This window comes from Calliphora vicina, chromosome 4, assembly GCF_958450345.1.
Source record: "Calliphora vicina chromosome 4, idCalVici1.1, whole genome shotgun sequence".
NCBI classification, from domain to species: Eukaryota; Metazoa; Arthropoda; class Insecta; order Diptera; family Calliphoridae; genus Calliphora; species Calliphora vicina.
Genome location: NC_088783.1, coordinates 36,186,058 through 36,258,146, shown reverse-complemented (window position 1 = coordinate 36,258,146; position 72,089 = coordinate 36,186,058). Strand labels below are relative to the sequence as shown.

The 72,089-nt window shown below is 31.1% G+C and overlaps 6 protein-coding genes across 6 annotated transcripts; 5 read left to right on the top strand and 1 right to left on the bottom strand.

The window, feature by feature from the left end:
• The first annotated feature begins 15,532 nt into the window (after positions 1 to 15,532).
• Positions 15,533 to 71,388, top strand: LOC135958352 (uncharacterized). The gene is made up of 5 exons (XM_065509257.1): positions 15,533 to 17,024; positions 24,973 to 25,235; positions 62,947 to 65,860; positions 66,464 to 66,954; positions 70,016 to 71,388. The coding sequence occupies exons 1-5, from the start codon at positions 15,533 to 15,535 to the stop codon at positions 71,309 to 71,311; spliced, it is 6,456 nt and encodes a 2,151-aa protein (XP_065365329.1). The 3' UTR covers positions 71,312 to 71,388.
• On the top strand, positions 32,052 to 37,775 carry LOC135956538 (serine-rich adhesin for platelets-like). The gene is made up of 4 exons (XM_065507070.1): positions 32,052 to 32,142; positions 32,208 to 37,172; positions 37,241 to 37,453; positions 37,524 to 37,775. The coding sequence occupies exons 1-4, from the start codon at positions 32,130 to 32,132 to the stop codon at positions 37,604 to 37,606; spliced, it is 5,274 nt and encodes a 1,757-aa protein (XP_065363142.1). The 5' UTR covers positions 32,052 to 32,129; the 3' UTR covers positions 37,607 to 37,775.
• Positions 41,391 to 42,207, bottom strand: LOC135959216 (uncharacterized). Its single transcript, XM_065510308.1, has 3 exons — positions 42,116 to 42,207; positions 41,854 to 42,024; positions 41,391 to 41,792 (listed from the first exon to the last, which is right to left on the bottom strand). Exons 1-3 carry the CDS (start codon positions 42,138 to 42,140, stop codon positions 41,470 to 41,472), a joined length of 519 nt encoding a protein of 172 aa, XP_065366380.1. The 5' UTR covers positions 42,141 to 42,207; the 3' UTR covers positions 41,391 to 41,469.
• Positions 48,290 to 48,820, top strand: LOC135959219 (uncharacterized). Its single transcript, XM_065510311.1, has 2 exons — positions 48,290 to 48,374; positions 48,449 to 48,820. The coding sequence occupies exons 1-2, from the start codon at positions 48,350 to 48,352 to the stop codon at positions 48,730 to 48,732; spliced, it is 309 nt and encodes a 102-aa protein (XP_065366383.1). The 5' UTR covers positions 48,290 to 48,349; the 3' UTR covers positions 48,733 to 48,820.
• LOC135959217 (uncharacterized) lies at positions 51,638 to 52,474 on the top strand. Its single transcript, XM_065510309.1, has 3 exons — positions 51,638 to 51,677; positions 51,739 to 51,915; positions 51,976 to 52,474. Exons 1-3 carry the CDS (start codon positions 51,653 to 51,655, stop codon positions 52,290 to 52,292), a joined length of 519 nt encoding a protein of 172 aa, XP_065366381.1. The 5' UTR covers positions 51,638 to 51,652; the 3' UTR covers positions 52,293 to 52,474.
• LOC135959218 (uncharacterized) lies at positions 58,426 to 59,582 on the top strand. Its single transcript, XM_065510310.1, has 3 exons — positions 58,426 to 58,637; positions 58,899 to 59,150; positions 59,406 to 59,582. Coding segments are annotated over exons 1-3 (330 nt in total). The 5' UTR covers positions 58,426 to 58,636; the 3' UTR covers positions 59,483 to 59,582.
• Positions 71,389 to 72,089: the final 701 nt, after the last annotated feature.

Here is a 72,089-nt window from a genome sequence, read left to right as displayed (position 1 = left end):
TACAATAAATTAGCCTGGCAACCCCGTGAAGTAAATAAAAAAATAAAACTATGCATTTTCCACCGGCATATGCAGGGTTTTTTGTTTGCAGACGGTATTAGTTTAATGGAAAAATCAATACTATAATTTTTATAAATTTAGGTTCTTAAAAATAATAGACATTTTAAAAACCACTAAAATAATAAAATACACTTACCCTGCACTGATAATTAATAACAAATATTTAGCTAAAACTCCTTAAACACAGGACAGTTTATAAGTAAAAGTTTTTAACTAAACATCACAATAACTTCCCAGTAATTTGTTTAATTTATCGGAAGTTTCCATTATAAACTAAAACACTTTATTAACTTTTCTTGCAAACTATTTTTGTATTTATTATAACTAACCACTATTTATTTAACTGTTAATATTTAATTTCTAAACACTAAACACTTGTCGGCTTTTCTTGTTTTGTAAACACGTTGTTTATTTCGGAAATAGAGAAGAAATTACCTGTCAATTTACGACAAATTTGACATTATTGGCGCATGAGCAGTGGCATTTGTTTGCAATTTGTAATAATTGCTTTATGCTATGGCAACAACAACAATAATACAATACTGCATGTATACAAAATCACATTCAACTTATTGCAAGCCTAAAGGTATGCTTTGGATTTTTGTATGTTGTTTGAATGAAAATACATTGATAGATTTATACAGTACAACTATTAAACAGTGTTGGAAAACGTACAAAATATAAAATTAGATCAAATTGGGTGGGTTTCTTTACTTTCATTTCATTACTTTGCCACGGTTCTACGAAAATATTTTCATTAATTTGTAATATATTTACATATTTTATAGAATTAAAAGTGTAAAGCGAATATACATAAAGTCCTTTATGCATATTTTAAAATTTTTTAAAATGTTAAAGTCGTTTTTATTTGATTTACCCATTAATTATAAATTTTAATTATATATTTAGAAATTTTAAAAAACTTTGATCGTATCTTACCTTGCTTTCGTTACATTTTGATGTTTAGTTTTTACCGCCTGTAAAAAAATGAAAATTTATATAAGATTATTTATCATTAATAAAATAATAATTTAATAAAGGACATTAACAAAGAACATGTTTTTACTTAATTTGCAAGAAATTATGAGAATTTAAGGACAAATTTTACAATGCGATTTGAATATATATGCTCATTTATATACATCAGAGTTCGTTTGTGACCAGGTCACTTCGTTAGTTTTTCGGGTATCGTCATTTTCTGAAAGTTTTTGAGTAAATAAAAATAATGACATCCTTTTTTTTGCAAAAATGTCACTCCTTGTTGTGGTTAAACGCACCTAAAGACGCGGATTTTGAGCACATTTTTCTGTAGAACAAAAACATTTGCATATATTGCAAATCTGATTTCACCAGACGATTTTGCATCAAAAATCAATACAATTGAATCCTTAAAAGAGTTCCAAAAACCCATAACAGGGGCGCAAATCTCATAAAAAAATAGAATTTTAGATTTCTTAAACATGCATGATTAAAAATTTCGAATACTCTGTTCTGAAGTGTAGCGTATCCCAGAGAGAGCGTTCTGCATCGATCGAAACAAATAGTACTCGAACGGGGCACTGTCTGGACTATAGAGACAACCACTTCATTCTGAATACTTTTTAACAGGTATTGCATTATTTTTTTTAACAGGTTTTCATGATAGAATATTACGGTTTCATGTCTGGCCGCATTTTTCGGCCAATGCTCGCTTCAAGCGAATCAGCTGCGATCAGTACAGGTTTCCTGTGATGGTCTGGCCAGATGGTTCATTACCTTAGCACCATGGATATTTGGCTTTGGTGTCGATTCGGCTGGTTGGCCGGGCTTCACATACAATATTTTACGCTTCTGATTGTCGTAATCCATTTTTCATCGCAAGTAAAGATTTGGTTCATCATTTTCGACATGCAATATCGCCTTTCAATGTCTCTCGACTTCAATTTGTATGGTACCCAATTTATCTGCTTTTGGCTGAATCCTGATACTACCAACCATTTTGAAATTGTTGCTGGAGTAGCTCCCAATGATTTTGGATTTCAAAACTGTTTTGGCTGGCCTGGGCGATCTTTGCCATCCGTGTTGAAATCGCCACTTTTGAACCTCGTGAACATATTCGCACGTTGAAACCGATGGAACACATTCATCGTAAGTGTTGGGGAGCAATGTAAATCCTGCATTTTTAAGTCAATGCAATTTTTTTTTTTTGAAAAATTTTGAATGTCAGAGAAGGCATACTTTAAATCATTGATAAATGTGCTAAAATTCAAAATGTAAACAACTGTTTTGAAAGAATTTAGGACATAAGCCACTTTAAAAATAAATAGTCCCTACTAACCGAATTTCCAACCTCACAGTTTAAGAGTAAGTACACTTAAGTACCAATATTTTATATTAACCCCCAGAGAGCATAAAATGAGGAACTAATGTTTCTGCTTAATCTATTGCAAATTTAGGTTCCTTTGTTAAATTTACGACTTTTTCCAAAGGATTCAAGTTTGTTAACCATAATTTCTCTACAAACACATAATTACGAACATCTACTTCACACAGCCATTTATTACTCGTTTTGCATGTGTGAGAGAGAGGTAGAGAGTGAGTACATGTAACAATTTACGAGTATGAGTAAAATAATTGAAGAAAATACAAAAGCAAAGGAATGTTTAAGCTCCAAGAGTGAAAGGGGAAGAAAAGGATAAAGAGGTGAAATTTTACAACCCAAATGATGATGGTGTGTGATGACTATGATAATGATGATTATCTTAAATTATTAGCGCCTTAATTATTTTCTGTTTTGTAAACTATCAAAGACAAGTTTCCTGTTTCCTGTCAGTCAATGTTTAGATTCATGTTTAGACATGATGTCATTTGTTCTTTATGTTGGTTCGTTGGCTGGCTGGCTGACTGACTGCATGGTTGGTTGCATGATTGTTTGTACTTGTGCAGATTTATGGTACGGCATGACGATGATAATCAAAATTACAATCATGATGTTGCTGATAATGATGAAATCTAACCAAAAAATAAACAAAATCTCTTTCATGCTTATAATAAATAAGAAACAAAGGAGTAAACTATTTTAAGCAGAGCTTTTAATATAAAATTTATAAAAATTTAAATTACTATCAGACACTGTTAGTGTGTTTAAAGAAGTTTATTTTAAATAATAATAATTTTGTTATTTTATTTAGGTTTTGCTACCAGATTTCTGACAAATTTATGTGTTGACATATTTTTTTTTTATACTTGTTAAAATTTTAATGAGATTTTAATGAATCATAACTGATACTGATAAGTAGAATACTTGGTTGTTGTACAAAAAATATTAAATTTAACTAAAGTTAATAATGTTTTTTTTTTGGTTTTTTACTACCAAGGATATTGTTGTTTAATTTTAATTACAAATTTTATGTGTGCTCATAAGTTTGACATGCCTTTGGAAATTCAAACAATGTTGGTATAATAAATTCATCTTTTATAGTTTTTGAAGCCAAAAATAAAGCAATAATTTTTCTTAATTAGAAGAGGGATTTGCTCTATGCCTTATATACATACATATGTATATAATATAATATATTAAGTTTAATATTCATAAATTTGCTAGTTTTGAGTAGTAGGCTAATTTGTGGAATCTTTTTATAACCTTTGGTAACACTTTTTCATCCCAAAGTGCTGCTAAAGCACACCGATTGCTCACCAAAGCTTATGGTGAATGTATTTTATCGGTTTCAATGTGAGAGAGATGGTTGGGCGGTTCAGAAGTGGTGATATTGAAACGAAATACAAAGATCGCCAAGGCCAGTCAAAAAAGTGTGAAGACCAAAGAATTGGAGGCATTACTTCATCAAGATTGTTACAAAACTCAACAAGAGCTTGCATAACATTGGGAGCTATTCAAGCAGCAATTTCAAAACTTCTGGGAGCAGAAGGATTCATCCTAAAGCAGATATATTGTGTTCCATACGAATTGAAGCCGAGAGACCTTGAAAAATGATTCTGCATGTCTGAAATGATGCTTGAAAGCTATAAAAGAAAATCATTTTTACACCGAATCATTACTTATGATGAAGAATGGATCCATTACTATAACCCGAAGCGTAAGATATGGTATATGTAGCCCGGCCAACTAGCCGAATTGACATCAAAGCCAAATATCCATGGAGCTAAGGTAATTATCTGTATTTGGTTGGAGAAAATGATACCAATCTATTATGAGCTTATGATATCTGAGCAGACCATAACAGTGAACCTGTGCCGAATGCAAGTGATTCGTTTGAAGCGTGCATTGTCAGAAAAATGACCAGAATACGCGGTTAGACATGAAACCGTAATATTCCACATGTATACACTCACCCGCTTTATAGTCCAGAATGTACTTCGATGCAGAACGCTCTCTCTGGGATACGCTTCACTTCAGAATAGAGTATCCGATATTGGCTTGATTCGTTCTTGGCCTCAAAAGATGAGCAGTTCTTTTGGCTTGGAATCCATATATTGCCGGAAAGATGGAAAAAGTTCATAGCTGCAAATGTTTCAAAATAAAAGCTAATAATTTTAAAAAATCCTGAACTTTTATGTCCAAAGGATGTGTAAACATTAAAAAATGTCTGACATCGATAATTTCAAATAAATTCATAAAATTTCATGCATATCTCAAATACCAAATTTTAGATTTTCCAAATTTTTTTAAAACGAAATTAAAAAAACGGTCAAACTCGACCTTATAATAACCTGAGTAGAAAAAACCTTTTCCTTTTAAAATTTAAATAATTTATTTTTCGATTTTCGGAAGTGGATCGTTAACAATATATGTGCTAAAATATATTCAAAATTGTGACCTGTATTTTGCTCACATGGACAGCCAGAAGGACATCGTTTAATCGACTCAAAAAGTGATTCTGATAGTTATACTTTAAGGTGAGAGTTAGATTAACATTTTGGGGCGTTACGGATGAAATAAAATAAAATCTTTTCGGTTCTAATTTGTTGAATTGCAAAGGCAAAGGAAAAACCAGCAGTTGCAGTGAGGTATATGAATATTTGCTTATCCCACTTTACGTAATAATTGAAATCTGTTGAAAGGAAACTGTTTAGAAAATATGTTTTTTTCTGTGTACTTTTTAACTTAGCAAAAATTCAGACACATATGGTGGCTTTATAAACAAATATTTATACATTTGTTTAACATTTCTAAAAATTTTAATTAACCTACATTATTTCAAGAAAATAGTATGTATAGTGGTTTGAAAATAATACGAATCATATATATAAAGCTTTAGCTAACAACAATAGTACAAAGAAAATAGTTTCACAATAATAACCAAGTATTTATTTAAAAGTTCTTAAAACAATTAATTTGTATACAAATGTCTCGCTCAAAATTCAAGGTTGTTTTTGACTAAAAACGAATATCTCTTAGTTTTGATTTAGCTATAAAACATCTAAAATTTTCTAAATCGAACATCATTAGTTTTCCAAACTTTCCAACTAAAAGTGTTATCGGAGAAATAAAAAAATCAAATTAAAAATGAAATTCATCTTAGCTTCAAGTCTTGTAGCCGTCCTCTTGATGGTTTGCTCACCCATCCAAGGTGCTAAAGTTTGTGTTTCCCATGTGGATACTTGCAGTGATAATGTGCCTGTCTGTGGTCGTTTTGGTGGTTCCAACTTGTGCAAGAACTTCAAAAATCGCTGTGAATTTGAGATTTTAAATTGTGCCAGCACTACTCGTATGTATTTTGAGAAAGTTTTTACTTAAAACTGCTACTACTATGTTCTTTATTTGTCTCATTTGTAAATTTATAGCTTATAAGATTGTTAATGGCGCAATGTGTACTGGAATTCCCTTAAATACTCGCACATTTTGTAATGGTCTCCAAACTGCACCAAATGTAGGTGGCAAGTTTCCCAATTGGAATGGCAAAAAACCAGGTTATAACGGTTGTGGTGTAGGCAAGAAGTGTGGTTTTAACAAATTCGGTACAAATGGTGGTTACACTGGTGGTGTAGATGTCCAACAACCTATTATTATTAATACTGGTAAATAAATGGAGCGTAAATTAATTTTAGAGTTGTACTAGCATGTAATTTTGAAATTGTAAAATGTGTAAAATAAATTAGTATTTAAAATAATAATTCATTCCGATCTTTTTAATTACATACATTTTAGGATTTTCTAAAACCATAATTAAATAACACATAGGTGAAAGGGTATCAGAAGCTAAAAACCTGATTTTACAATGCTGCTTAGCCATTGTGTTCATATTAGCCTTCTATTCAAATTACTCTATTAACTTTTTTGGCTAATACCTCTTGTGAGTAGTATAATTGGAACCGATTCACAGTGGAAGAAAACCATAATTTAGTGGAAATATTGCAGGCAAGGGGGTAATCTAATAAAGTAATGCAAAATGGGTACTGCTACTTCATTAGAATGAGCGGGAGAGGCTGCTAAACTACACTACCTCGGAAGAAATTCTATACTATTTTCAATTCTAAGAAATTATTTTAATATATTTTTCAAAAAATTTAAATTTTATAAGTAGTTTTATTTATAGCAAGTAACTATTTAAATCTATAGATTTTGGACATTTACCCTATTGCCGGCATAGGTCGAAATATTCATATAAAATTAAACTTTTTAGTTTTATTAATAAGTTTATTTTTAAAAACGAATAACAATTACATTGAGCAACAACCAAAATCGGAATGGAGAAAATCGGGAAATATTTGGACCCGCTGTCATCAAAAAACTAGAGTCTGATGAATCACTAGGAAGTAATGGATCCAACAAAAGTTGCATAACATCTTTTTATAGCTTGCAGATGAAGTTCTGGACAATGTGGATATAAAACAGCGTTAAAACAAATATATTAATATTTACATAAAACGCTTTGCAAATGTTATATTTTTAATCTAAATAAAGCACTACCATATATAAAAGGACTCATAATTGTATGTCAAATTTGGTATATGGGCATTTGTTTTTAGCAACTTGTGAGTAGTTAGAATTACATAAATTTCATTTTTATATAATGTAATTACCAATAGCACTTCTTATATACAATCTTAAAAAATAAGGAACAAATTTAGTACGAGATTTTACATCGTCCCAACGATAATAATTTCTTAAAAAAATTATATAAATTCATCATATATAAATTTTTCACCATACGTAGTCCATAATGTAGCCTTGATATTGGTAAAAAAAACTATGACTGCATCTCACAGCATTAGTAACTGGCAACCTTCCGAAAATTCAAAAAGTAAAATAAAAAATTCTATTAGAATATGGCTATTGGTTATCACAAACAGCGGAAAATATATTTTTATTTTTCTGATTTACCAAGCCTCATATTCCACCTACATAAAAAAGTAAATATACAACTTTCAGAAAACCTTGTACTATCCTGCTTAATAACAACTTTGATAACAATTCTTCATAAAAAAAATTTCTGAAAAATTTTTTACATTTAAATAGTTGCCAATACCAAACCACTGAAGTTATTAGTAAATATTAAATATTTTTAAGTACAGCAACAACTATAGATTGAAACTACATAACAATAAATGAAATATGCAAAAGTTTTTTTTTTTTATTTTGCGCCACTAAATTGTTGATTTCTCCCACAGTGCGATTGTGGTCTTCCGTAATTGATCACTTTATTTAGTATTTTTTTTTTGTTAGCAAATATAGTGGATGTTACAACTTCCAAAGTATGGTAACATTTTATAATTTGAATTTCCAAAGCTTTGAAATAATCGTTACGTAAGAATATATTGAAATATGTATTTGAAATCGAGCGATACACTTACTTGAGTCAGGGAATAGATAAGATTTTACGATTTTTTTTAGATATTAAATATATACTTCCATTTAATTATTGAACAATTTTTGATGAAAAAAAATGTTGGTAAAAAAAATTCAGGTTCAAAAATATTTGAATATTTGAATATATACGTTGAGGGTATGGGTAGATAGTCGAGATAGTGTTTTTTCCAACAAATTATTACTTTTCACGTTAGCTTTTAAAAATATGTCAGATATAATTAGTGTTTATAAAAAACCGGTTTGACGGTTAACCAAAAATTGGCATTTTTAAGAAAACCAGTTTTTCGGTTAACCGACTTGGAAAAAAATGATTTAACCGATTAACCATCACTGAATGGAATTTTTTATAAGTTTTAACAATATATTTTTATACGTAGAAAACATAAAATATCAAATAAAGTATATACAGTGGTGGCCAGGAATTAAAGACAAAAATTGTTTGCTAAATTCCATGTAATTGTCAATTATTTTTTCAAATATTTCCACAAATATGTATGCATAAGGACTGTTTTAACACACAAGTGTGTTTTATTTGACTGTGTCAATTCATACATATTCACCACGAACACATAAAATTTTTCTACAACTTGACCAAAAAGCATTTTTTTTAAATAATCATATTTTCTCACATTTATATCATTATATTTTTATTATTATCAAATATTCGGACCAAATTTCGTATTTTTAGTTCCATTAGTTTCGGTCATATCAAGTTATTAACAGCGGATGTTCGCTGAGGTGGGTCAACATATTTCCACATATCTTTGCCCATATATGTTTTACCGATTTTTCCAAACATTTTTCAGAAACTAGAAACATTAATAATAAATTTCATGCCCTTAGAGGTCCTTTTATTTTGGCTCCATCGCACTTAAAATTCAGTTGATGAAAAAAATTCAAATATTTGTCTTAAATTGGTGGCCACCACTGTATATATAGCTTTCAAAATTTGTAGTTTTTAGTAGTCAGGAATGGTTAATATTTAATAAATATAACTACGCAAAAGTGCTTAGTCCATTTTATTTTGTAAAAATTTCAAAATTATAATCTCAGTCAAATGGAATTGAGTACAACTATTTTACTAAATATATAATAATTGTTTCAATTATTGGTTTATTCATTAAATATTTGAAATTTTGAAATTTATTAAGGTAATATGTTCCAAGTCCCAAAAAATTACTTATAAGATGTAAACTCACTTCTTCTTAACTCTGATTATTTGTCATATAAATCATAACAAATAAGTAAAAATCAGAGATTTTAGAACTTTTTCGTCTCTCTTGTAATATTTATGAAAAGGAACTTAGAACGTTTGTACACTAAGCTAACGAAAATAAAATTTTATGAACAAACCACACAATTTAACGTTTGCTGGAATCATCACTAAGTTTTTAATGGATGATTAGTAAGACTTAGCCTAAAGTTCTAAAACTATGCGGAATTTAATTTCAATATTGTATATCAGCAGTTTAGGTTTCAAATCAGACCAAATGTTTGATATAATTTATACAATGAATATACAAATTCATCAAAACATGTGATTTATTGATTTTAGTTCAAAATTTTAAAAACCGGTTAACCGAAGGATATAATCTGGATAAACCGGTTAACCGAAAAACAATATTTTGAAAACCGAAATGTCGAAGAAAAACCGGATTTTCGGTTAACCGGTTTATAAACACTAAAACATTATTTAAAACAAAAAAATCCAACATGGACTTTCAAAAAAATTGCAAAAGATTTGAAAGTTCATCGCCACACTTCACGGTGGTCAATTCCGGCCAAAAATCCATAACTTCATTATTTGGTATTTGTATTAAAAATAACATAATCAACCGATTAATAAATATGTCGATGTTCAAGTACAGGGTTTGGTCAAAAAAGCATGGACGTTCTAAAAGTATCAAAAAATTGCATGTAAGCGGCTGAAATTTATTTCAAAAATAAATAATAAAATATGTGATCATTCAAATTTCGGATTACATATACAGGGTTTGTGCAAGCAATCATGAACGTTTTAAAAGCATCGAAAAAATTATGTTATTCATGTAAATGCCTGAAATTTAGTCCAAAAATGAAGAAAAGCATAAGTGATTGAAAAAAATGGTTGTGCAAATTTCGGAATACATATTTGGCCAAACAAACGTGGACGTTTTGAAATTATCGAAAAAGTTAAGTTATTCATGTAAAATTTTAAATTTGGTGTACATTTAAGAAAAACACACTTGATCCATCGCAAAAAATATTATAAATTGCATATAGGAGTTGGCCAAATAAACATTGACGTTATAAAAGTATTGAAAAAATTATGTCATTTTTGTAAATGGCTTCAATTAGGTTTATAATTAAAAATAACATAAATGATCCATTGAAAAAATTTCGACTTACAAATACATGGTTCGGCCAATTCAGCATAGATGTAAATAACGCTCAAACTTACATAATTTTTGAAATTGACCAAAAAAGATACAAAAAAAATGTGTAAAATATGTAGGCACTGAAATCGTTCTGGTTATTAGAATGGCAAATAATTGCAGCTGAAATTTATAGTACTTACTCTTGATACTTTACAGTATTAGATGTAATTTACACTTAACCTCGAATAGCCCCTTTTAAGTTGTTCTGGCCTTTCAAACTTTTTTTTAATTTAGTTTCTATAGATTTTAAACTAGTTCCAAATCGTTTCACTTTTATAAAAAAATAACAAGCAAAAACGCCTTAATAACTACGTGGAATGGTTAACTGCTAACCGTTTTATAAAAGCATATGCTAATTTGCAAAAAAAAACTTTAAAGAGAAAAGCACAGGCTACTTCAATTCAAAAATAAAAAAAAATCACATTTTTCTAATATAAAAATGACAAGAAAAAACCTTTGACTTTACAGCTCTATAAATAACCATATAGTTGCTTTATAGCCAACATAATTATGATACTGTATATTCTGAAGTGTTAAGAAAAATTTACCATCAAAATTTTATAAAAATTAAAAAAACCAAAAAAAATAAATTTTTGGCCGAAGACTTGAACATTAAAAGAAAACCAGGATGAGGAAGAGAGAAAGATCTAACAGATATTGTTAAGGTAAAAGAAGTGGAGCACGGAACACTTCAATTCGTATAAAGTTTAGAAAATTCCAGATCGCAATGCGGTAAAAAATACACCTGTTGTGTCATGGATAATAAAAATGTACTGGCAGAATTTTCACAACTTCCCGGTCAAGATTTTTATGTGGCTGATGGACGACGTAATGTTCAAGAACTGTACAGGATAAGAAAACAAACAAAATTCCCCAAGAAGTTTCTTGTGTGGCAAGCCATTTGCTGTTGTGGCAAAAAAAGCCAACCACTTGTGACATCAGGCACGATCAACACAGAAATATATATTACGGAGTGTCTACAAAAACGGATTTTACCTTTCTTAAAACAGCACAGAGCGCCCTCATATTTCTGGACCGATTTAGCATCATTCCACTATGCAAAGAAGGCCCTTGAGTGATATTCAAACAATAATGTCAATTTTGTACCACCACCCAATTGTCCTTATCTTCAGCATGTGTAAAGGTATTGCGATCTTGTAAAAAAATAATTAAAACATAGGAAATGTATTTCAGGATATGTCCGATTTTAAGTGTAAGTGGACCACCTCGCCAAAAAGCTAAAGGAAGCAACTACAAAATCTTTAATGGTAGGATTTCTAGAAAATGTGAATAAATTTATGCCAATATTTTAATGTTCAATGAATTTGTACAATATTTGATTAAATTTACGTATTTATTTTGAGAATTTTTATATTGAACGGTTTAAGTTTAAGTTTAAAACAGATGTTAGTGTGTCTTTAATAAAAATCATTTCTACTTTGCTCACAATGTTTACATGGACTGCCAGCCAGTCAGACGGACGGACATCGTTTAATCGACTCAGAAAGTGATTCTGATCGGAATACTTTAATTTGGGTGTTAGACTAATATTTTTGGGCGTTTTACCCAGCTGTAATACGTTTATGCTGGGTAAAACGCCCAAAAATATTAGTCTAACACCCAAATTAAAGTATTCCGATCAGAATCACTTTCTGAGTCGATTAAACGATGTCCGTCCGTCCCCCTATGGTGGTGTAGGGTATAATAAATAATAGTTTTCGGTTCTAATAAACGTTAACTCATAATGAGTGTGGATTTGTTGAATTGACACATATGGTTGTTTCATAAACAAATGTTTATACATTTCTTTAAAAATTTTAATTAACCTACTTTATTTCATGAAAATAGTATTTATGTACAGAGGTTTGCAAAAAGTAAGAATAACAATCAAATATATAAAACTTTAGCTAACAACAATAGATAATAAAAGAAAGTATTTCACAATAATAACAAAGTATTTATTTAAAAGTTCTTCTTTCATAAACTAAAATATTAACACAATTAATATTTATACAAATGTCTCGCACAAAATATAATTCAAGGTTATTATTGCCCAAAAATGAATATCTATTAATTTAACTTTAGCTATAAAACATCTAAATTTTTCTAAATCGAACATCATTAGTTTTCTAAACTTTCCAACTAAAAGTGTTATCGGAGAAATAAAAAAAACAAATTAAAAATGAAATTCATCGTAGCTTCAAGTCTTATAGCCGTCCTCTTGATGGTTTGCTCACCCATCCAAGGTGCTAAAATTTGTGTTTCCCATGTAGATACTTGCAATGATAATGTGCCTGTCTGTGGTCGTTTTGGTGGTTCCAATTTGTGCAAGAACTTCAAAAATCGCTGTGAATTTGAGATTTTGAATTGTGCCAGCACTACTCGTATGTATTTTGAGAATGTTTTTACTTAAAACTGCTACTACTATGTTCTTTATTTGTCTCATTTGTAAATTTATAGCTTATAAGATTGTTAAGGGCGCTATGTGCACTGGCATTCCCGTAAATACTCGCACATTTTGTAATGGTCTCCAAACTGCACCAAATGTAGGTGGCAAATTTTCCAATTGGAATGGCAAAAAGCCAGGTAATAACGGTTGTGGTGTAGGCAAGAAGTGTGGTTTTAACAAATTCGGTACCAATGGTGGTTACACTGGTGGTGTAGATGTCCAACAACCTATTATTATTAATACTGGTAAATAAATGGAGCGTAAATGAATATTGATTGAAATTGTAAAAAGTGTAAAATAAATTAGTAAAAAAATATTTAAATTAAAAATTCATTAAAATCTTTTTAATTACATACATTTTAGGATTTTCTAAAACCATAATGAAACAACACATAGATTAAAGGATATCAGAACAACATTAAAAGCAGATTTTATAATGTCGCTTGGCCATTTTGTTCATATCAGCCTTCTATTGAAATTACAGGGCTTAAGTTTTAGCCCAAATTACTTTTTTTATCCAAGGACAAACTTTACTAATTTTTTTTCGAATCATCATATCATCCATCTATTCCTCTTGTGGATATTATAATTGGAACCGATTATGGCCTATTGGCTAGGATTCTGTAACTGATAACTACATTTGTTTTGCTTCATTTTTTAATAGCAAATATAGTGAAAGTTAAAGTTACAATTTCCAAAGTATGGTAACATTTTATAATTTGAATTTTCAAAGCTTTGAAATCGAACGATACACTTAATTTGAGACCTCACATCGCTGCTCATAAGGGTCTGTACAATACTCATCTGTCAGGGAATAGATGAGATTATACGAATTTTTTAGATAGACAATGTATACTTTCAGAATTATTAAAACATTTTTGGCGACAAAAAATGTTTAGTATAAAAAGTTTGGTGGAAAAAAATGTTTGGAAACAAAAATTTGGGTCGAAAAATATTTTTAGCCCCATGTGATGTAAAGTCGTTTGCCTGTGTTAAACTATCATTATATAGTAAATTGATAACAGATGTTAGTGTATTTTTCAAAAAAGGAAAAGTGACATGAAATGGGACATTAAAACCCAAAATATTGTGGTAAAATAGTGACATACTTGGTTCCTTCAAAATCGGCCCTTTTGTGATATGTAAGTATGGAGGTTAGGATTAACCAAATCATTCAATTGCACCAACGCATACATTTATCCTTCTGACGTCCATCTTTTTTTATTTTAAAAAACAAACACAAACTGCGAAGCTTATTGCTTGACTGCAGAGTCTTTGGCGGTAATCGAACCCGCAACCCTCTGATTGATAGCCCAGCACACTATAGTGTAGTCTATCGTGACACCCCTTCGTTAGATTCGTCAGTTTGTGCAAAAAGAAGCTACCTTACGCCACGAATCTCAGATCCACTAGGTCTGAAATTAAATATTCTGGAATTCAATACGTACAAGCAGTAACCAGTAACCACCGCAACTAAATTCCGCAGTTGAAGCCGCAGCATGTTCGTTAGAGCAATTGATCTACAACAATCATATTGCTCTTGCCGTCTCTGTGGACCATCTCGTTTGTGAGTCTCAGCAGAATTAAACATAATGGAATTATTAACCCTACAAGCCGATAAATTTGAGTTTCTAAGTATATGCGATATGATTACTTCGTTCAGCTTGGTGGCCTGGATCCAAAAGAATCCAATATGTCATTTAATTCAAATGATTTTTTCATCAACGAATATGACTATGTTTATTTGTCTAATAAAACAACAATTCTTTTATGGAAAAATTTAAATTTTATTCCCCTGCAGCATATGCTGCAAAAACCAAAGAAATGCTAAAATATGCCATAACAAAATTCTTAATATGTTCTGAAACGGATCTTATGAACAGGAAACAATATGCATTCTGCATGATTCCCGTTTACCTGATTATGAATAAATTGCAATTTTTTGATTCAATTTTGTCATTATTTCATTTATAAAACAATTTCAAAATAACTTTTCTTCTAAAAGTCATGGTAAATACATAGTTAAGCAATTTAATAAGTTATGTTAAGTTTTATTTAAATTATGTTGATACAGATTAAAATATGCAATCAAATTTCATTAATTAAATATATCAAATGTTTTTTCTATTTATTTACAGATACTTTTAGAAACATTTCAACAACATCTTGGTAGATAAAAAAGACACAAAAAAACCAGCAGCAGTCAATCAAATATTTCAATTGCTCAACATCATGATAATGTTGCTACAAACTGAAAATGCAATATAATACTTTATTTTAAGCTTTAATTATACACGTAAAATAAGCACAAATCTAAAGAGAATACTAAAGAAAACTTTATCGGCATCTACGTCTTCTATGGCAAAAATAAAGAATACAAAGTTTGCAAAGAAAAAGCTTTAAGAATACACTTTAGAACTACTTGCCACACAGCAAATACTTGCCACACACACAGACTAATTCACAAAAAGCCGCACTACGAATAGCAAAAGTAGTAGTATTAGATGTTGTAGATGTTGAAAACGTGGGGATTTTATACATTCTTCTTGTGTATAATATACAAGTGATTAATTATGCAAATTGAATTGAAACCAACAACAGTTAGTCAAAAGGAAAGACGCACTGAATGACTGATTGAATGAATGACTGAGTAACTGAGTGAATGACTGACTGATACCGTAATAAGAGTTAAGAAATACAAACGAAACAAAAAAAGAATTCTCCCTCGCTAAATAAATAACTCGTACATCACACACAAGTACATACTTATTTATTTTCTTAAAATTTCTTAGAAAAATGTTAGAAAATGCCAGCAACATGATACATACGACAACAACAGAAGCACCAGCAGCAGCAGCCACATCATCAAAGGCAAGACAAATAACTGAAATATTAACATCAGAAACAACGCAACTTACAAGAGCAGCAACAAAAGCAACAGCAATATTAGCACTGCCACCAGCACGACAAACTGCAACATCAACACTATCACCAGCCCCCACACCGACACCAACACCACCATCAACTCCAACACATGCAGCACGTTTTGCTTTAGCAACTAGAACTTTTTTGAAATCGTTAACAACCAAGGAAACCACTTTAACAGCATCATCGTTATCATCTTCAACATTATTAGCAACAGCAACAACAACCAACGTTAAAGCAGCATCAGCGGCAGACTCAACGGCATCGACATCGACAACAGTGACTTTAAAAGCTAAAGAAATTTTAACAAATTTAACACCAGCGTACTTACTAACAACTTTGGCAGCCGCTATAGCAACGCATGTCAAACATAGCAACAGCAGTAGCAATAGTAGCAACAACAACATCAACAATAATAGTAGTAAATATAGCAAATGGACGAATAGCAAAAATATCCAGGCAACAAACAAAAACGTCAGTTGTCACATGATTCAACAGAACGACATGAATGAATTCTACCACATGCTTTCATTAAATCACCAAAATTGCACAAATGTTTTACAACATCAACTACAACGACAACATCATCAGCAACAACAAGAACAACAGCAACAAGAGCAGCAGCAAAACAGGCCTCAACAACAATGTAGCAACAAACATTTACAACAACAAAAAGTAAAACAATTCTTGTTATTGCTAACATGTTTTGTGGCAATCATCACAATATTCTCTTTGCCACATTTATCCATAGCAGCAGCAGTAGTAACACCAACAACATCACACATGTCAACGACCTATGAAACACCCACAACAACAACAACAACATCAAAAACAACTACCATCACAAAAACTATAAAGTCCTTAACAATAGCAAACGCAACAACACATGAAGAACTCATGTTGTTTTCATCCTCTACGCCAAACCCCTCCTCTATAGACTCGTCAACTGACAATGCAAACAAAGACGATGACAACAGCTATAGCAACAGAAACAAGTTTGCTGACATCAGTGATAATGTTCATGATGATTTAACATCCTACTCACCATTAGCAACAACTATTGAAAATTCACTTAGAGACATTAGACCGAGCAGCAGCAGTAGCAGTAGGCAAGAAGGTCCTCCTGAAAATCATATTGTGACACGTTTAATACGTTCTTTGGATGTTGCTGGCAACAGTGGTGGCGTAGCAGGGGGTGTAGGCGGTGCTAGTAGTATATCATCCATATTTAGTCCCTCGCCAGGTGGTTCGTCTGGTTTAACGAATATTTTCAATCAAAATCTAGACACTGGTCTTAGCAATAACATTGAGTGTCCTAGTTTCGATGAGAGTTCAGCGTGTCCCTGTTACAAATTCGAAGATGGTAAGTACTAAGGCTAAGAGAGTGTAATGGGTTTTTGTAAATATTATTAAGGGAAAGGATAAAAGAACGCCATTTAGTAGAGGAAGTTGTCAGAAGTAGATGTAAAAATTTAGATTTTAAACTTAAAGTGTAATTTGCACAAAGATGAAGATATCGCATTAGTTTCAGAACGTCCAAAATATGGTCTGAGTTATATAAATTTCAAAGAAAGGTTCAGTAACCAAAAAAGTGTATCGATTGACAAAACTAGCCCAACCCACTGTTCCTAGAGTCATCCTTATGACCAGGGAAACCAAAATATGCAAATGCATGTTTTTTCTGGTGAGTCTAATGAACACATGGATAAGATAATTACACGTTTTAGAACTATTTAAGAATTTTGGCATTGATTTGTTAGTGCATATTTTTGCATATTTTACCCTTAAATACATATTTTTGCATATATTTGTTTTAGGAGCATATTTATGTCATATTTTGCGTTTTTAGAGCATATTTTACTGTTTAATAGCATATTTTGAGTTTATCAAAAACAAATTTTGTCTTACTTATTTTTCGCTGTTGTGTTACAGGTTTTTACTTCCTTTGTTTAAAATTCAAAATTGAAAACAGAATTTTTTTTTTAAATTTAAAATAACAATTCGAAAAATTTTTTTATCCAAAAAATGAAAAAACTGAAAAAAAAATTTTGTTCACCAAAATAATTAAATTTTTTATTTTGAAGTATAATTAGGTAAATATAGCTCTCTTACTTGTTTTAATATAAAATAAGCACTATTTTAATAATAGCTCCATCTAAATATCAAATTTTAGTTCTAATTCAAACTTAACCGTTCTAAGTGTTAAAGAAATATTGTCTTTTAAATTTGCTCCTGTAACATTAGTTGATGTCGAAAGAACATTTTCTATGTTTAAAAATGTTTTCAGATCCAATAGACAACGATTTTTATTTGAAAATTTAAGTAAATTTTTTTTGGTTAAAAATTATGTAAAAGTTTGTTTTTTTAAGAGCATATTTTTTAAATTTTAAGAGCATATTTTAAAGTTTTTACTGCATATTTAAAGCGCCTAAAACGCTTTTTTTAGAGCATATTTCCGGTTTCCCTGCTTATGACCATGTATACGGCACAAGATTATGCTTTCATAGTTCATTTATAAAATTATACTGTTCACAGAAGGATTCAAACAGGTTATTGGTGAAATTGGATCAGGCATTTGTGGTGCACTTTTCAAAGCGCCAAACCCATGTCAAAATATAAATCGATCTTTCATACGATCCTGAGTTTAGATAGACAATGTGTGAAAAGAAGGTTGAGGGATGGAAAAGTTCTTGCTTTTCGTTCGATCGTTTAGCTTTTATTTTGAAACATTTGTAGAATATAAATTTATTCAAAGTATTGGCCATTGTTAACTATGACCTTTTCTAATCTTTCTGGCAACATATGGATACCGAGCCAAAAGAACTGATCATCTTTTGAGGCCAAGAATGAATCAAGACAGCGTTCTGCATCGAACGAAACAAATAGTATTCTGACAAGGCAAGGTCTGGACTATAGGGCGGGTGAGGCAAAACTTCCCAACCACTTCCTTCTAAATAGTCTTTTACAGTCTGGTCTTTTACGTCATTGAATATTGCGGTTTAATGTCTGGCCGCATATTTTGGGCGTTTATTGGCAAATGCTAGCTTCAAACGAACTTCAGAGGAGTAGATAAAGGCTTTTTATTAAGTGTTTGATATTGTTGAAAACCTTAGGACTTGAGGATTGATATTTTAGTATAAAATTAAATAATTTTATAAATTTTTCTGACGTCACACAGTGGGTTGAATGGTACCCAAAGTGGCGATTAATTCATAGAAGCCGTAGTTTTAAAATATTATATTTTTTTATTGATGAGTTATTATAAGCACATAAAAACACAGCATTTTAGAAAAAAAAGGTTAAAAAAAGACCTTAGTTCACAATTTATGCTGTAACTTTGGAATGGATAGCGATAAATTAATGAATTAAATTGGAAATAAAAGCATATTTAATATGCTATGAAAAAATTAACACATACATTTATTAAATGTATTTACATTAGCATAAATTTAATTTAAAATCTAATTTTTGTTTTTCACAAAATTTTATAAATGTACAAATTTTTTAAAAAAAAAAGCCACAAAAGACAATATTATAAATTTTTGTAATGAACAATCATAAATACATAAAAACACAAGTTTAAAAAAAATGTAAGAAAAAAATGTTTTAACCTATTTTGTATCAGAATATGTTTTTTAGCAAGAGGAGTGCTTTCACTATAACTTAAATAAGTAAAAAACCTCAATAAACCCGCACGATTTTTATTCTAAGAGCATTTAATGGAATTTACCCGATCTCGCCCTGATTTTTTTTTAACTCAATCTATATATCGAAAAAACCCCAATAATGAAGAACTTTAAAAAAAATCTTAAAAAATATTTTCAAAGCGTTTATCTAAACAAAAATTATTTATTTATGTTCTCAAATACCTGAAGTTGATGGTTCCATTTTAATATTTCTACTTTTAGTAGATTTAACAAAAAATATAAGCTCTCGAATATCAATTTCAATTTTAACCACAGCACGCAAAATTTGTAAAAATTATTTGACTTTGATCGCTCACTGCCAATAAAGTAAGTTACTCACAACTGTAATTTTAGCAGTTTGTGATGTATTATTTAATGCACTTTAACCCAATACCCACATAAAGTTCAGTTTTTGATAAAGTTCAGCTTTTGAATTAATCGCCACTTTTGGTACATTTTAACCCTCTGTGCGTCAGTTAGCTTAAAAACTTAAATTTTTGTGATTTTCCATGAAGACAAATATAAAATGTAAAAGTCAAAGATATCATAACAAAATTTGGAACAAATATAGACTCAAATATCCTTAAATCAACGACATTATAATTTTTGAAATTTTTTATTTTTAAATACCGAAATTCCTAAACCGGGGAAAAATATGTTCAAAAAACTTATTATTTAGGAAAGTGCCTACCGTGACGATATTTACCGTGTGATAGTAAAAAAACTTTGCAAATATTTAAGAAGCATATAAGGTTATACAAATATGAAGCTTTTACGAGGATCGGTGCTTTGCCTGTTTAAAATTTTTTACTCAAATCTAAATTTTTTTTTACAAATTGGCGAAGTTTGGATAGGTTTGGGGGGTGTTGTGTCTGCTTAAGTGTCAAAATTTACTTCACACGCCTTTGCATTAAATTCTATTTCCGGATCATATAAAAATTGTATATAGTCCTGAAGAAATTTTTCTTCAAAAAAAAGAAAAAAAATATGGGCCTTTTTACGTGTTCCAAATTTGGATGCGTTTAGTTATTTTATTTAGATTTTTTTCGACACTCCGTAAGCCCGACACATCTAAAAAAAAAATTAAATAAAAAATAAACCTAAATATCTCTTCAACTTATAGAGATAACCGACACAAGTAAGCGGACATAAAAGTAATTCTAACATAAATCTAATAAAGTAAACTTTTAACAAACCCCAATTATGGGCAACACCAACATGCCATAATTTATTCTTTTTCGAATAACTTAAATATAAACAAATAAACACAACATTTTAAATAGTACTTTTTTTTAAGAAAAAAATTAAATATTAAATTCTGGCTCAACCATTACAAGGTCCAATTATGCCAGTACCACTAAGATTAGAACATTTCGAACTATCAACCTGGGTCCATTCTAAAAAAAATTAAATTCAATTAAGTTTACTTTATTATATTACAAATCCATATATACTTACTGCTTGAGCTCGCATTGTTTACTCTGCAATTAGTGTTGTCAAACTCACACTGATTTTCAAACAATTGACAAGAACCATCTGCTCTTTCACCACAAATTTGTGGCATCGTACAAGAACTGGTCGTTGAAGTTTGCTGTGCCACCGGTTTAGCTTGCGTTAAGACCATGACGGCAAGACTGACCGCAAGACCGACTTTAAAGGATAACAAAGAAATATGTTTAGTCTAAACAGATATGGAATATATTTGAATATTTACCAAAAATATATTTCATTATTAGTTATTATTTTTTTAAACTTTTGACAGTTGGTGTTAGAGGTTAGCTGTTGCTCAAAATTATTAATTTTGAAGACTGAACTTTTTTCTTGATCTAAAACAGACATTTATATTAAGAATTGTATGCATTTTTTATTTGTTACTAGATTTCGTTTCGTTAACTTGTTTTAAAAATGTGTATTTTGTTCAATACAAATAAAATAAATGTGTGTTTTGTTTAAAGACGTATATAGATAAATTCTTTAAAATTTCGCATAAAAAAAATAAAATAAATTAACAAATATTAATTTAAAACAAATAGAAGTAAGATGTTAAATTAATAAGTAGAATTTCATACACCCTTTTCAGTAAATTGCAAATAATATGCAAATTGGGAATATATAATGAAATTTTTTAATTTTTATTTTTTTTGCGGGAACTTGAATTTTCTAATGCAATTTTGTAATTATGTATTTCGACATACCCAGTAAAAACTTACATTTTTAAATATGCCACTTCAGCCTCTCATGGTGGTAAGTGAATGTAACAAGCAAGACTTACTAGATCAGGGATATATTTCATAGTTCAGTGTAATCGCTGAAAGAGTACACAAACGAGTTTTTATTTATAACATTTGTAAACTTAACAATTTTTAAAAACAATGTTGCGTTTTACTCATGTATAAAGATTTTGGAGGTGTTTGGCAAATTACAAAAAATTACAAAAACAGATTCTTATTGTACTCAATAACTTCCCAAGTACTTCTACTACATTCTTGTCTGTATCACTGTGTTATATTTAATTATTTATAACAAATGGTTCGATTTATCAATAATTTAAAATTAATTAGTGTATAGCCAATTACATAAACACGTGCCACATTATTATTTTTAAAAGACGTCATAAGTGCTTGTGTTAATGTCAACACTTGATATATAAATACGAATTATTATATTTAAAAAAAAATTGGCAAAATATTTTATATAGAGACGTAATGAAACATTTTATAAAAAAATAAGAATTTTTGAACTTTTACTCATCTTAATACAATAATATTTAATATACATATTTTCCAAGGCCATAAAAAATTTGAAATTCTTCAGAGTTTTAACGCTCCGGCGGGTGAGAAATTTCATTTTCAAACTGAAATTACTCCTTGATGGTCCATGGGAAGTATACAGATGTATTCCAAGAAAATTTTATCTAGAATCGTTTAAAAAAAATCAAAGCGATCCGACCAATAGTTTAATTTCTATTGAGATTTAAATGTGTTTAAATCTGAAAACGTGAAAAGGTCCCTGGGGACCTTTTTCATTTTCAAACTGAAATTACTCCTTGATGGTCCATGGGAAGTATACCCGCCCGTCACATGTATTCCAAGGAAATTTTATCTAGAATCGTTTAAAAAAATCAAAGCGATCCAACCAATAGTTTAGTTTATATTGAGATTTAAATTGAGTTTAAACGGGAACGTGTGAAAAGGTCCGCTGTACTGAAATTTCAGCAATAGTTAATTAAATAATAATATATAAAAGAAATTTTTTTTTCTAAATCAAAACAAAAAAAATGTTTAAAAAGTGTGGACCTTGTACTTCGTATAAGGGCAATAATTTCTTTAATAGATGAGTGCAAAATACCAAAAGTAAAACTGTCAATAAGTTTAGAACTGTTAGTTCGGTCAACTAAGTGCACACACGGCAAGTTTAATTGATTAAGTCTTGAGAGAGGAGATTGGAAAGATTTTCCTCTTTTTTATTATCTCTCTTCTATTAACTGAAAACTTGCTCAAGTAAACTTGAAGTGTGTGAACCAGCACTTAGGCCGATTTTATAATGTCTGATCTCATATTGAAGCAATGGAATAGTAGATTTTAACGATTTTTTAGAAATTTGTTTCCCATTATAACACGATATAGAAAATAGTCTTTGAAAAATGGATATCTCTCGGCCTTACAAGTATACCTAAACAAAAGCGGCAAGCGTTTTCTAGTTGTCTAAATTTCTCATGCCCATACAATTTGTATGCAATTGGAAAATCCGATACTGATATATTCTTCTAAGACGATCTAGTTGCGTCCGTCGCACACCCAGTTCAAAAGTGACACAACTCAAAATTTTAATTTTTCAGGAATCGAAAATAAATATATACCAATTGAAACATAATGACAGACATTAGTGTTTTTTTAGGCACAGTTAACAACAACAGAATACACTGATATATTTTGTATAGATAAACAAGTGTATTGTGCATAGTTTAAGCGTAAAATTAATTTCTGGGGTTTATATAACCCGAAAAATTAATTTTGAGTTGTGTCACTTTTGAACTGGGTGTGCGATATGTTCAATATGCGGTTATCCTGATAAAATGTTGCACAAATTAGTTTTAAGTACTCTGAAATAATACTGTACAGTATAATGAAAATCGGGCAACATTTGCCCCTGGTTCCCATACAAGGTCCCCCTCACAAAATGACTTTAACAATCATAATTCTCTTATTATAATTAATATCGTGATGAAATGGAACATAATCAAATTTTATATGAAACTAAATCTTTCTACCAACTTTTGTGAGGATTGGTCCCAACTTATTCCCTATATCAGAAAATATTTTATTAAAGTCCCCATAAAAGGCCAAAACTACATATGGATGGTAGACAAGATTCGCATTGCCGAATAAAACATTCTTACTTGTTGTATTATCAAACGATTCTTGTATCTATAATATTTAAGAAACCATGTCAAACCAGAAAATAACTGAAACCGATCTGTTTTACATTTTTTAAAACCGTAACCATATCTTTATATTTTTATTGGTTTTTTTTTAAACTCTCTAAAAATATATTTAAAAACTTGTATTTATCCATCGAATATCTAAGTTAATATTGTATCCATTAGAGTAATGATCGTTCGATTAATCGAACAATTTCTTACGAATAATTATTCGAAGAATTTAAAAATTACCATTTTCGAATAACGAATAATTCGAACAATTTTATGAAGAATAAAGAATAACGACGACAAAAATTTTTCTTAATTGTCGTTCTAAGTATAACAAAGGGATTTGATACAATTCAGGGTTTGCGTTCATGTTTTCCCATGCAATTTGAGGTAGAACAAAAACCAAGATTTTCTTAGAAACACTTAAAAGTAAATGGTTTTTTGTCATCCTGTATTTTATTTAGAATCATAAATTGTAGGGTCCAGATACGACGACGTAATGTGAAAATATAATGGTGAAATATTGGCAGAATCTCAATTATATATTAAGTGAGCTTTATCACTAACTGGTTTTGGTCAAAAAATATTTCTGATTGAAATGTTAACTCAGAAGAAATTAATAGTGAAAGTGATAGTGAATGTGATATAGAAAATTTTTTCGACAGTGATGTTGATGAATTGGACGAAGAATATGATACTTTAGACGATACAAATTTACATACGACTTGACTTCTTATTTTGAATTATTTAAAAAAAAATTAATTATTCGAATATACGAACCAGTTGAAATCTCTTGTTAGAATTATACTACGTTTTATTCGAACAGAAGAAAAATCTAATAATTTGGATACCCTAGTTGTTAACCATACAATGGCTTATAATTGAGGAAGATCTTTAGAAAATGGAAGATATCTTTTTTGAGATATCCTTTGTTCAAAGATATTTTTTTGGAACTGTGTGCAAATTAAAAGGATTTTTTTGGAAAAAAAACTGAAAAAAGTCCAATATAGTAAAAATTGGATAAGTGATTAAAAATTTATTTAGAAATAATTATTATTTATATAGAAATAAAACTTTGAAATTTTTTGATTTCTTCCAATACAAAATTATTTTTAGCTTAAATATCGATTATAACAAATAAGTAGCTATAAATTCAATTTAATTTCATTTGCAATATTTTCTACTTTTGTAAACAGGTTTATTTCTTGAATGTCCTGGCACAACGGCAACATCATTACGCACCACACTGGAACGTATTTCATCGCCCATACATTCATTATCCATTTATGATTTTGATCGTTCGGTCACGTCCCTATCACAGGATGTCTTTCAACCGGGTGTCAATATAAGACATTTACAATTTTCCCACTCACATTTGGAAACATTAAAAGAAAATAGTCTCAAAAATGTACGTGCATCATTGGAATCGCTGAGCATCGTTAATGGTAAATTAACACAGGTATGTAGAACTCTCTTAAACATGTATGTATGTATGAAGTATCTGTATTTAAGTAATAAGAAAATGTGAAAAATTTTTAGCATACACACACATAAACACATTACTTAAATGGGCGAAGGTGTCTATAATAATATAACTTACATGCAAATGATGTGTAATGTTCATACACAAAACTGGCAGTGGGGAAATATTTTTCGAACATTTACATTTTCGAACAAAACACGGCAGATAGTTAATTTTTCCGTAGGAAACAACAACCAGTTTTCAACAAAAATACCACAGCTCACAAGTAGAAAGAGAGTGAAAATAATAGCAATAAAATGCGTTGTGTTGTTCACTGGTCGTGGTATAGCTACCATGCTGCACAGTAGGGTAAATCGAAAAAAAGGTGGTAATAAATCCGAAGCTGCTAAAGTATTGGATCGATTACAAATAGCTATATGAAGAAATCATTACTGTAACCATTTAAACATTTTTATTCGTTTTTGAACAATACTATGGTCACTGTATTTTTATATGATTTACCATAGTATGGTTAGAAGTTACGATTCACATGACTGTCGCAATAATATACAGGCTTGTAGTAAGTATATGTTAGAACAACCATTTTTATGATGAAGGATTTACCATATTATGTTGTTCTCGGCTTATGGATATCATATTCTAAGAACAATATATTATGATATAATGATTCATCATGAACATGATTGTCATAAACACATATTTATTTACTACAATCATATATATAATTGCGACAATCATGTCAATACTAACATTACAATATTATGGTTACGACAATCATACAAATAATTACTGTGAGTATATTGTTAAAAAACTTGTAAACATTTTGAAATGGTTACAGTAAAATTGATATCTTTATTTTCCTCTGGATGTCTATTAGAGTGTCCCAAAAATTTTTTTTTTTGGAATTTCGGAACGCATACCCTCTATTTTTTTATATATATAAAACTATAGTTAAATATGAAATTTTGTCTTTATATCATGATTGCAAACCGCGCCGACTTGCGATTTAGTTTTGTGGTGCATTTACAAGGGGAAAAATTAAATTTTTTCAGTTTTTGTAAAAATTTTGCCATTAAATTATTACTTTTGCAATTTAATTTAAAAGAATCGATATGTGTACGTAATTGTCGTTCCAATAAGACATAAAACACAAAAATTGGATAAAAAATGTTAAAGTTATTAAAAAATAACCGCAAAATTTAAATCGCAGGTACGGAAAAACTATAGTATTGACATAATTTTTTCACATTTTTATTCCCTATTATGTTGACAATAAATTCCCAAGTGATGATCAAAATATTCTGAAATTTGTTTAACAAAATTTTTAAAAATTTGAAATTGGAGTTTTGAAACTGCCATTAAAAAAAATATTTTTTTTTGGTCATACCTGGGAATAAGTTAACGGTATCCTACGAAGACAAAAACTCATATACAAGTAAATATGTATATATTTTAAGTAAAAATAAGCTCTTATTTTAATACTTCTCAAAATATGTTAATTTTGTTCATACGTTTTTTGTTCTAGTGGCCTGATACACGTTAATGGCCTGGCGATTTTTTAATAACTTTAACATTTTTTATCCAATTTTTGTGTTTTATGTCTTATTAGAACGACAATTACGTACACATATCGATTCTTTTAAATTAAATTGCAAAAGTAATAATTTAATGGCAAAATTTTTATAAAAACTGAAAAATTGCATTTTTTCCCCTTGTAAATGCACCACAAAACTAAATCGCAAGTCGGCACGGGTTGCAATCATGATAGAAAGACAAAATTTCATATTTAACTATAGTTTTATATATATAAAAAAATTAGAGGGTATGCGTTCCGAAATTCCAAAAAAAAAAAATTTTGGGACACTCTAATGTCTATGTCCTTCTCTACGATTCGTTTGCAATCGAACCATTCGTTTAGAAATTAAGCTTTATTACCACAATTTTTTAATCAACCCCACTGTGCTCTGTAATATTCGTAGTTGAATGTTGAATCACGTTTGTATGCGTGAATTTTAACGGAAACGGATGTGTTACACGCAAAACATGTGCATGTGCCAAAAAAAAATGAAAAAAAAATATTTAAAGATATCTCTGCATATTTGTTGTACTTTTTGGCTTTTTTGTTGTTGATTGTGGAAAATGAAATATTTACGTTACGTATGTAACCTGTAGTTGTGTAAAACATATTAAATATAATTTCACACATTTAACAAATTAAATATTTATTTATACTTCTTTCTGTATCTTTTTGTGTGTCAAATACAAAGAATGAACAAGATTTTTCTTAAAATACTTATAGCTGCTTGTGTTAAACATTGCTTTAGCAAAAATTAATCCTAAATTTATGTAAAATTTAACAAGATTTTTTTCCAAAGACACAGCGACGAGAATGTAAACCAACCATGTACACTTTAGTTGTTGAAAATGCTTAATGACAGCAAACGACACATGAAATTAACAAAATTCTGAAAACATTTGATGTTTTTGAGGACTACTAAATACATATGAAAAAGTACACTGAACAAAAAATCACTTTTGGTAATGTGAAAATCATATATTTTACTCTTTTAGAATTTGTCAAATAAAAAGAAGACACGATCAGCAATTTGTCAATAGTTTTGAAAATGTATACATTTTCTGTAATATTCGTGTTACAAGATTGCAGTACTATTGGCGACCTGATAATTTTTAAATACAGATATTTGACAAAATGTATGTTTAGGTGCCAAATACATTCTGCTATGACTTCAAAAACTGTCAAGGGGTGATCCCTACTCAAGCCATACATTATTTCAGAAATAGAAAAATATGTAGTTGAGATGAAGAAAAGAAGAAAAATAGAGATAGACTAGTGTTTGTGGTAGAGTTAAAATTGAAAATGATCGGTTTTGGGCTAGTTTATTAATTATTATGATATTATAGAAGGAAGAAAGATTTGATAATATACAAAAATACAAAATAAAGTTGCTCATGTTGATAACTCATAAAGGACGGATTTCGTGGAGGTCATAACTTAATTATCAGAAGATCTAATCAATATTTTTAATTGAATTGGTAAAATTATTAATGGGCAGGTTTCTAAATATGGATTATACGGTTATTTGCCTCTCATATGAATGGCAGTATGTTAGTTCACTATAAACAATTAATATAATACAATTATCTTTATATATATAATTCTTCTGTACATGTGTTAGTAACTGAACTCCTCCTTAACGGCTGGGCCGATTTAGATGAAATTTGTTGTGTGTGTTTTAGTGGGTCCCTGGATGGTTTAGATTCACAATTGACCTATATAAGTACAATGGACATGGCACCTCCCATACAAAGTAAAAATTTATTATTGCATATCTGGAGTACTATTATAGAGGGAGTCTTCAAACTTTGTGTGAGCTATGGCAGAACAACGTTTGCCGAGACAGCTAGTATTACATAATAATTTCGAATTTCGAGAAATTAAGCTCATAGAATTATGAATATTTTGTATGGTTTTACCACCAAAATTCTTCTTTTTTGGATATTACCTTGTAATATTACAAAACTGCTAGTTTTTTGGTTCTAAATTTTGAATTTTTCTGTTCAAATTAGTTTTAAAAGAAAAATCCGGAAAGTAGTTGCACTGTCCAACAAATTGAGACTTTTTGATTGGAACAGAAAAGCGACCCTATAATTCTGAAAGGGCATGTTGAGTAGATAATTTTTGTAGAATAAACTTATAGTCCATCTGGTCTGATTTTTTTTTTACAGTGGGTGAAAGTTTTAATTTTTTGATCGAAATGAGCATTATACTAACTGAAAAAAAATGTAAGTTAATGTCTAAGAGAATTCTTAATGTCAGATTTTTATTGTGGAATTTTATGGGGATCATTTTTGTAGAAGATCTTAACCCTTTAGCTCCTCTCTTTAGGGGTCAATTTGACCATTTTTTTCGAGAAAATTAAAAAAGTCCTTTCAAAAAGGACATTTAAGGATTCATATATTTTATGAAAATGTTTGCCGAAAAATTTCAGTGGGGGTCACCAAAGATACCAAAGTTTTAAATAAAGCTCTTTACACTTAATTAGCGAAATTACAAGCCACCTCGGGTGTCACATTTTTTAAAAAAGTCGCCAAAAAAGTAAGTTTATTCTAAAAAAATTATATACTCAACATGCCCTTCCAAAATTATTGGGTCGCTATTCTGTTCCAAAAATGCTGTTGGACAGTATTATCGGTTTGTTGAAAATCGATTTGAACTTTCCTATATTGATAGGGTGATAGGAATGTAATCTGCATGAAGTTTATTTCCTGTGGTGTGTTGTACGGTCCACTGGCCAATCGACCAATATGTGATGATTTCTTGATGAAAATATTTATTACTTAAAAATCTGCAGATGTCAGTAACAAATTTCCTAATTGTTGTACCAATAGAAAAGTGAAACACAACACAGCTCCAACACAACACGATAAGCACCAAAAATATACATTGAAGAACCGGCTTGGAGTAGCAAATGTATAAAACTTTATCAAAATTTGTTTAATTGATTAAAATTAAATTTAAATAAATTTTAGTATCGTAGAATATGAAATTCATATGTCTATGTCAATTTGTAGAAATACATTCATATTTTATGAAAAAAGTACCATAAATACAATTTTTAACCCTTAAGGGTTTGAATTTTCAGAAAGGACCAAATTCATATTTGGAATTTTTCAAGTACCCAAATATAGATTTTACTCTTTTTCTCACCAAAATGTTTGAATTTCAAAAAAGCATGAGTCCACTTTTTTTGGTAGAAGTAGATATATTTTTGGTATTTTATCGTATTTACACCTTTTTAGCTTCTAAACCTTCGAGTTTACAAAAATCCGTTCTTATTGGGTCTACATAGGGAGAGAGGAACCTATAATTTCATGGCTCTAGCATTTGGCGTTTGTTGAATTAGTCAGTGAGTCACTCAGCAACGTTAAACTTTTATATTGTTACGTTTTTACCCATTAAAAACTGTGGTTTATTTCAACATTGTTGATAAGTAGAAGATGATGGACATGTTTATAAACATGATGAATTAGTAATCCTGGTAACAACAAAAAATGAAGACTCATTACGATAGATTACTGAACGAATTACTTTGAAGTTATTATGGAATCAGTACAAAGTGACACAGAAATTACGTAGCGTTACAAAATATTCCAAACATGAAAATTAGATTTCAAATGAAAAAAAACTATAGTAAATTTTGTCGTGTGTAATTTAGAAATACATATTTAACATCAAAACATATTAAGCTTTCAGGACAATTTTTATGCCATTCATGAAGTAAATGAATTTCAGAATATTTATGTGTGTATGTATGTGAATCTTAATTTATATGAATGTGTGGGTGCTTGAGTGTGTGTGTGATTGTTAATGTTTGTTTTCCCTTTTTTTGGTTAAATAATATTCATACACATGTGTTTTTATATCCACCATATGTATGTATGGATGAGTGTTAATGTAGTTGAGAGTGTATGTGTGTTAACAAAATGAATTACATACAATTTTGTCACATTTCAACAATTTTTGCCCACATTTGTACATTTCATTTTTGTTTTTATATGTATTTCCCTGTAGTATTTGGCATAATCATCAACATCAACGTCATCGTTTCGTACCACTATGAATGTTGTATGTTGCATGTGTGTGTGATACTTGTTTAAAAACATACTAATACACATTATGATGGCCCAAACAAATTTGGTTTTCCTTAGCAAAGGTGGTCGACTTTGACACCCTTTGTCGCTTCTTGTATTCTAAAAGGATTTTACATATTAATTTGGACAGATAGTTATAAATCGCATGAACGCATAGAATGGAAGTTAAATCAGGTTTGGCTCTATAGATATGGGGCCCTCCTAATGTACATACATAGCTAAAAATAAATGCATATGACTGTAGTGGTGGCAAAATTCTTATATATGTATAAATCTCTAGAAATTAAAATGGTTTCCTATGCCTGTATCTAGAATATGACAACAATAATAAAAAAGAGCAACTTTTTCATTCGAATTTAATTTAGTTGGTTGGTGAAAAAACGGGAATATTTAAACAACAAATGATGACACATTCATTCCCCCGTTTGATGGTTGTCTCTTTTAGTGTTTAAACATGAATTATATTTTTTAGCCGCTTATTTTTTTTCGCATTTCTTTGCTAAGGCAACTGAAAACTACTGCAACATTTTATGTTTCTATTTAAATAGACGAATTTGGTTGTTGTTCTTTTAAACATATAAAATAAAAATGTATTTAGTAAATAACAATTTTAAATTGGTTGCGACATTTATGAAAATGCTTTATGCAAACTCAGTATGTAACAGCATTTTTTTTATCCGTTTTTTGCATTACTGAAAAAGTCTTTAAAGAAACTCAACATATAAATAAATTTAAAATTTACGCTAACTAATTGATACCAGCTTATTGAACAATGAACCTTTAAATAAACAATTGTATAATTTAACCATGCAGCATCAGTTCATAAACATGGTTGTTAATTTTAAAATATATATTTTTCAAATTCATTAAATTAGATACCTATATTTTATTAACATTAACATGTATAGAGGGATGTCTGTATAAGTAAATAATAAAACATTTGTTCTTCAAAAATTTTATTCGCAATACTGAAAAACGTTTTAAAAACAATGTTTAAACAAACGCTATTTATTCAATTTAAATAAAAGAAATTTAAAAATTATCAATTTCGTTAGCGACAATGTGCAAACATTTGCTATAAAAAAAATTTGAAATATTTAAATTGCTGTATAACGTATACTGCAGTATAGTGGTGTGATCTTATAAAAAACCAAATGAAAAAATAAAAATTATAACAGTTACAGCCAAAAACTCAACATGAATGTCTTAGGTAAGTCTTAGGGAAATGCAGCATCCGAGTGAAATAAAAAAATAATATAAGTAAATTATTCGCAGACTTTCTATTAGTGATTTTGCTTGTTGGGGCAAACATTGTGGGCTTACAATCGGCCACAAGCTCAACGACTTTACCAACTGGATCGCTGGACTCAACCTTATCTACAAGTACTTCGAAAGAAACATTTACAGAAAGTTCACCAGATTCAACATTATCAACTACTCTTGAAACAACTGCAGATAGTACATCAGACTCAACGTTGTCAACTTCACCTGAAACATCTACAGATAGTTCAAGAGAAACGTCTACAGATGGTAGTTCCGAATCATCTACGGATAGTACATCAGAAACATCTACAGATAGTAGTTCAGAATCATCTACAGATAGTACATCAGAAACATCTACGGATAGTACATCAGAAACATCTACAGATAGTACTTCAGAAACATCCACGGATAGTACATCAGAAACATCTACGGATAGCACATCAGAAACATCTACCGATAGTACTTCAGAAACATCTACGGATAGTACTTCTGAAATATCTACGGATAGTACATCAGAAACATCTACAGATAGCACATCAGAAACATCTACGGATAGTACCTCTGAAATATCTACGGATAGTACATCTGAAACATCTACAGATAGTACATCAGAAACATCTACAGATAGTACTTCAGAAACCTCTACGGATAGTACTTCAGAAACATCTACAGATAGTACTTCAGAAACATCTACGGATAGTACATCAGAAACATCTACGGATAGTACATCTGAAACATCTACCGATAGTACTTCAGAAACATCTACAGATAGTACTTCAGAAACATCTACAGATAGTTCATCAGAAACATCTACGGATAGTACTTCGGAAACATCTACAGATAGTACTTCAGAAATATCTACAGATAGTACATCTGAAACATCTACTGATAGTACATCAGAAACATCTACAGATAGTACTTCAGAAACATCTACAGATAATACATCAGAAACATCCACGGATAGTACTTCAGAAACAGCTACAGATAGTACTTCAGAAACATCTACAGATAGTACTTCAGAAACATCTACAGATAGTACATCAGAAACATCTACGGATAGTACATCTGAAACATCTACCGATAGTACATCAGAAACATCTACGGATAGTACTTCAGAAACATCTACAGATAGTACATCAGAAATATCTACGGATAGTACTTCAGAAACATCTACAGATAGTACTTCAGAAATAACTACGGATAGTACATCTGAAATATCTACGGATAGTACATCTGAAACATCTACTGATAGTACATCAGAAACATCTACGGATAGTACTTCAGAAACATCTACAGATAGTACATCAGAAACATCTACGGATAGTACATCTGAAACATCTACCGATAGTACATCAGAAACATCTACGGATAGTACTTCAGAAACATCTACGGATAGTACATCTGAAACATCTACTGATAGTACTTCAGAAACATCTACAGATAGTACTTCAGAAACATCTACTGATAGTACTTCAGAAACATCTACGGATAGTACTTCAGAAACATCTACTGATAGTACTTCAGAAACATCTACAGATAGTACTTCAGAAACATCTACAGATAGTACTTCAGAAACATCTACAGATAGTACATCTGAAACATCTACGGATAGTACTTCAGAAACATCTACGGATAGTACATCAGAAACATCTACAGATAGTACTTCAGAAACATCTACAGATAGTACTTCAGAAACATCTACAGATAGTACATCTGAAACATCTACTGATAGTACTTCAGAAACATCTACCGATAGTACTTCAGAAACATCTACAGATAGTACATCTGAAACATCTACTGATAGTACATCAGAAACATCTACGGATAGTACTTCAGAAACATCTACAGATAGTACATCAGAAACATCTACAGATAGTACTTCAGAAACATCCACAGATAGTACTTCAGAAACATCTACGGATAGTACTTCAGAAACATCTACTGATAGTACTTCAGAAACATCTACAGATAGTACTTCAGAAACATCTACAGATAGTACATCAGAAACATCTACGGATAGTACTTCAGAAACATCTACAGATAGTACTTCAGAAACATCTACCGATAGTACATCAGAAACACCAACGGATAGTACTTCAGAAACATCTACAGATAGTACATCAGAAACATCTACGGATAGTACTTCAGAAACATCTACAGATAGTACATCTGAAACATCTACTGATAGTACTTCAGAAACATCTACCGATAGTACTTCAGAAACATCTACTGATAGTACATCAGAAACATATACGGATAGTACTTCAGAAACACCTACGGATAGTACATCAGAAACATCTACGGATAGTACTTCAGAAACATCTACCGATAGTACATCAGAAACATCTACGGATAGTACTTCAGAAACATCTACGGATAGTACATCTGAAACATCTACTGATAGTACTTCAGAAATATCTACAGATAGTACATCTGAAACATCTACTGATAGTACTTCAGAAACATCCACAGATAGTACTTCAGAAACATCTACGGATAGTACTTCAGAAACATCTACTGATAGTACTTCAGAAACATCTACAGATAGTACTTCAGAAACATCTACAGATAGTACATCAGAAACATCTACGGATAGTACTTCAGAAACATCTACTGATAGTACATCAGAAACATCTACGGATAGTACATCAGAAACATCTACAGATAGTACTTCAGAAACATCTACCGATAGTACATCAGGAACACCAACGGATAGTACTTCAGAAACATCTACAGATAGTACATCAGAAACATCTACGGATAGTACTTCAGAAACATCTACAGATAGTACATCTGAAACATCTACTGATAGTACTTCAGAAACATCTACCGATAGTACTTCAGAAACATCTACTGATAGTACATCAGAAACATCTACGGATAGTACTTCAGAAACACCTACGGATAGTACATCAGAAACATCTACGGATAGTACTTCAGAAACATCTACAGATAGTACATCAGAAACATCTACGGATAGTACATCTGAAACATCTACCGATAGTACATCAGAAACATCTACGGATAGTACTTCAGAAACATCTACGGATAGTACATCTGAAACATCTACTGATAGTACTTCAGAAACATCTACAGATAGTACTTCAGAAACATCTACTGATAGTACTTCAGAAACATCTACGGATAGTACTTCAGAAACATCTACTGATAGTACTTCAGAAACATCTACAGATAGTACATCAGAAACATCTGCCGATAGTACTTCAGAAACATCTACGGATAGTACATCTGAAACATCTACCGATAGTACATCTGAAACATCTACCGTTAGTACCTCAGAAACATCCACCGATAGTACATCACAAACATCTACGGATAGTACATCAGAAACATCTACGGATAGTACTTCAGAAATATCTACAGATAGTACATCTGAAACATCTACTGATAGTACTTCAGAAACATCCACAGATAGTACTTCAGAAACATCTACGGATAGTACTTCAGAAACATCTACTGATAGTACTTCAGAAACATCTACAGATAGTACTTCAGAAACATCTACAGATAGTACATCAGAAACATCTACGGATAGTACTTCAGAAACATCTACTGATAGTACATCAGAAACATCTACGGATAGTACATCAGAAACATCTACAGATAGTACTTCAGAAACATCTACCGATAGTACATCAGGAACACCAACGGATAGTACTTCAGAAACATCTACAGATAGTACATCAGAAACATCTACGGATAGTACTTCAGAAACATCTACAGATAGTACATCTGAAACATCTACTGATAGTACTTCAGAAACATCTACCGATAGTACTTCAGAAACATCTACTGATAGTACATCAGAAACATCTACGGATAGTACTTCAGAAACACCTACGGATAGTACATCAGAAACATCTACGGATAGTACTTCAGAAACATCTACAGATAGTACATCAGAAACATCTACGGATAGTACATCTGAAACATCTACCGATAGTACATCAGAAACATCTACGGATAGTACTTCAGAAACATCTACGGATAGTACATCTGAAACATCTACTGATAGTACTTCAGAAACATCTACAGATAGTACTTCAGAAACATCTACTGATAGTACTTCAGAAACATCTACGGATAGTACTTCAGAAACATCTACTGATAGTACTTCAGAAACATCTACAGATAGTACATCAGAAACATCTGCCGATAGTACTTCAGAAACATCTACGGATAGTACATCTGAAACATCTACCGATAGTACATCTGAAACATCTACCGTTAGTACCTCAGAAACATCCACCGATAGTACATCACAAACATCTACGGATAGTACATCAGAAACATCTACGGATAGTACTTCTGAAATATCTACGGATAGTACATCTGAAACATCTACGGATAGTACATCAGAAACATCTACGGATAGTACATCAGAAACATCTACGGATAGTACTTCAGCAACATCTACAGATAGTACATCAGAAACATCTACGGATAGTACTTCAGAAACATCTACAGATAGTACATCTGAAACATCTACTGATAGTACTTCAGAAACATCTACCGATAGTACTTCAGAAACATCTACTGATAGTACCTCAGAAACATCTACCGATAGTACATCAGAAACGTCTACGGATAGTACTTCCGAAACATCTACGGATAGTACATCAGACTCAACATCTACAGATAGTACAGAAGGTTCAACATTGTCTTCGTCGACTGAAGCTGACACAACCACCACCGCTGATACTACCCTTACCACTACACCCACGACTACACCTATCACCACCCCTGATACGACCACACCTACCACCATGCCTACTACCACTCCAACGACTAAGCCCACAACAACGCCTTTTCCCACTACTACCACACCAAGCACACCAGCATGTACCGTACCACCGCCTGAATGTTATCGAAATGGAAATGGCTTTTGTCGTTTCTTCAACACAGCCTGTGACGCATCCAATTTTAATAGCTGTTCCGTACAAAATAGCGCTATGGGTAAGTAAAATACTAAAAATGCAATAACGCGTAGCTGCTTAACATTGGTTTTATTCATTTCGCATCAGAATGGAAGAGCACAACAAGTGATGATTGTGATCGTCGTGAAGGAGATCAAGTTAAAGTTTGCTATACTGATTGTTCGTACTATTCAACAGTTGATTGTACTGCTACTCCCTCTACTCCTGTCTGTGCCACCAGCAAAGATATGCAAAAGTGTAGAAAGTTTGCCAGTCTGTGCGCAATGAAGAAAGTTTCATGCAACAATCCAACATTATTAGGTAAATTTAAAAATGTGTATTAATATATGTATGTATGTTTTTTCATATTTCTAATTGACTATATTTCTAGATTGGCGTGTGTCAACGGATGCATCTAAATGCGATGGCCTAGGAGTAAATGCTCCTGCCGTATCCTGCACTGTGACGAATTAGCCGTTTTATATACAAACGTAAATTTTTTTTTTGATTTATTAACAATTTTAATTTATGTTTTTTAGGTACTACTTATACTTATGTATTATTTTTAATATGACTAAAATAATTATTTGTATTCACTTGTTTTTTTTATTGCAATCTGGGCATTATTCGATATTTGTAAGTCGAGCGTTTTAACTATAAAATTAAAATTTTTATTAGTACCCTTAATAGCTTTTATTATGGTTCATTGTGAAATTGTATGTTTGGAATTACAAGAATGTTTACAGTGAAATACATGTAATATAGGCCTGTACTCAAGCCGTAATAATAAAAGATAGAATCCAAAATAATTTACATACAAAAAATTTTAGGCACTCAAAAAGAATAAAATCTTATGTTATATAATTAAAATCACAAATATGAGTTAAATATTGGTGTTGCTCTGCTTAACAACAAAATCTTAGGCTAATAAAATACCAACAAATTGCTTTCTAAACCATTAACTGCCAAAACAAAAAAATAAAAATATTAGTAAAATTAGTAACCCTGTAAAATGTAAATAAATGTGTGTACGTTTATTCAAAATTTTTATCAGTATATAAAAATAACAAACCTTTACAAACCAACATTGTAAACTTTGCTTACTCGTTTTCTGTACATCTGCAGAACCACCTACATAGACACATTCTGTTCATATTATCAATACCACAGGCATCCGTAAAAATACTGAATATAAATTTATATATTTTGGCTACCACACAACAACAACAACAGCAGCTATAGTAATAACAACAACAATAAAAAATAGCGCAAAAAAGGCTAACAATTATTTGGTGTATAATAAAATAATTTATACTTTTAGTGGGTTTTACGATTACACAATTTGTATACCCTTCACCACATTCGTGGTGAATGAGTGCATATATGTATGATTAAGTCGTTCCATATGTAATATTGAGAAATTCTTAAATTATAATCCTATGCCCCTCTATGTGTCTGTGTAAATCACGCTCATGTCAAAAATACACACCTAAATTTAATAAGATTCATTTAGAAACGTTTATCATTGTCCTTAATATTTCGCTAGTGTAAATCATCCAAATCGGTTCAGAAGAAAAAAAGTTATGCAGCAAAATGTGAGACATCATTGAACAAATTGTATTTATTTTTCCAATTTCCAGCATTATAAAGCTTGCTGAGTTTGTTTTTACATGTTTAAAAATGCTCTCAATTTGTGTAGTTCTAGTTTCAGATGAAGCGTATTTAAGATTCGTTACAGCCGACTTGTTTATGTTCTGTTTTTGTGTTCTTCTGTTGTGCCATGAACTTGGCGAAAATGTTGCTTAATTTGTCGATAGTTTTTTTTATTAGCTGTTTTATGGGAAACTTAAAATATGTGAAAGGGAAAAAGGGTGCACAAGCAATTGATTGGAAATATAGTTACGATAATTAGAACCATTAACATTGTTCTCTAGAAAAAATTGCAATTTCTTAATACATTAAATTTAATAAGGTTAGCGAATAAATGTCTAAAAGGCTTTTGCATTTTAGTTCACAGTTTTAGTTTTATATATTGAAATAAAAATTGGCATAGATCTTTACGTCTTTACGTTCTCGTCACATCAATATTTTTTGTATTTATCTCGGTTACTGTACGCCCTCCTTGTTTAAATTTGTAGAACATTAAATATTAAACATTTTGGTTCCATATAATTGTTGCGTACACAGAGAAAACAGATTCATAATGGCAGCCAAATTGGTGGCCAATCGAATGATTCGGTTGCACACATAGGATTTTTCGGTTCTAGCAACAGAAAATTAATTATTAAGGAAGAATTTTGACTGAAGCTACCAATCTTTGGTTATTCCTTATACAATTTTGTAGGCAGTGCATTCGATTGGCAACAAATTCGGTTGCCTGAAATACAGTTTTATGGATACAAAATTATTAATTTAGGTCATCATTTAGGTTTTTTTTGTGGTATGATTTCATCGTTGGAGTCAAATCTCCATTCGCCCAGACATTTCTTCAATTTTGAAAACAATAAAGAGCCACTCGGGGCTAAATCCGGAGAATAGGGAGCATTTCGTAGCCAAATTCATGAATTTTTGCCATGGAAACTGAACCCGATTCTGATCATCTTTCGGAAATATTTCTAATACCCAAGTCATCATTAAAAATTGAAACCACTGAGCCTGGAGATGCCTATGGCTTCCACAATCTCTCTCTCAACAGTATATCGTGATTTTATTCAATTGTTTTGGATGTAGAGACCTCCTGGCCGTCTAGATGGTCGGCATCTTCCAAGCTTGTACGTCCACAACAAAATTATCTAAACCACTATTTTACAATTGAAATTGATAGTTCAGTGTTCCCATAGTATTTATCAATCTTAGCCTTTATTTGACTTTTTTCCAGTTTCTCCTCAAGTCACCAGGTAGTCTGCTATCAATGACAAACTAATTGACGCAGCTTATGCAAATTTTGACAGGAGTCAACTGACAGATGCCTGTTGATAGGTGCAGTGTTGCCCTTTTAGTTAAGAGCCGGGAAATTCAAAAAGTCCATGTTATCCAAATTAGGAAAACAAATTCTATTATTATACCACAGCTTAACCAGCCTTATTTTCTAATATGTATTGTCCAATGATGCCTCCAGCCAAAATGCATTTGTTTTTGAGTAAATCAGATATGGTTTCTATGAAACTCAGATTCTGCAATTTTGATGATTAAAAAAGCCATCAAACCGCCATTTTTACTAACTCTAAACTGTTTCTTGGTTGGATTCTCTGAAACCTTTACTACACAAATGGCAGCAAATTCAAATCTTGCAAGAATTTTGTGACACCCTTATTATGAAATTTTCGTGTTTTTTTTTGTAGGGCGCTACTGAAAACAATAAAATATTGTGCTCAACAAAGCGGTTGCACTAAATCAACGCCAATTACGCGAATTTCCAGTTCATTTCCTTTTCCTGTTTCTATTTCTTTTTTGGTTTTTTTTTTTCACTCCTTTTGTTGTGGCGGTGGCTGGCTGTTGTTTCCTTATGTGGCTGCTAAGAATTATGAAGGTGGGAATATTTTTATGTAGCAGAAATAGAGAAACGCGAGCAGGGTATGCTATTGGAAAAAGTCATAAAAAGATAAAGAAGGGGCAAATGTTGTGCTTTTACGATGCCATAATTTTGAGATGTTTATATTTCACAGATACAAATATGTATAGAGAGTGCAAAGAATTTTATGGAATGGAAATAAAATCATAAATAAATGTATGTATATGTACATTTGTGCGTATGAAAATAAATAAGTTAATGGCCAGATCATAAACTGAATATTATACAATTAACAGATTTTATGTAGTCTTTAAATGGCAGTAAGAAGAAAGCTTTTATTCAATTGTGTGAATCAAAAAAAAAATCGAAAATAAACATATAAAATTTACTTATAAAATATATTTAGAAGCTTAACTGAGTCGAAAAAACCTAACTCCTGCAACACAAAGTATTCGTAAATCAATTTACATGCAATGCGAATTAATACACTTGACTGCAAAGGCGAATTCAGGCATATTGGAGCGAATTCATTAATTATTTATATATGGAGTTTGATATTAAAGTGAAAGTTGTTTATTGTAACAAGCCAAATTATTAATTTGTTTGTGCATGTTAATTGAATCAATAGAACTTTGTTTAAGTAAATTCTATTTAAAAATTTCCAATTGAAATTCTGTCATTACAAGCGAACAAATAATTCAAATTTTTTTGTTTCTCTGTGAATTCTAATAAAATAAAAAAAACTACTTATTAATTTTTGTAATTGCTTATAATATTTCTATGTCATCTTTATTTCCGTAATTCAATTTCAATCTTCAAATTAAATTTAACTTCTTCTGGGACCGGGACGACACTTACGAAGTTTTTGTCCTGCTTTCATGCCAGCACAACGACGAGAGTCTACCCATTCCAAGAGATTGCGTTGACCACGCAGACAATTGGCACGAGCCAATTGGCAGGGAGTTAATAACTGACATCTGTTCTTCTTATCGCTATAACAATTTAGTTTTTTACTACCAGATGGACAATTCAAACGACCACAACGAGGCGTAACAGCAGCACGTGGTCTACGTTTTCTGATGGCACAACGTCCTGAACCCAAGCGACCCTTGATGTTGCGACACAAAGCTAAGCTGGTGGAGGTTATACCTATTATGGAAATAATTCATTATTTGTTTTAGTTAATTAAAATTATAATTATAAAACTTACGGCCTTGTTTTGTAAGACGACGTCTACAGTTTTCTTCATCTATGGAACATTGCCTGATTTTACGGCATTGAGAACCTTGTCTTACACATCTTATGGGGCTGCGTACATTTTTGCGACACATGGGACGACAACGATTTGCCTCGACATATACAAATGCCGCAATAAGGATGGCTAATTTTTAATTTTGTTTTTGTAAAATTAAAATTTTTACATTATTTTAAATTACTTTACAAAAATTACTAAGAATTCAATTACAACTTACCGAATATGATGATTGCTTTATTCATGTTAATTGAACTTCTGATTTTTTCATTAATTTTTCACACTATATATAGTAAAACTTCTTTAGTTATTAAAGGGCAACAGAAACACACGAATATTTAAAAGTAACATTATTCTAAATGAAATATTTATTGCATCAGCTAAGTAAATAAAGACTATCATATTGATGTTGTAACATAAGCGACTGTTTTAAATAGCAATACACGTGATGGAAGTTTGTGCTAAAAATATATCAAAACCTATATCAGACATAATGACCGACTTTATCTTTTGTGAAAATACTTAAAATCTGTAGGATTATCCGATACTGTGAATTTAAAAATAATGTCAATTATTGTTTAATTGTGCCCATTAACATATTTGACTGTCTAGCTTGCTGAATTGTTAATAAAATTTTTAAAAATAGCTTGTGTATATTAGACAAAAGAATTCAGACACGTTTTATTGGAAATATTTTAGGACTGTCTGGTTTAATTGTAAACAAAATACTCTTTCAGATATTGATTAAACTTTACTTATTTCAAATAAAATACATATGTACATTAGATTTAGTACAATTCTATTTTGCATGTCACACTTTCAAAATAGTTTAAGACATTTTACATTATCGTCCTATATAAATTTATTAAAGGAAGCTGTGGATAATGTTTTACTCTTTATGTAATCGATAAATTCCTTATAATTTATAATCTTTCTAAAAATGAACAGGGCCAGGATCATTGAATTTTGGACATAATTTCAAATTAGAGTTGATGGCGAACAACAAATAGTCCTTTTGTCCCCCAAAACTTCAATTTACCAATATCTCCTTTAGTATAGAAATATTTAGGGCCGTTTTCTCATTAGGTGATTATCTTTTTTCCCAACGAAAAACTGCAGATTAAAGAAATTTGGTTTTCTCAATGTCTCATTTGCTTCTATTCTGTCGCAAAGCTAACCCGACCTCATCTGCCAATTATTTATTTATCGTACAGATAAATTCAATCAGCTGACTGCTGTTCATAGTTTGTATGTGTTTGTGTTTTTGTAAACGAAATTAAATAGATTTTATAAAAAAAAGTTTAATAGAGGAATTAACATTAATTTGATGGAGGATCAACACGAAGAACATGGGTTCGAAGTGAATGCTGAAAAATTTTATCATGCCAGGCCTAGCTACCTGGCAGACATGGAGGATAATGAATATTTCAAAAGATTCCGGCTGTCGATGGCCACGTTAAACAGCTGATTTATGTAAGCATGTTGTCAATTGAAGGCAGGGTTCCCAACTTTCACATCTATTTTGAGAGGTATTGCCAACTGAAAATAATCTTTTTTGTCGGTATATTGAGAAAAACAAAATTGTTAACGGACAGTTTATCGGCCTAAATAATTTATGTCGACATTTAGTAAAAGGCAGTTTGTCGATACATTGAGAAAAACGGGCCTTAGATTGAAAATCATTCTATTTTTTGCAGACCTTTTTTTGATTTGACAAACCTACCTTATAGTCTAAAAAATTTATGTTATATACTGATAAAATTTGAAGTATAATCTTGTGATTAAACACTATTTTGAAATAGGAAATGGAAATCAATGAAATTCAGCCAGCCACCTTTATGGAAAATTGTAATGACAAAGTTAGACAAAACTCATGATGACCGCAATAAATTCAACATGATTAAAAGTATTTAACAATATTATGGTCACTGTTATTATTTACATTATTGTGACAATTACAATATGTTAAAGGTACGATTCACATGATTGCAGCAATCATATATGTGATTATAGTAATTAAGTATATGTTTATGGCAACCATTTTCATGATAAATTATTATAAAATATTATTGGTGTATGAATTGAACGCGGTTTTTGCTTTTAATAACTATATGTCATTTTGAAGGGAAATCTGGCCAGACCATCACATTGGACCTGAGCCGTACAAAGCAGATTCGTTTGAAGGGAGCATTGGCCGAAAGACGCCCAGACATGAAACCGCAATATTCCTTCATGACAACGTTCGACAACATGTTGCAATACCTCTTAAAAACTATTTAGAATGATGTGGTAGGGAAGTTTTGCCTCACCCGCTTTATAGTACAGACCGTACCCCATCCGACTACTATTTATTTCGATAGATGCAGAACACTCTCTCTGGGATACGCTTCACTTCAGAAAAAAGTATCCGAAATTGGCCTGATTCATTCTTGGCCTCAAAAGATGAACAGTACATTTGGCTCGGAATCCATATGTTGCCAGAATCGTAAAATTAACATATCGCTGTAATATACATAAATACAGTGACGATAATATTGTTGAAATCTTTTAATCATATCAAAATTTTATTATTTTTTCTCAGGGAATATGTGCCAGCAAATCCATAATGACAATTTGCTATTCCATACACAACCCAATCCTGTGTACTTTATGATTCAATAAAAAAATAACAATATCAAGAAAAACAAGTAATCTACACCGATCTAATTATGGACCAAATTATGTGGCATGACTTCTGTATATATGAAACCTATTTGTGTTGAATTTTATTTGAATACCAACATTTTTAAGAAATCTATACTCATTAAAATGATTTTGGGAAGTGGAGCTATGACTAATTATGGACCGATCGTTATAAAATTTAGTGACATGACTTTTGTATATGGGGCATTTCATGTCAAGTGAACCAACTTTTGAAATCGATGTCTTCCGATCGGGATGAAATTTGCACCAAGGTTAGCTCTATTGGATAGTAACTCAGACACAATTTTTCAACAACATCGGTCGAGAACTCTCTGAGTTATAGGGGGTAAAATTTTGACAATTTGGTCAAACAGGGGTTTTTTCTTATCCATGTAACTTATTACCTATTGTTCTTAGCAAAATGTGTCCCAAATAGTATAGATAGCTATTTCTTCGATCTTTCGAAAAAAAATATTTAAAAAAAAAAATAAAAAATTTTTAATATTTTTTTTCCGAAATCAAAAACTTTTTTGACTTTTTTTTAAAATACGTCCTTTTTTTTTTTTTTTTTTTTTCTTAAAATAAAGTTTAGATATTTTCCTTGAACACCTACTTGGTCGCTTAGTGGGATGCGAGTGGGATATCTATCAAAATAAATATTTTGTAACTCAAAACATAAAATTTTTGACTTTTTTTGCAAAATCAAAAACTTTGTTGACTTTTTTTTTCAAAATGGACCCTTTTTTAATCTTTTTTTTTTAGGTCAAACAAAAGCTTAGATATTATCCTTGAAGACCCTTTTGGTCGCTTAGTGGGATGCGAGTGGGATATCTATCAAAATAAATATTTTTTAACTCAAGACTTACAATTTTTGACTTTTTTTTTTGCAAATACGATTTTTTTTTCCAAATGGGCCCTTTTTTAAAATTTTTTTTTGTAGTCAAAAGAAAGCTTAGGTCCATTCCTTTAAGATATTTTTAGTCCCTTAGTGGGATGCGAGTGGGATATCTATCAAAATAAATATTTTGTAACGCAAGACATACAATTTTTTAATTTTTTTTTGCAAAATCAAAATTTTTTTCCAATATAGGCCCTTTTTTAATTTTTTTTTTTTGCTCAAAAGAAAGCCTAGGTCCATTCCTTTAAGATATTTTTAGTCCCTTAGTGGGATGCGAGTGGGATATCTATCAAAATAAATATTTTGTAACAATTTTTTAATTTTTTTTTGCAAAATCGAAATTTTTTTCCAATATGGGACTTTTTTTTAAAAATTTTTTTTTTGCTCAAAAGAAAGCTTAGGTCTTTTCCTTTAAGACCTATTTTGTCACTTAGGAAGATGTGAGTAGGATATCTATTAAAATAAAAATGTTGTAACTCAAGACATTCAATTATTGACTTTTTTTTTGCAAATTCGAATTTTTTTTCAAAATGGGCCCTTTTTTAAAAATTTTTTTTTAGTCAAAAGAAAGCTTAGGTCCATTCCTTTAAGATATTTTAGGTCCCTTAGTGGGATACGAGTGGGATATCTATCAAAATAAATATTTTGTAACTCAAGATATACAATTTTTGATTTTTTGGCAAAATCAAAAACTTTTTTGACTTTTTTTTAAAATGGGCCCTTTTTGTAATTTTTTTTTTTGCTATAAAGAAAGCTTAGGCCTATTCCTTTAAGATGGTTTTGATCGCTTAGTGGGATGCGAGTGGGATATATATCAAAATAAATGTTTTGTAACTCAAGACATACAATTTTTGTGTTAAAACATTTATTTTGATAGATATCCCACTCGCATCCCACTAAGGGACTAAAAATATCTTAAAGGAATGGACCTAGGCTTTCTTTTGAGCAAAAAAAAAAAATTAAAAAAGGGCCCATATTGGAAAAAATTTTTGATTTTGCAAAAAAAAATTAAAAAATTGTATGTCTTGCGTTACAAAATATTTATTTTGATAGATATCCCACTCGCATCCCACTAAGGGACCAAAAATATCTTAAAGGAATGGACCTAAGCTTTCTTTTGACTACAAAAAAATTTTAAAAAAAGGCCCCATTTGGAAAAAAAATCGTATTTGCAAAAAAAAAGTCAAAAATTGTAAGTCTTGAGTTAAAAAATATTTATTTTGATAGATATCCCACTCGCATCCCACTAAGCGACCAAAAGGGTCTTCAAGGATAATATCTAAGCTTTTGTTTGACCTAAAAAAAAAGATTAAAAAAGGGTCCATTTTGAAAAAAAAAAGTCAACAAAGTTTTTGATTTTGCAAAAAAAGTCAAAAATTTTATGTTTTGAGTTACAAAATATTTATTTTGATAGATATCCCACTCGCATCCCACTAAGCGACCAAGTAGGTGTTCAAGGAAAATATCTAAACTTTATTTTAAGAAAAAAAAAAGAGAAAAAATTTAAAAAAAAAAGTCAAAAAAGTTTTTGATTTCGGAAAAAAAATATTAAAAATTTTTTATTTTTTTTAAATATTTTTTTTCGAAAGATCGAAGAAATAGCTATCTATACTATTTGGGACACATTTTGCTAAGAACAATAGGTAATAAGTTACATGGATAAGAAAAAACCCCTGTTTGACCAAATTGTCAAAATTTTACCCCCTATAACTCAGAGAGTTCTCGACCGATGTTGTTGAAAAATTGTGTCTGAGTTACTATCCAATAGAGTGCAAATTTCATCCCGATCGGAAGACATCGATTTCAAAAGTTGGTTCACTTGACATGAAATTCCCCATATATAAATTAAGAGAATTTAAAAGATCTATACAAAATTATGTTCGGCGTTTATAAAACTTATGTTTGCTGAATTTGGTTTGGATATCTATATAACTAAGATATTTATGAGAGGTTAACTATTTTCCGATAGGGCAATCATATAGGAGAAATTATGGACTGATTCAAACCAAATTCAAAAGGCTTCGTCTTTGGGGCAAGAGAAGAGCTTGTACCAAAGTTTTTCGAATTATCTTTGAAATTGCGACCTGTAGTTTTATTAAAAGATTGGTGGGTGTTGGGACAATATTTCTGCACGTTACAAACATCATCACTAACCCAATATGTCCTCCCCACTATGTTGGTGTAGGGTATAAAAACTACATATTCTATTTAATTCAAATTGTGCTTTAATTTTGATGCATAATTTTCAAATTGTTGCAATCTATCAGATTTGTGGTTTTAAAAATCCATTTTGAAGCAATTGTGGTACAGTTTATGTTTATTATCAATTATATTTAAATCCTATTAATCCTATATCCAAAATGAAACAAGTTCGGATAGGTTAGGTTAGTTCAGTAAACTGTCAAAGTCAATTTTCTCCTTCTAGGACAACATAATGTTAAAGTGACTACTTTCGTTTTATAAAGATATATAATTAAAACCGTTCATTAACCCTAAGCTTTCATGCAGCAATCAGCCAAAATTGTACTCTGGCTGATGAAATAGTAAAACAGTTTTGCAACAGAAAAACGTAAACTCATCTTTAACTTTCATTGAATATTAAAATGATATATTAATAAATAGTATAAATAAATAACATTAAAATATAATAACAATTGAATCAGGTAAAAATGATTAAATAATTTTATTTTATAAAAATAACAAAACATATGTTGGTCTGAATTTAGTTCTAAACTATACAACTAAATATAATTCATTAAGGAACATTTAAACAATTCTTAAATAAAATTCAATTTACTAAATCAAATTTTATATAAAAACCCATTGCAATTCCAACTTAATCATCAGTTTTGATATAGCTACAAAAAGTAAAACATGAATAAAGCCATTGTTATATTTGGTAAGTTATTTAAAAATAAATCCATAAAATTATAAAATATTAACTTAACTTCTGCCTCCTTATATTTAAAACAGCTTTGCTTGTAATAGTTTTGGCTTGCACAGAAGCCTCCAAACGCCCTAATCCTCAACGTCCCGATTGCCTGAGACTGAAATGTGATAATCCGAGTAAAAAATTAATTTGTGTACGCAGCAAGAAGAACAATTGTGTATTGTTAACAGCCTGTCAAGTGAGTCGGGTCAATTGTCAACGTGGTCCTCTAAATGTATTAGCCAGAGTTAGTTCTCGTCGTTGTGCTGGCATGAAACATGGTCAAAAGATGCGCAAATGTCGTCCTGCACCCAAGAAACGTGGTTAAATTTAAAATGCTGATTATTATGATGAACTATTATGATCTTTGATTGATTTGTTGGTGAATAAATAAAATGTTAAAATTTTCAAAAAAATATTTACATAATTATTATTATTTTTCCAGCATGGAAAATAGGAGATTAACATGAGTAGCAGTTTATAAGACATGTCTGTATTGTACAATACATTTTTGTTTTACTGAGAACGGCTTCTGTCAGCAATGAATAATTTTAGTCCTGACATTAAACTAACTATTATAGTGAAAGTATAATTACCTTATAAGTAGCAACAGCACACAGTTGTTTAGAATATTTGTATCTTGAAAGTAATTTAGTAGGTTCTGAACGATTGGTGATATCTTAATGAAATGTAACAAAGTCAATGCTGAGGTGTTTCTGAGTTAATTTATTATTAACATGGGCTCGTAGTGCGCTCGAACAGAATCTATTATTCAGTCCAATCTCCAACAAACCGAATCTTTTAAATTGTTATCGATGGATAGATTTTATGATTTCCATTATCTCAAAAAAAAAAAAACAGATAATTTGTTGAGTTTACTCTTTGTATATGTAGATAGTACTTGGAAATATCTACAAAAAATAAGCTCACATATGTAGGTATCCCTTTTAGTTCAAGAGATATTGGTGTTGAAATTTTTATTTTAATATTTCGATCACTTTTTTCGAAAAATTTTAGCTAAATATTTCTAAAAATGCAAAGCCTAGATTATAACAAAAATATTGTAATAAATTCACCAAAAGTTAATAAGATATCACAAGGTAAAATAACATATTGTTACGAAATTGTACTTGAATTCAAATATAACAATTTTAAGGGCTGATTTAAAAGTAGCATAATGCTTTCAAATAACAGTGCTGTAATAGCAAACTGTAACATATCTGTGGGCATTATTAAATAAAAGCTTTCAGTTGGCAACGCTGTTTGCTGCGACTGTATATTCGAATAAAGGTAATGCAGTGTTATAAATAGTGGCAGAGGTTGCAGTCGTTAGTCAGTTTTATCAGAGACGCTATTTGAATAAACATCAACTGAGTGCCTTAAAGTGTGCTGTATTTTTCAAGTGAATTCGTATACATTATAAAGTGTCTGTATTTCTGAGAATTTATAAACGTGTATAAAAATACATTGAGTGACTATTTAATTCTGTTGTTGTACATTTTAAATAAATAAAGAGTTGTTACAATTTTCAAACTACTAAACGGCTCTTATTTGCAATCAAAAGTATCCGGTTTATTTAAAGGAAATAAACCAGCGTTTTGAAAAGGTTAAAACGTAACAATATTTTCCTCGTCTTAGGATTGTTGGAATTTAAGTGTGGAAAATGGCAAAAGTTGCCAAAGTGTGGAAAAAAAAAATTTCATAAAAAATGCATAAAACTTTTAAAAAAAAAACTAAAAAACAATTTGGAAATTTTTTTTTAAAATTGTAAAACATTAAAAAAGTTTAATTTTGTTTAAATAATAATTAAAAAAAAAATAGTTTTAAGTATAATATAGCTTACTTGTTAATAACTTAAATGTCATTTTGAACGTAATGTCTGTTATTTATTGAACGTTATAGTGAAATCAACAAAGTTTTTTTTGCTTCAAAAATGTCGAATTTTGAACCAACAAAGTGTCATATGCGGGAAGTTTTGCTTTACTTCTTTGCTGAAGCTTACCGATTGCTCAGCAAAGCTTATAGTGAATGTGTTCATTCGGTTTCGACGTGCGAGAGAAGGTTTGTTCGATTCAGAAGTAGTGGTTTTTATACAGAGACAAAGATCGCCAGCCCAAACAGTTTGAAGGCCAAGAATTGGTGGCATTACTCCATGATGATTGTTGTCAAACTCAATAGGAGCTTGCAAAATTATTGGCAGCTACTCAATCAGCAATTTCAACGTTTGCAAGCAGCAGGAGACCTTGAAAAGGAAATCAGTTTTGCACCGAATCATTACTTGCGATGAAAAATGGATCCATTACGATAACCCGAAGCGTAAGAGATCGTATGTGAAGCCGAATCGACACCAAAGCCAAATATCCATGGCGCTAAGGTAATTCTCTGTATTTTGTGGGATCAAAAGGGTCTTATATATTATGAGCTGCTGAAATCTCGTCAGACCATCATAGGGAACATGTTCCAAACGCAACATTGGCCGAAAAACGGCCAGAATATGCGGCCAGACATGAAAAAGTAAAATAGACAACGCTAGGCCACACGTTGTTATACCTGTTAAAAACTATTTAGCAAGAAATGGTTTGGAAGCTTTGCCTCACCCACCTTATTGTCCAGACCGTACCCCGTCCGACCACTATTGGTTACGAGCGATGCAGAACGCTCTGGGATACGCCTCACTTCAGACAAGAGTATCCGAAAATGGCTTGATTGGTTCTTACCCTCAAAAGATGAGCATTGTTTTTTTAAGTTCTGACAGCACTAGATGTGTTCATTGCCGTCTACGAAAATATAAATTATTTCAACTTGGCTACAGCGGCAACTGTGGTCATGTAGCTTCGTAGCCGTTTCACGACAGCTTTGACAAGTTGCAGTCTGTAGCCTGCTGTCGTAAATGTGTTTAATGCAATAAGTTCATTAAAGAGACTTTCATTTAATTTCTTTAACTGCTTGTAATAATATTAAAACAATTAAATATTTTTACAAAATCAACTGAATTATATATACTTATGATTAAAATATATGAATTTTAAAGATTTAAATATATATAAATAAATAAATAAATTGTATTCCTTTTGTTAAAAAACATATTTTTCTGTTAAAAGAAAGGAAAACGTTCTGCATTATTGTTAAATAATTGTAAATGATTATTTTCTTATGTAAATTAATTGTAAATTAACCAGAAATATTTGCACAAAAACTTTGTATATAAATCTCAGAAAAACAGAAACAAATTATCAGTTTTCATCAACATGAATAAAGCAACCCTCATTCTCGGTAAGATTTTTATACAAATCAAAAAAAATTAATTTAATTTAAACTATTTAAAAATATCTAGCCTTTCTGGTGGTGGTATTAGCCTATGCTGAAGCCACCACACCTCGTTGTGCTCCTGTTTGCCGTAAAAACGTACCCAGCAGGATCAGTTGTATAAGGGAGGGTAAAGCTTGCCGTAAAATTCGTCAATGTACCATACAAGAAATAAATTGCAGGCGTCGTTTATTGAATCGTAGACGTAGGTTTACATTTTTATTAAATTTATTTTCTGATTAATTAAGAATACATCTCCCTGCAGCCTTAACTCCTGTCAGTTCGTCTCTGTGTCGCAACATTAAAAGTCCTTTGGGTTCTGGTCGTTGTTCACCTAGACGAAAACCTCGAGCAACTCGTCCTGAATGCAATAGAATCCGTTGTACTGCAAGCAGTAGTCAAATAATATGTGCTCGCAGCATAAGAAATAATTGCCGTCTGATGACTGCTTGCCAATTGAGTCGTGAAAATTGCAAACGTGGTCGTGGCAATCGTTTAATAAGCACTGATAGACGTGCTTGTGCTGGATTAGAAACAGGTGGTAGAAGTCAAAGATGTCGGCCTATTCCCAACAGAGGTTAATTTTAAACTCGTACTTATCATGATGAACTATTATTATCCGTTTTAAAGTGTTGTTATATATCAAATTAATTCCAAATTTGTAATTGTAAGAACTATTATTATTCGTTTTAAATACTTGTTAAATGTAATGATATTATTGTTGAAAATAAAGTTAAATGAATTCTGAAATGTTAAATTAATAATGGTAGTATTAATATCAATCATTGGCATTTGTTAATTGGATATACTGGATGTAGAACTAAATGCTACATGTCCTTGGCCATGATTTTGTTTTGACTAGAAATTACTCCTATTTGTTTACGATATAACAATATTTTTGTATCTTTAGTTTTTATACCCTTCACCATCATTCCGTTTGTAATTTCCAAATTTTTCATTTGCGACCCCATAAAGTATATATATTGTGGATCGTTATAGATAGCGGAATAGATACAGCCATGTCCGTTGGTCCGTCTGTGTGTTGAAATCAACTTTCCTATGCCCCCAATTACCATTAATACATGATTCATACATCAATATCTCCGGAATTCTCCCGGCTCGGTTCCTATTTAAAATCGTGAAAATCGGTCCACAAATGGCTATGATATAAGGAAAAATCAGAACCTCGATTTTTGACCTATTTTTGACCTGGATTATTAAGTCATTATAAGACCATAATACTTAAGACAATAGAAAGTTGGACCACAATGGGTCAAAATCGGAAAACATATTTTTTAATTTAAAAAAATTTAAAAAAAAAAATTTTAAATTAAAAAAAATTTTAAAAAAAAAATTTTAATTAAAAAAACAATTGGAAAAAATTTTAAATTTTGTTTACCTAAAAATATTTAAAATTTTTATTTTAAAGTATAATTTGGTGAAGGGTATATAGCTCTCTTACTTGTTATTTAGTAGACTATGACCATCTAAAACAATGAGAACAAAGCACTGGCAAGGGCAGTAATCTTTTAACACAAATACAACACCAAGGCCGACAATAGTCTTTGAAAAGAGTTCGACATAAACATACATTTTATTCATAAAAAAGTTTGACTTTCATTTCCGACATATGTAATTAAGTAACCCTGCAGGAAATGTAAATAGTGAAACTGTACTGACTTACTATTGACACAGCCACCAGTACTAGTGATTTTTTATACCCCAGACAATGCTATTTACTATATACATTTAACATGTGCATGTCATTAGAAGTCTACTACTGAGAATAGTACTAGTGACTAGGTACTACTTTTGGGAGCATATGTAGATATTGGAACCAAATACTCACTGGTACCCTTTAGTAATTCTAGTGTAAACTTTTTGTACTTTTCTGAAGTAGTTATTAAATTGCATATATTGTTAACTTTGTATTAAAACGATCGCCCAGGCCAGTTTGAAGAACAAGAATTGGAGGCATTACTCCATGAAGATTGGTGTCACACTGAACAAGACCTTGCTAAATCATTGGGAGCTACTCATGCAGGGTTTTCGAAACGTTTGCAAGCAGCAGGATTCACACAAAAGAAGGGAAATTGAAATACTATTTTGTATGTCTGAAATGCTGCTTGAACGCTATAAAAGGAAATAATTTTTGCACCAAATCATTACTTGCGATGAAAAATGGATTCATTACGATAATCCGAAACGTAAGAGACCGTATGTGAAGCCCGGGCTTCCAGCAGAACCTGTATTCGGTGGAACTAGAAGGGTCCTGTATATTATTAGCTGCTGAAATCTGACCAGACCATCACAGGGAACCTTTACCGAACGAAACTGGTTCGTTGAGGCCAAACATGAAACCGCAATATTTCATCATGAAAATGCTAAGGCACATGTTGCAACATCCGTTAAAAACTATTTAAAAATAAGTGGATGGAAAGTTTTGTATCATCCGCATTATAGTCCAGACCTTGTCCCGTCTGACTGCTATTTGTTTAGATCGATGCTGAACGCTCTCTCTGGGATACGCTTTACTTCAGAACAGATAATCCGAAATTGTCTTGGTGCGTTCTTGGCCTCAAAAGATGAGCAGTTGCATTTTAGTGTTGCCAGCACTGTACCCGTTCATTGCCGCCTATGAAAACATAAATTAGTTTAACTTGGCTACAGCGGATACGGTGGTCGTGTAGCTTTGTAGCCATGAAAATAATAATTTTCACGACATTTTTGAGAGGTTGTAATCTGTAGCCTGCTGTCGTGAATGTGTTTATTGCATTAAGTTTATTTAAGAGACTTTCATTTAATTTATTTACCAAACAATTAATTATTTTTTACAAAATCACCAGAAAGAGATATTTATTTATTTATTTAAATAAATTATATTCCTTTTGTTAAAAACTTATTTTTTTGTTAAAAGAATGCAAAACTTTATACATTATTGTTAAATAATTGTAAATGATTATTGTCTTATATAAATTAATTAATTGTTAATTAATCAGACATTTTTCAAAAGATTTCCACAAATATTTTGTATATAAATCTTCGAAAACCAGAAACAAAATATCAGTTTTCATCAACATGAATAAAGCAACCCTCATCCTCGGTAAGATTTTTATACAAATCAAATAAAAAAATCAATTTAAAATAAACCAGCTTCAAAAAAATCTAGCCTTTTTGGTGGTGGTAATAGCCTACACTGAAGCCACTACAGCTCGCTGTACTCCTGTTTGCCGCAAAAACGTACCCAGCAAGATCAGTTGTATAAGAGAGGGTAAAGCTTGTCGTAAAATTCGTCAATGTACCATACAAGAAATAAATTGCAGGCGTCGTCTACTGAATCGTCAACGTAGGTTTACAAGTTTTATTCAATTTATTTTCTGATTAATAAAGAATACTTCTCCCTACAGCCTTAACTCCTATCAGTTCGTCTCTGTGTCGCAACATTAAGAGTCCTTTGGGTTCAGGTCGTTGTGCAACTAGACGCAAACCTCGAGCAACTCGTCGCCAATGCAATAAAATCCGTTGCACTGTACCCAGCAAGGAGCTAATTTGTGTTCGCAGCAAGAGAAATAATTGCCGTCTGTTGACTTCTTGCCAATTGAGTCGTGCCAATTGCCGACGTGGTGGCGGTAATCCTTTGGTACAGACTGATGCTCGTGCTTGTGCTGGCTTTAAAAGGGCTGGTAGACGTCAAAAATGTCGGCCTATTGCCAAAAGTGGTTAATCTTAAATTGGTAGTTATCATGATGAACTATTATTATCCGTTTTAAAGTGTTGTTAAACATCAAAATTAATTCTAAATTTGTAATTGTAAGAACTATTATTATTCGTTTTAAATTCTTGTTAAATATGATCATGTTGTAGTTGAAAATAAAGTTAAATGAATTCTAAAATGTTAAACTAATAATGGTAGTATTATTATCAGTTATTGGCATTTTTTAATTGTATATATCTTTAATAAAAGAGTCGTGGCCATGATTTTGTTTTGACTTGAAATTACTTATATTTTTTACGATTTATCAATATTTGCATATCAATAGTGGTATGGTTATATATAACATAGTATTCAATTTGTAATCCAAGTACGAATCAAACCATTTTTGGATACTCTGTTCTGAAGTGAAGTGTATCCTAGAGAGCGCGTTTTGCTTCGATCAAATCAAATAGTAGTCGGTGAGGCAAAATTTCCCAACCACTTCTTTCTAAATAGTTTTTAACAGATATGGCAACAAGTGGCCTAGCGTTGTTATGATGGAATATTAAGGTTTCATGTCTGGCTGCATATTCTGGACATATTTCTGCCAATGCTGTCTTCAAACAAATCCGTTGCGATGGGTGCAGGTTCTGTGTGATGGTCTGGCCGGGCTTCACATATGATCTCTTACGCTTCGGGTTGTCGAAATGGATCTATTTTTCATTAAAATTAATGATTGGGAGTAACAATTATTTTATTTTATAGCGTTCAGTCATCATTTCAGTCATGCAAAATCGTCTATCAAGGTGTCTTGGCTTCAATTCGTATGGTGTCTAATTTTTCTGATTTTGGATGAATCATGTTGCTCGCAAACGTTTTGAAATTGATGCTTTATTAGCTCCCAATGATTTTGCAAGCTGTTGTTGAGTTTTACAATAATCTCCAATTCATGGTATTCCAACTTGTTTGGCTGGCGTGAGCGATCTTTGTCTTCCGTTTCAAAATTACCACTTTTGTACCGCACAAACCATCTCTCGCATGTCGAAACCGATGGAACATATTCACCATAAGCTTTGGTGAGCAATCGCGGTTCAAAGTGCCGCTGAACTGTTTTTATACTCTTTACCATGAGTGGCAAGGTTATATATAAGTTTGTCATTCCGTTTGTAATTTCTACATTTTCCATTTGCGACCCCACAATGTATACATATATATTCTGGACCGTTATAGATATCGAAGTCGATATAGCCATGTCCGTCTGTTGAAATCAACTTTAAGTAGCCCCTAAATAACTTACATACATGATTCATACATCACTATGTCGGAAATTCTTCCGGATCGGTTGCTATTTGAAATCGACAAACATCGGCCCACAAATGGCTGAGATATAAGGAAAATCCGGTAAAACTACGATTTTTGGCCTATTTTTGATCTATATCTGGATTAATAAGTCATTAATATAGACAATATGGATATCTAATGATAGATATTTCAAAGTATATTCCAACGATGTATATAAGGCTATAGTAAGTTGGACCTACAATGGGTCAAAATCAGGAAAAATATTTTTTAACCCGAATTTTTTTTAAACTTAAAAAAAATTGGAAAAAACTTTTTTAAAAAAAAGTTAAAAACACCATTTTTTGAAAAAACTTTAAAAAAAACAAATCGAAAAAAAAATTAAATTTTGTTTCCTAAAAATATTTAAAAAAAAAAAATTATTTTAAGTATAAGTGAAGGGTATATGAGATTCGGCACAGCCAAATATAGCTCTCTTACTTGTTTAAATGAAAGAAGTACAGCCAAACTTCCCGACGCTTTGTTGCTCCAAAATTTGACATTTTCGAAGCAAGAAAAAAAAACGTTCTTGTTTATACTAAAGTTCAATAACTAAATGAGATTAAATGATAGAATGCACACTTTAAAAATGACATATAAGTTATTGAAAACAAATAACGCGTTCAAAAGATATGTCTTCTATTTTAAATGCCGCATTTTAAGTCATGCACCTAATATAAAAGTCCAGTAAAGCCCGATCGATGTTGGAATAGAAAACAATGTTGTGTGTGAGGAATTAATGAAATTCACTATTCTGATAGGTTTCATTTTCGATGTCCTTAGCGCATATATCTGACTGAATTTAACCGATGACTTATGTTGATTTTAAATGTATCGATTGATTACAGCTTAATCTATACTATTCAGAAATCTCTACAAGAAAAACTATAATGTGGCTAATTCTCATCACCTCATCAAAAATAACTATACCTTAGAACTTTCATGCAAATTGTTTATTGTGACGGTCCTGCTCTAAACACATATCGTCCATATCCATATCGACCAATCCGAAACAAAATAAATTGAGTAGCTCTGTTGCGCTTACCGTTGATGGCCCCACCAACCTAATTTTCAAATGGTGAATTTGACTATGAACCCTACGTTATTGTTTATAACTTGTCTTGGGTTTCAAAATCATTGCATTATTCGTAATTTATCTTAAAATCAAATTTACCCAACTTAAATCGCGGTTTCCTTTAAATTAAATTTATTGAAACCAATTTTTATGTAAAATAATTTCTTCCTAAAAATATACTAAGCGATATAAATATAATTTAAAATTAGGTTAATAAACAACAAAAAACAGTTGTTTTATTTGTTTCATAGTACTTTTGTGTAAATACAATTAAAACCAGACATTATTGTCTTCAAGTCTTTTCATTAAAAGGCCATTATTCCACTTTTCTACACAATTAAATCATACATTCAACTAAAACACTTTAATTATTGTCAGATTTTTGCACAATTTAATTAAAGACCCAAGAGCACATGGCCAGAAACTGTCTGCGCAACAGAAACAGCAACCACACAGTTTATTTCAACTAAAAACCAGGCAAGATACTCGTTTAATAGTAATAATAAATATGAATAAAATCATTTTAGCATTTGGTAAGGATTTCAATGACAAAATATTAAAACTAAATGGAATTAATGGAATTATTTTATTTTTATTGCACCACGAACGAACAAATGAAACCCTTCAGCATTTTTGTTTGTAATACTTGTGAACACTGCATTAATAGAGGCTACCCTGAAACCATGTCGCCGACAATGTAGCCCACGAATACGTAGTCAAATTGTATGTGCCCAGGATAAAGATGGTCGCAATTGTCGTAAGTTAAAAGAATGTGAACTACGTGAGCTAAATTGTCGTTTAAGAAGTCGCAAACAATCAAGTGAGTTTCAGGCTTTGTTGGCGTTCTCTCTCTTTTTTTTTGTTTGGTTTTTAAATTCTTTGTTGCTGCCACACAAAATGAAATGAAAACATTTTATGAAAATAGTTAGTGATTTTATGAATGCCTGAAACTATATGAAAAAAAACCTAGAGAGAGAGAAAACTTATAGTCATAAAAGGAGTGAAAATAAATTTCATGTAAAATGTTTTAATACGTTTCATGTTGATTGTATTTGTTGGTTGTGACCGTCTGTGTATGTAGTGCTTATGCAGACGTATATGCAACGTTGTCGTTTAATAACAGGTGCGACAGGACGAAATAAATGTGCCCCACCTTTGGTAATGATACATCGTAAGCCAACAACGATGATGCGTGATTGCAAACGTTTACGTTGTTGGGATAATAGCAAACGTGCATGTTATCGTTGCCCTCACAAAGGTGACATATGTCAATTGCTAACTGCGTGCCAGGCAGAACGTGCAAATTGTCAACGACGTCGTCGTTCGAGAAATCGTAAGTTTAACTCTGATTCCAGTGTACGTTTGTGTAGACGTCATTCACCTCAACTCATCTATTAAAGAATTAAATTTCTTGACATTTTATTCTTATTTTCATACCATGTACTTGCAACTGGTAACGTTTTGTATAAGTTTGAATATTCTATGTGTTGATAAGATGTTTTAATGTAATTATTGTAATTTTTATTTGGTTAAATCTTAACTTTTCTTACTGTTTGCTATATTATTTTTGTTCTCTTATACTTCATAGAACTCATTCGTGTTGATGATTATGAATGCGAAAATGTTAAACGTGGTCATATGAGAAGATGCAAGAAACTCAATTAGAAGGTGATATGGAAAAGGATTTGAAAATTAATTTCTTTGCTAGAAAGTTATTTAATAAAAGAGAAATTGAATTAAAAAGAGAAAATTTAATTTATTGAAATATGATTTTTAATTTTTAATAGAGCAAATTGAAAATATCACACATCATAGTCGACCAGAGCTTTGAATTAATTAATTTAATAAAAAAACTTAATTCAGAGTTAAAATATGTCAGAAATTCATTCCATAAATCCATTCTTAAAATTAAATTTCTTAGCTTTATTCAAAGGCTTTAATTTGAATAGAATTCATTCATTGTTGAATCAATTCATAACAGAATTTATTCAACCTTTAAATAATTACATTTTTGTTAATTGAAATGTAATACAAATTGAATTTACATATTTTTTCTTCATTCAACTCCAATAAGCATTTAAGCTGGAATTCAAGTTAAAAGCAAGTTTAATTCCAGGCTTGAGACTAGTATCGAGCAATTGAATTATAGTTGTATTACACTTTATATCAATAGAATTGATTCAAGCCCAATAAGCAGTTTTTCCTGGAATTCAAGTAGTAAGTAAATGTAATTTAAGCCTTGAATTATAGTCAAGCAATTGAATTTCAATAGCATTCTCCAGTAAAAAGCAAACATAAATTCAAACCATTGTTTTTTGTTTAAACAATATTTAATTTTTTTCAAATATAAAACATATTACATTTCTTTCAAGTCAAGTTAAATTCCAACAAAATGTTCAAGTGCTTTAAGTAAATATATTGGGTTAGTGCATATGTTTGTAGAGTGCAAAAATATTGTCCCACCTAAGTATACCAATCTGGTCAGGAAATTTTTTTGAGTCGATTAACAGATGTCCGTCCTTCCGTCTGTCCATGTAAACCTTGTAATCAAACTGCAGGTCACAATTTCAAAGATAATTAAAAATTTGGTACAACCTTTTTTATTGCCCCAAGAACAAAGTCTACTTAATATCGTTGGAATCGGTTTATTATTTCTCATAGCCCCCATATTTCGAAGACCTTTGCAAAATATTTTTACCCCGAATTTTTTTATAACAAATTAAATTTTTTTTGTTAGAAAATTTTTTTAACAAATAAATTTAAAAAAAAAATTGTTGAGCCCATACTATTATTTCGGATGTGTTCGCCCTTAATATTTTCGGAAATCTTAAATGCCCGGAAATGTGTTGTCTGCATTGTCAAAATCTCGCTTTTCGACAAGAATACCTCTCATTACTATATCAAGTACAATGAAAGAATAATGGAGACCTAACTTATTATTGTCTGAAGCCTTTATTTACAGAGATCTGTCTATTTTACCGGTTTTCGTGTACCAATATGCTTAATGGGGTAGACTAATTTTTCAGGTACTTCCTTGCGGACAGGTGCTTATCATATGATACAAAATTAGATGCAATGGTAATCGCTATCCACTGATTGCTCTGCAATTAATCTTAAGGAGTTAACGTAGTCCGAGCAAGATTTCTTTTATCAGCATCCTTCAGTTGAGTGTTGCATTTTGATGATTTCCGATTATATGGGATATATATATACATATATATATTAGAGTGTTCCTTAGAATTAAATTTTTTGAAATGTTGAAACGGTACCCGCTCTTTCGTAATGACCTAAAATACCACCAAAAAAATTTTTAGCTTGTTCTAAGAAGGGCAACCTTTGCCGACTTTCGATTTAGTTTTGAGGTGCATTTAAAAGGGAAAAAAGTTTTTTCAGTTTTTTTTTTTAAATTGTGCTATTAAGTAATTACTTTTGCAAATTAATTTAAAAGAATCGAAATGTCTACGTAATTCTCGTTCTAATAAGATATAAAAGACAAAAATTGGTTAAAAAATGTTAAAGTTATTAAAAAATCACTTGTCTCAGGCCACTAGAACAAGAAATGTAGGAACAATATTAACATATTTTGAGAAATATTAAAACAAAAGTTTATTCGTACTTAAAATATATATATCTACTTGCATATGAGTATATTCATAGGATACAGTTAATATATTCGCAGGTATAACCAAAAAAAAAAATTTTTAACGGCAGTTTCAAAACTCCAATTTCAAATTTTTAAAAATTTTGTTAAACAAATTTCAGAATTTTTTGATCATCACATGGTGATTTATTTACAAGATAATAGGGAATAAAAATGTGAAAAAAGTATGTCAATACCTCCTATAGTTTTTCCGTACCTGCGATATAAATTTTGCGATTTTCGAGAAAAACATTTTTTTTGTCATATTTTGGCGAATGAGCCCAATTTCCTTACTGTTAATAATTTTAAGTAAAATCTGTCCAGGTAATTTTAAATATAGTCTGAAAGTTTTCCTAAAATCGAAAACGTTAACCCTTAAATCGTGAAGGTCAAAGGTCAAAATTTTCAATATTTGGAATTTCTAATGGAAAGATAGCGAAATGTTATATAGTTTTGGGCCGATTTTGATGAAACTGAAGAAAAATATAAAATGAAGTCTAGTATTTACAATAAATGGAAAAGAGCACTTGCGGTCAAAATGACAGTGTTTTTCGTGATTTTAAAAGTTCAGGGTCATGTGGACCCCAAGTGCTATTAAGGGTTAATTTCCATTTTTGTACTGTTATTGTAAATATTTTTTATCAAAATCGGCCCAAAAATATATCACATTTCGCTATCTGAAGTAAATCGATGAATGGCTAGAGTGGCAAGTTTGTCCCCTGCCAGATTCAGAGGATACGTTACATTCATTCCAACATTTAATTTCTTTAATTTTTTGGTAATATAAATAGCTTTAGGGAAAGAAATGAAAGATCACCATTTCATGTTATTTTACTCTTAACTAAACCCTTAAAAAATAGGCATTGGGATTTGTTAAAGTATAATTTCTGCACAAAATTTGTGTGAAAAAATTTAGTTTTTACTGTGAAAAATTTGATACATATTGAAAGAAGAACTTACATGAAATTTAAAGTATGTATGTATTTCCAACGATTCGCCTAAAAGTTAACAGATAGAAATTATTCTTAATTATTACAATTATTATAAGTTGTAATAATAAAGTATTGATAAATATGACATTTAAAGACAAATATGTTATGTATTTGTGTAAAATTATTCAGCATTTAATAAATCACTAAATGGGAAAAGCTTGTGTTTCAAAAAGTGCCCGAAAATATGTGTATCCTTGAAAACATGCACTAAGCAAAAATTCAAAACCAGAATAAATGATTTTGAACCAAAATAAGAAGGAAAATAGCTATGATCAAAAAGTATGAGACAAACTCGGAAAAAATATTTGATATTCCAAGTTTTTTAATAACAACTAACATTAATAATTTCAAATCGATTATAAAGCAATTTTACTAAAAACATATAAGAATAACATAAATTTTCTGAAATTTACTTTAATCATATCATATTTAGAATTTAAATAGTACATATGCCTATTCCGAAAACTAATACAAAATAATATTTTCTTTCTTTCTAGTTACCGTCGGGCGCCTTAAATTCCATGCATAAACTAAGTGCTTTAGATTTCGATTATAATGAAATCTCCAACATAAAAGACTACAGTTTCTATGGTCTACGGCTCTCCAAATTGAACATGAAAGGCAATAGGTTGCAGGGCATACCCGAACATGGTTTTGTGGGTTTGGAGGAGTCAATACAGGAAATTGATATATCCGAAAATAGTTTGAGAACATTTCCCCTGTTGGCCTTAAGAAAACTCGATTATTTGCGTATATTACGTTTGTCCAATAATAAAATCTCCACGTTTTATGGTGACATACAAATGGCTACAAATAATGCCAGTGCTGCAGCGGCCTTAAGATTACCCTCCCTGACATTTTTGGATTTAAGCTCGAATCAATTTACGGAAATTGGTGACGATTGCTTTAGGACATTTCCTCAGCTAAAGACTCTATCTATGTATGCTAATCAAATAGAACTGGTTAAGCCGGAGGCTTTTAAGAGTCTGAAAGAGTTAATGTCACTTGATATGTCACACAATCGTATTATTACTTTGGATGCGAAAATATTCGATAAGAATAAGAGATTGCAAACCGTGGACTTGTCACATAATCATATACATTCCATAAATGGAGTCTTTTCGAATTTACCCCAACTAAGGGAAATATTTTTATCGGAAAATAATATTTTGGAGTTGCCAGCTGATGCCTTTACGAATTCCTCAAATGTGGAAGTTATTTATTTGGAATCGAATGCCGTTGCCCATGTAGATCCTAATGTCTTCTCTACACTAGTCAATTTAGATCATTTATATTTAAGAGCTAACTTTATACCTTTAATACCAGTTACTTTACTAGATAAATGTCATAAATTGTCATCGCTGTCGCTGGATAATAATGAAATACAAGATCTGGAAATTGGCATGTTTCGTAAGCTGGAGTTTTTAAGAGAAGTGAGGCTGCACAACAATCGCATTAGGCGCATACGTAAGGGTGTGTTTGAGCCATTGCCCGCCCTACAGGAATTGCATGTGCAAAAGAATAATATTGAGGACATAGAACCGGGAGCATTTCAAACTTTAAGTAATTTACAGCACATCAATCTACAAGACAATCAACTAACAGTACTAGAGGATATATTTCCCAAGGAAAAAGAGAATTCTTCGCTCCTTACCATACAATTGGAAGCCAATTATTTGCACAAGATACATACGAAAACATTTAAGAATCAGGATAAAATACAAATAATGTGGCTAAGCTACAACGAATTGACACGTGTGGAGAAATCAATGTTTGAGGATCAACAGGATTTGGCACGCTTGTATTTGAGCCACAACTTTATACGTGATGTGGACCGTGAAACATTTTCCAAATTGAAAAGTTTAAAGTTTTTGGATTTAAGTTTTAATCGCATCAAACAGTTAAGAAGAGACTATTTTTCAGCTTTAGTAAGTTTAGAAGAGTTGTCTTTATCGCAAAACTTTATAGAGGCCATAGAAGGTTATGCTTTTAATAAACTGAAAAGTCTTAAAATCCTGGATCTCTCCAATAATCCCATCTATCAAATAACCAATGATGTATTTTTGGAAGATTTGCCTTTGACTCATTTGAATTTGAGAAACACTTCTTTAAGGAAAATTGAAATGAATACCTTTAAAACGTTGCAGAACTTAAACGATCTCAATTTGGAATGGAACTTGTTAAGCCCGGTGGATATACAGAAACTGGAAATTCCCGGCTTAAGGACCTTGTATCTGTCGCACAATAATTTTACACATGTGGGAGGAAAAATAATATCCAATATGTTTGATAAATTAAGATCTCTGCAACACCTGACCATGGCTAATTGCAGTTTGTCATCATTGCCCGAGGATATGTTTATTAAAAACACCAACCTGGTTAAATTGGATTTGTGCGATAATATCTTGACTACCATGGATCGTAATCTGTTTTATGGCCTTAATGTTTTTAAGGAATTGAAAGTGTGTCGCAATAGTTTAAGCGAATTTCCTCATATAGCTCTGTATAACTTGAGTACTTTGGAAATGCTGGATTTGTCACGTAATCAATTTTCCACCATAGATTTCTATAAGCTAAGTGGCACCATAAATCTAAGACATCTTTATTTAAAGGATAATAAAATCACCTCTCTAACTGGATTTAATGCTGTAAATTTGACACAATTGGATACAGTGGATTTGAGTGGCAACTTGTTGTTATCCTTGCCTGCCAATTTCCTAAGACACTCTATAAATCTGCAAAAAGTTGATTTGTCCAGTAATCGTTTCCTGCAAATACCCAGCTCAGCTCTCTCCGATATATCAATACCTCGTCTTTCATGGCTGAATTTGACCGGTAATCCCATTAACAAAATCTATACAGTGAAAGAGGAAAGATATCCTTATCTCAAGGAATTGTATATATGTCAAACGAATTTATCCATCTTAACCTCCAAAGACTTTGAGGCCTTTCAGGCTTTACAACATCTACACTTGGTAAATAATCGCATAACACGTATTTCCCCAGGAGCCTTTAAAGGCCTAACCAATCTCTTAACATTGGATATAAGTGTCAATGAATTGGAATTGCTGCCCAAGGAGCGATTGTTGGGTTTGAAACTGTTGCGTGTTTTGAATATCTCCAATAATGTTTTAAAGGATTTGGAGGAATTTAGTCCTGATTTGGCTCAATTGCAAATTTTTGATTTATCTTTCAATCAATTGGATCGCATTTCGAGAAAAACTTTCCGCAATCTTCACAGTTTGGTGGAGCTGTATTTGATGGGCAATCGCATGACTGTTTTGTCAACTGATGCTTTTAGATATTTGCGTAAGCTGCATGTTTTGGATTTGAGAAAGAATTACTTTGAGCTGATACCTATTGAGGCCTTGCAGCCGCTGGAAACGAATATTAAAACCCTGAGATTGGAAGGTAAGTTTTGAGGAGGATTTTGTAAAAGTGAAATTTAGTATCTGAGTTCTCATCTGAGCGCACTTTACTCTACAGAGAGTATATAGGATCTTTGTTAAGAATTTTGTAGAAGTTCCTATTGACCACAATAAAATATCCATATTGCTTTTCAGCAGGACTATCTACAATAATTCTCCAAATATTTAAAAATTAAAAGAACTTAAAATACGAGCACAAAGCCTTTTAAAATTGGCAACAACATTTAAAACAATACCATTACATTTTAATTAATCCTATAACAATTGCATTTACGTCTACTTAACTTTTATTAAATAGAGTTTTTTTTTTCGCAAATCTTTTCTTTTCTCACCACATACAAACAACTTGGACAACAACTATGGCAACATGAAAACTACATTTGGAATTGGATTACGAAATGCATTCGCACACACAACAACAAAACAAAATGATCCAAAAAATTTAATGGCCCAACAATAATTAAACTGTATGAAAAACCCACAAAAAAATGCAACAACAACGTACAAAAAAAAAAAAAAAAAAAAATTAATCCTGCTCTTAATCACCGGCTACAACAATTAACAATTAAATGCCAACAATCTACAGAAAATCCACTGCATTGCAGTTGTGATGCACAAAAACTGTGGGAATGGTTGCGTGATCATCGCAAATGGTCTTCCTCCACAGCCAGTTTAACATCATCCTCAGCCTCTACAGCGATTATAACGTCGAGCTTAATGTCGCCGTCATCGTTGTCGTCATCAGGAGGCTCCTCAGCATCGCAAATGATGTCATCGAACGATAATGTAAATTATCTAAGGTGCGAACATCCGGCTGAGTTGCGTGGCAAGATATTTGCCAAAATGGAGCCACAACAATTTTGTGATGCACCATTAATACCGAAAATTGCCATACAGGATATACAGCCATATTCAGTTATTGTGTCCTGGCAAAGCCGTGAGCATTTAGGATTAAACGGCTATGAAATTGTTTACCATGCCACTAGTGATACTAGTAGTAGTAGTGCTGCAGCAGCTGGTGGCGGTAGTGGAGGAGGTGGTTTGGGTGGATCAGGAGGAGCTGCTGATATAGATGAGGTAAGTTTTTGATAGAAAAGATTAAAAAAAAAACTTTTCATTTCCATTTTTGAGTGGAAATGTAACAACATCATACAAACTTACATTCAAGTATTTTTTCATAGCAGTTGTAAATAGCATTAACATTTTTAGTTATGGTTGTTGTTGCTGCTGCAAAATTACAACAATAAAATTAACAACAATTACAGATTTGGAGGGAAACAACAGAAATTGTGTTAACATTTCTGTGAATATGTATCTGCATGAGGGCTAATAAGTACATCAGCAAGGAAACAAAAAAATCCTCTGAAATTGGAAAATTTTACACTCAAGCTTAAAAATAGACACAAACATGTGATTTAAAATCGTAAAATTTTTTATAAAAAATTTAAAGATTTCCTACTATGTAATTTAGTATCAAAACTAATATTTTTCATCTAAGAATAATTTATAAACGCTAGATTTGTCTAAAGTTTGCCACTATTTCCATTTGCAAAATATAGATTTTGCCATTAAAATAGAAAACTTTTTTTAAATTTGTAATCAGAAATCCCGCAATTCCCAAAAAAGTGTTGAAAAATCGCAAAAATGGGCTTTTTTAGGGCGGGTTATAGGAACCCTTTACAAAACGGCCAACATTGGCCATCTAAAATGGGTTAGTACATTTTGATATCGACTATGCGATTTGAGAATTTTTGCCCCAAAGTGAATTTTACATCAAAAATAGGCGTTATTTGGATGGACCTGGTCACCTCGGTATCAAAAATTTTTAAATTTATTTTCATTTAAAATATTTAGTGTAAATTTACAGATTTATTTCCCTCTTTTTTTTTCTCATACCACTGCACTATAGGTTAAACGGCTACCAAAACTGTGCTAAAGTCCAATTTTTCAAATGCAAATATTGCACTTTTTTTAATGCCATTTTGGTAAATATTAAATTCCATTTGACAACACGCAGTCAAAGACATTGCATCGTAATTACTTAATAAATTTTCAATTGCATGTTTAAATAATTTCGCGAGTTATAAACAAAAAAGTGAAAATGGAGAACAATAAACTAAGTAAGTAAGTAATGTTTTTGTTAAAAAATGTGATAAAATTGTTTAACATGCTTGAAATAAATCCACTTTTTTAACGTAACCTTAAAAGTGCTGCGATTGTTTTCAAAATGTAACTTCGTGGAAGCTTTTAAAATTTCGGCAAAGTTCGGCAGATTAAATGAAATCAGAAATGAATATATTGAAATGTTATAAATCAATTTTCATTTACATATAATAGCCATTTTTAGCCGTTTTCGAATAATACTATCTTTTTTAGGTTATTGTTTGAAATTTAACTTAACGAAAATTAAAAAAAAGAAAAATTTTATGCCGTTATCAAACATGTAGTAGACAAAATTGAAGTAAACATATTTTCAGATGAAGTGGAGAAGCATATAACGAAAACAATAAATTTGTTATACCCTACACCACCATAGTGGGGAGGGTATAATGCGTTTGTGCAGATGTTTGTAATGTCCAAGAATATTAGTCTAACACCCACCTTAATATGGTACATATAATTTTTTCGGCCCAAGGACGAAGCCTATTTAAATTGGGTGAAATCGGTCCATTATACCACCTAGCCCCCATACAAATTTCCTCCCGTAATTGGACTTTATCGGTCATAAATGTTTAATTTATATAGGTATCTAAACAAATTTTGCTCCAAATAAATTTTGTATATACGGAATTCATGTCAGCTAATTTTATGGTGATCGGTCCTTAATTAGTCATAGCTCCCATATAATACACGCGTCCGAAAATAACTTTAACGTGCATAAATCTCTTAAATATTTTGGTGTACACATAAAATTCAACAGAAAATTAAACTCTCATAAAGAAAATAATCACACGACCTAATTTCATGACGATCGGTCCATAATTGGTCATAGCTCCCATATAACCCACTTCCGAAAATCACTCACGAATATAAGTTATTGAAATTTTAAAAGCAAATGAGACTCTTGCCAAAGTTTATTTGCAATCTATTTTACTTCATATTGCTGAAAAATGTTTGGGATGCAAAAAGACGCTGTAATGGAAGCGGAGAAGACATATTTTTTAAGCTCCGAATTAATATTATTATTAAGCTGTACCTCAGATCCATTAATTTCTACATCATTTTTAGATAGGCGCTTACAAAACCGGAATCCCTTTAGCCACCAAGACAATGAAATTAATGAAAGCGAAGAGGACCTTTTTGATTTAAATTTACAAAATGAATTAGTTTAAAGCAATTACTAAAAGTTTTAGTATACTTAAAATAAATTAATGTATTAAGTTTGCATTAATGATTGTAAATGGGTTAATTTTTGGTCGTTAGTGGGTTAAATTCCATTTTTTTAATAGAATTATTCTTACTTTCGAAATTCTTTAAGGTTTTGGTTTGAATAACATGATTTTGTAGTCGTTATTAATTTAGCACAGAAAAAGTAGTCATTTAACCTATAGTGCACTGTGCTGTCTACTATTATAATGTCCTAATATATTATGATAGTTTGAACAAATTGTTGTTGTGCTTCAGCGTTTATAACGAACGTTTATATAACAAACATTTTTATAAGAAATGTAATGAGCCCTAATAGCGAAATATCTTAACCTACAATATAGTATAGGTGTAGAATTACAATTTTATAGAAATATGTTTACATTGAATTAAAATCACAAAAAATGTTCGAATGTATTTCTATAAACTAAAATAAGAAATATAACAGACTATTTCTAAGCAATATATTTGTCCATGTTTCACCAAAATAAATAAAAGTAAACCCTGCTTGATGAAAACAAATTAAATGTATTGCTATCAGTTTTTCACTTTAAGTTGAAACCTCAAAACATTGCATTTATTTCCACCAAAATGTCCTCTACTTTTTTATACAATTCCTTAATTATTCCAACACTATTTTCGTGACAAAAACACGCACAACAGCAACAACCATCGCATAAAATTTAGCCTAAATCCTTAAAACATGTTTTCTTTTCATTGTTCCTTTTGTTTGCATCATTTTGTTTTTTTTTTTCATTCTCTTAACAAACAGATACGCGGCAAACGTTTAAATGGTTCTGCCAATTCAGCGAAATTAACAAAACTTAGTCCAAATACACGTTACCACATTTGTGTTATCGGTACCGGTAATTGGCTATCGGAGCCTGTGGCCATTGCTTTACAAAGGATACACTTTAATGACACCTTCCTTATGCCAAGAGACGAACCATCATCATCCTCAGTTTCCTCTGATATCTCAACGTCACAGCAAACAACATCGTCATCGTCATCATCATCTTCATCGTCGTTGTCGTCGTCTTCCTCGTCATACACACCATATCATCTGTCGTACACGGGAAACTTTTACAATACAGATGGCATTATGACCTTTGGCGAACACTCATCGTTGGCCCAGCCGCAACAACAACAAGCATTAATCGAAAACACCATTATTACGGACAATGCTCTGCAGGAAGTGTTGAAAAATTCACGTTTCTCCACGTGTACGGATGTACAAACACTGGACTCTACACCCAGCGTAATCACAGACGAAAATGGTCTGGCCACCAATGGCTTCATACACTCCATACTGACACGACGCCTGGGCTTAATAGTGGGCTGTTGTCTGGGCATCATTGTCTTTATCGTGATGATTTCAGTGCTCAGCTATGTAAAGCTGAAGAAGCAACGCATTGAAAATGCTAAAAGACAGGCAAATATGCCACCAGATTATATGTCTTATCGTCATTTTTCAATACCCAACGAGGAGTTGTTGCGAATGGGCGTGAATACAAGCGGCACCATTATGTCCAGTGTACCAAGTGGCATCAGTGCTCACATAAGTGGCACAAGTTTAAGCACTAGTGCTACGACAACAGCTACGGCCACTACACCGATTGGTATATTAAAAATAACAGAAAATAGTAGTGCAGTAGGAGTTGGTGTTACTGGGGTGGTTGGGACAAATGCAAATCTAGCCAGCATTACAGCAACAACAGCAAACTCAACGCCTGCCGGTAGTGCGGTTATTGCCGGTGGCAATGGTACTTTAAATTTAACCACATCAACCACAATTGCTACGTCGTCCTTGGCATCATCAGCATCAGTACCAACTCCAGCATCGGCATCATCGAATGATGTTGTAGCAGCCGCACCAACAGCAACAACAACAACACTTGCAAACAACCACAATAATCATCAACATCATCATCATCTGCACCATCATCACAATCACCAACAACAACATCAGCAGCAACAGCAACACTATCAAGGAAACGGCAATGTTGTTGGTTACATGGCAGCGGGTGTAGTATTAGGAGCAAATCATTTGAATAACGTCGCTTGTTAGTACTCGTAGTAAATAGTAAGTTGAGGTTTAATTCTAATACAACTTTAAAAATAAAACAAAAACAACAACAACAAAAATCTCTATAATAATGTCTATGTACGTAAGTAGTAGTTTAAGTTTGTGTGTGTGTATTAGGGTAGTCCTGATTTTGCATTTTTTTAGATTTTCGATGCTTTCAAGGTGTAAAATTGTTCTCAGTCATTTTAAAACCCAACGCTATTTTATTTGAAGTTTCGAGTTTTTGGTATTTTCAAAAAAAAAAAATCAAAAAATTAAATGTACATAATATTCGGCACAGCTCTCATACTTGTTTGATCTTAAATCGAGAAAATGGCTGAGATATAAGGGAAAACCCGGGGCAATCTTGATTTTTGGCATATTTTTGATATATATCTGGATTACTAGTGATTAATATAAACAATATGGAAATCTAATGATAAATATTTCAATGTCCATTGCAGGGATGTATAAAGGGCTAAAAAATTTTGAAATTATTTTGAAAAACAATTTTTATAAAAAAATTATGTTTACCTAAAAATATTCGGCACTGCTCTCTTAATTGTTTGATCTTAAATTTATTTGATATTTTTGAAATTTTGGCCAAAATAATCAAAATCTTGTTTTAAGTCGCTAGTTGTTTTTAATGCTAATCTGAGCTGAGTTTCTCAATTTTGAATAACATCTAAAAATAAATAATAACAAAAATATTCGATAATTCGAGACAAAAATCCAGTTGTCGAATAACCTGTTTTTTAAACATCGGTTTGACCGAAAATCG

Coding starts and splice junctions, on each gene's coding strand:
- LOC135958352 (XM_065509257.1), top strand. CDS start 15,533: ATGTTAGAAAATGCCAGCAACATGATACATACGACAACAACAGAAGCA. Junction 17,025..24,972: donor CTGTTACAAATTCGAAGATG/GTAAGTACTAAG, acceptor TTTTGTAAACAG/GTTTATTTCTTGAATGTCCT. Junction 25,236..62,946: donor TTAATGGTAAATTAACACAG/GTATGTAGAACT, acceptor CTTTCTTTCTAG/TTACCGTCGGGCGCCTTAAA.
- LOC135956538 (XM_065507070.1), top strand. Junction 37,173..37,240: donor CGTACAAAATAGCGCTATGG/GTAAGTAAAATA, acceptor ATTTCGCATCAG/AATGGAAGAGCACAACAAGT. Junction 37,454..37,523: donor CAACAATCCAACATTATTAG/GTAAATTTAAAA, acceptor CTATATTTCTAG/ATTGGCGTGTGTCAACGGAT.
- LOC135959216 (XM_065510308.1), bottom strand. CDS start 42,140: ATGAATAAAGCAATCATCATATTCG. Junction 42,025..42,115: donor TAAAGCAATCATCATATTCG/GTAAGTTGTAAT, acceptor ATTAAAAATTAG/CCATCCTTATTGCGGCATTT. Junction 41,793..41,853: donor TCGTCTTACAAAACAAGGCC/GTAAGTTTTATA, acceptor TTTCCATAATAG/GTATAACCTCCACCAGCTTA.
- LOC135959219 (XM_065510311.1), top strand. CDS start 48,350: ATGAATAAAGCCATTGTTATATTTG. Junction 48,375..48,448: donor TAAAGCCATTGTTATATTTG/GTAAGTTATTTA, acceptor TATTTAAAACAG/CTTTGCTTGTAATAGTTTTG.
- LOC135959217 (XM_065510309.1), top strand. CDS start 51,653: ATGAATAAAGCAACCCTCATTCTCG. Junction 51,678..51,738: donor TAAAGCAACCCTCATTCTCG/GTAAGATTTTTA, acceptor AAAAATATCTAG/CCTTTCTGGTGGTGGTATTA. Junction 51,916..51,975: donor TCGTTTATTGAATCGTAGAC/GTAGGTTTACAT, acceptor ATCTCCCTGCAG/CCTTAACTCCTGTCAGTTCG.
- LOC135959218 (XM_065510310.1), top strand. Junction 59,151..59,405: donor ACGTCGTCGTTCGAGAAATC/GTAAGTTTAACT, acceptor TATACTTCATAG/AACTCATTCGTGTTGATGAT.